General features: G+C 47.5%; 1 protein-coding gene across 1 annotated transcript; it reads right to left on the bottom strand.

The window, feature by feature from the left end:
* Window positions 1–35367: 35367 nt before the first annotated feature.
* Window positions 35368–48616, bottom strand: LOC141149422 (uncharacterized). The gene is made up of 6 exons (XM_073636896.1): window positions 48305–48616; window positions 47806–47985; window positions 42822–42945; window positions 42046–42137; window positions 40069–40186; window positions 35368–36829 (listed from the first exon to the last, which is right to left on the bottom strand). The coding sequence occupies exons 1-6, from the start codon at window positions 48386–48388 to the stop codon at window positions 35532–35534; spliced, it is 1896 nt and encodes a 631-aa protein (XP_073492997.1). The 5' UTR covers window positions 48389–48616; the 3' UTR covers window positions 35368–35531.
* Between the last annotated feature and the right edge of the window lie 23473 nt (window positions 48617–72089).

Genomic DNA, 72089 nt, shown 5'->3' with positions numbered 1-72089 from the left:
ATGGATATCAAATATGATATCTCTATGACGCTCAGAAGCTCAGAACCCATTTCCCCGGTTCCTGGTGGTCTCCCAGCCACGAAAACCACACCATCACAATTGGGAAAAGGTGAACATCTCAAAAATGTGGTCCCTGTGTTTGTGACAGTCATGTGCATTATTAAAATCGACATTAAAAGTTTGTACAGCTAGACAATAGGATCTTGGAGGGAATTTCCAGTTTAAACCAGAATGATTGTTCTCTTGGCTGAGGCTTTATGGCGCTCATAAAAATTCCTGTGATGGGGGAAGCAGAGAAGTTCTATGTAGCCTCTTCCAAATGAGCAGGGGGTGGAGATTTAAGACATCTCTCATTTTGAAAACTAGGGCAAAAATATATTTTGCCTGACACCTCCCCCATTTTAGACTGCGCTATGGAGGTAGGACCTTCTGGTACTCCTCCAGGCGTATCTATGGAGGCTCCCCTCGCCGGGACAACCCATCGGCATTGCCATGCTCGCTGCCTTTACGGTGTTGAACGGTAAAGTCGTACTGCTGGAGGGTGAGGCACCAGCGTAACTACCTTCCGTTGGCACCGGACATGGTGTGCAGCCAACTCAGGGGGTTGTGGTCAGTCACGACAGTGAAGGGGCGCCCGTACAAGTAAGGCTGTAAACAGTTGAGGGCCCATACCATGGCCAGGCACTCCTTCTCTATGGTGGAATAGGCCACTTCCCTCGGCAGCAGTTTCCGACTTAGGTACAACACGAGGTGTTCTTGGTTCCCCGAGTCGACCTGGCTGAGTACAGCACCGAGGCCAAACTCACTGGCATCGGTCTGTACGAAGAGTGGCCGTGTGCCGTCGACCGCTTTTAGCACAGGAGAGCTGCTCAGGGCAGTCTTCAAAGCCCAAAAGGCCGCCTCGCATTCATCTGTCCATTTGACTGAATGGGGTAGGCTCCTCCTGGTGAGGTCTGTCAAGGGCTTCGCAAGGCTACTATAGTCTTGTACAAAGCGTCTATAGTACCCTGCGGTGCCCAAGAAGGACTGCACCTGCTTCGTGGTCCTGGGGGTGGGCCAGGACACGATAGTGTCCACCTTCCCAGGCTCTCCCAGGTAGTGGACCTCGTTCATGCCCATCTGGCACTTTCCTGGCTTAATGGTCAAGCCCGCCTGGTGAATGCGCCCGAGCACCTGCTGCAGATGCTCGAGGTGATTCTCCCAGGTGGGACTGAAGACGGCAATATCATCCAGGTACGCCACTGCGTACCTCTCCAGTCCCTGGAGCAGGTGGTTGACCATTCGTTGGAAAGTGGCAGGGGCATTTTTCATGCCAAAAGGCATGACCGTGGATTCATACAATCCGAAGGGGGTGATAAAGGCGGACTTCTCCTGGGCCTTGGGGCTCAAGGGAATCTGCCAATATCCCCGACTCAGATCCATAATGGAGAGATAGCTCGCGCTGGCTAACCGCTCCAGCAGCTCCTCAATGCGTGGCATTGGTTGTGCGTCAGAGGCTGTGATAGCTTTGAGCCCCCTGTAGTCCACACAGAACCGGGTGGTCCGGTCCTTCTTTGGCACCAGGACTACAGGTGAGGCCCACGTGCTCTTGGACCGCTTAATCACCCCCAACTTCAGCATCTCCTCGACCTCCTGGCGCATGACATGCTGCACCTCGTCGGAGATTCGATAGGCTGTCCGCTGGAGTGGGGCATGATTCCCGGCGTCCACTTCATGGACCGCCACTTCAGTCCTGCCAGGCAGGTTGGTGAACACTATTTGGAAGGGTTTCAGCACTGCTCGCAACTGAGACCTCTGGTCTGCGGATAGCAAGGCGCTTATCTCTACATCCTCTCGGGACCCGCTGGCCTTCACTTGGGCCAGCATGTCAAAGAGGGGGTCGTCCTCCCCATCCTCGGGCAGGCCGCAGACCGGTAGGACGCAGGCTCCACGTTCTTGATGAGCCTTCATCATATTAACGTGAAAAGCCTTCCGTTTACCCCGCGCGTGGTCAACAGTGATCACGTAGGTGACCGGGTTGAGTTGTTGGTGAATGACGTACGGGCCTTCCCAGGCCGCCTGAAGCTTGTCCTTTGGTACGGGGACCAGCACTTTCACCTTCTGACCCACCTGGTAGGTCCGCTCTCGGGCGTTCTGGTCGTACCAATGCTTCTGGTCAGCCTGGGCTTGCGCCATGTTGTCATGCACCAGCTGCATCAAGGTCTGCATCTTGTCACGGAAGCACATGACATACTCCACGATGGACACTCCTGGGGAGCTCGGCTCTTCTTCCCAGAATTCCCTTATCAACCCAAAGGCTTCTCAGCGAGGCTCCTTAACGTCCCTAGGCTAGCATCTGAGTGCAGAGCTGCCTGAAACTCCTGGCTGGAGGAGGCCAGAAGTGAGGTTAAGGCCACGTCCTCACTGGGACCCTCTGAGACTGGCTCTGGGTCCATACCTGATTCTGTTATTCCTCTGTCCGAGGAGGGTCCAGAAGGCAGGGCGTTACTTGCATTCTGGGCACTCTGACTGCGGGTAACAGCGGCTATATAGGCTGTCTCCCCGGGGAATAACACCGTCCCATCAGCCTGTGCGTCTATGAGTACTACTTCCCCATCCTCCCCCATTACCTCAGGCACAATGCTACGTATGGGGCAGCTACCATCAGCCAGGTCACCATCTGTTGTGACACTGGTCCCTGGCACAGCACCACCTGCTTCATGGTTCCCGTGCCTCTCCCCATTACCCTTAGCACTGACACTTGCTCCTGCTGGGGAATCCTCAGCAATATCACCACGCAGCATGACATGGCTGAGTTCTCCTGTACCTTCCAATACGTCGTCATCATCATCATCAGCAGCAGGTAAAGCATTGACATTCACAGTATCAGCATTACCCTTACCAATCGTATCAGATTGAGGAGGGGGGGTCAGGGACATAATAAGCAAACATCCTCCCCAAATCAGTTCCCAACAAAACATTTGCAGGTAGATTTTCAGATACTCCCACTTCCTTCACCCCACTCCCCGCACCCCAATCAATAAAAATCCGGGCCATGGGCAAAGGGCATCGGACGCCCCCAATCCTGGTGACAGGGTCTTTCCCGGAATAAGCACTTCAGCGGACACCAGTTCGGGTCGGATGAGGGTTCGTTCGGCCCCAGTGTCCTTGAGGCCTACAGTGACAGTGTCCCCCACCATGACAGACTGCAAGTTTTCACAGGCCCTCCCAACCGGCCCACTCACCAAAAGAACTGATGCATTAGGCCCTGGGGCCTTGGATGGGGGGGGGTTCTTCCTCTGCTTCTCTGGGAAAGTGGCGCTGAGATGACCAGTCTGGTTGCAGAAATAACACCTGCGGGCATCAGATGCAGGCCGGGCATTGGTAACGGGAAAAAGGCCTCCGGAAGGTCGGCGGACAGGGGCAGGGATGGCGGTTGATGGCTTACCCCCTTTCCAGCTGGCGACAACCGGCTTCCACACCTCTGGTCTCCGGTTGGCCTCGTAGGTGTCTGCGATCTGCGCTGCTTTATTGGCATCTGGTGGCTCCCGATCCATTACGAACTGCCGTACCTCAGTCGGACACAGATGCAGGAACTGGTCTTTCACCATCAGATCCTTTAGCTGCTCAAAGGTGGTCGCTGACAGTCCTTGGATCCACTGCTCAAAGTTGGTTCGGAGCCCATGCACCACATCGCTGTAACTGTTGTGCGGTCCACGTTGGAGGTTCTGGAACTTTTTACGGTACACCTCAGGAGTCAGTTGGAACCTCTGGATTAGGGCCTGCTTAATGGCATCATAGTTCCCATCGAGGCTCTGAGGAAGAGCCACAAACACATCCAGAGCTTTGCCTCGCAGCGCTGCAGTTAAGTATCGTGCCCACTGTTCCTCAGGCAGCTGGTACTGTCTGCAAGTCTTTTCAAAACCCCTCAGAAAGGTGTCGAGGTCGCCGTCCTTTTCCATCACAGGAAAATGCTCTGGACGGGGCTTAAACAGGGTCGCATTGTTGGTCTCACTGCTCCGTGAGGTGGATGCTGGGATCCTGAGTTGGGTCATCTGCAGTTCATGGGCCCTCTGGGCTTGGGCCTCTTGCTCGGCTCGCTCGGCTCTCTCGGCCTCCGCACGCTCGGCTCTCTCGGCCTCCGCTCGCCGCTCGGCAGCCTCCTGGTGCTGCTGAATTACTTTCAGCCGTCCTTCATGATCCTCTGCAGGAAGTTGCTGTAGAGCCATCTGCAGATAGGGGCCCACGCTGCCCTGGTCGCTGACGCGGCGTGTGTATACAGGTGAGACCCCTGCAGCAGTACTGTCCATATCTCGACTGACCCCTGGCCCTGCTGAGGTCTGAAGAAGGGCTTGCTCGGTCTCCAGTTGCGCCAGTGCAGCAGCCATTTGTTCTTTGTTTTTGCCGTGGGGGTCAATGCCTTTGGATATACATATTTCAATAAGAGTGTCCTTTTTCTGCTGGCTGTACCAGAACTCCCCAACTACGACCATGATCACCAAAATAAAAATAGAAAAGAAAAAACGAAGAAGGGTAGGGGTAACTGCTACACATACAGTATTGTCTCAGATCTAATAAACACTGAGTTCGATCTTCAAAACTTTTGTGCAGGGTCCAGGTAAGAACCGTGCAAGTTTTTAGTGAGAGGAATGATTGCTCAAACCAGATCACTAATGTCCTATGATCCCACCGCTGCCACCAATTTGTCGGGAAAAACACTTGGTCAGACCTTGCAGCCCTCTGGCGCCCCCTTATCCTGCTGGTCAAACATGGTATTGACCGAGGATAAGCACGGGCGCAGCTGCTCTAATTTATGTCGACTATTGTGGCACGTGATGTGACAGGACGTATATATACCACCAGTTCCTTCCAGGAACATACAGTTATATGAAAAAGTTTGGGCACCCCTATTAATCTTAAGCTTAATGTTTTATAAAAATTGGTGTTTTTTCAACAGCTCTTTCAGTTTGATATATGTAATAACTGTTGGACACAGTAATGTTTCTGCCTTGAAATGAGGTTTATTGTACTAACAGAAAATGTGTAATCTGCATTCAAACAAAATTTGACAGGTGCATAAGTATGGGCACCCTTATCATTTTCTTGTTTTAAATACTCCTACCTACTTTTTACTGACTTACTAAAGCACTTTTTTGGGTTTTGTAACCTCATTGAGCTTTGAACTTCATAGCCAGGTGTATTCAATCATGAGAAAAGCTACTTAAAGTGGCCACTTGCAAGTTGTTCTCCTATTTGAATCTTCTCTGAAGAGTGTCATCATGGGCTCCTCAAAACAACTGTCAAATGATCTGAAAACAAAGATTATTCAACATAGTTGTTCAGGGGAAGGATACAAAAAGCTGTCAGTTTCCACTGTGAGGAACATAGTAAGGAAATGGAAGAACACAGGGACAGTTCTTGTTAAGGCCAGAAGTGGCAGGCCAAGAAAAACATCAGAAAGGCAGAGATAAAGAATGGTGAGCTCAGTCAAGGACAATCCTCAGACCACCTCCAGAGAGCTGCACCATCAACTTGCTGCAGATGGTGTCACTGTGCATCGGTCAACTATACAACGCACTTTGCACAAGGAGAAGCTGTATGGGAGAGTGATGCAAAAGAAGCCGTTTCTGCAAGCACGCCACAAACAGAGTCGGCTGAGGTATGCAAAAGCACATTTGGAGAAGCCAATTTCTTTTTGGAAGAAGGTCCTGTGGACTGATGAAACCAAGATTGAGTTGTTTGGTCATACAAAAAGGCGTTATGCATGGCGGCAAAAAAACACAGCATTCCAAGAAAAACACTTGCTACCCACAGTAAAATTTGGTGGAGGTTCCATCATGCTTTGGGGCTGTGTGGCCAATGCCGGCACCAGGAATCTTGTTAAAGTTGAGGGACACATGGATTCCACTCAGTATCAGCAGATTCTTGACAATAATGTTCAAGAATCAGTGACAAAGTTGAAGTTACGCAGGGGATGGATCTTTCAGCAAGACAATGATCCAAAACACCGCTCCAAATCTACTCAGGCATTCATGCAGAGGAACAATTACAATGTTCTGGAATGGCCATCCCAGTCCCCAGACCTGAATATCATTGAACATCTGTTGGATCATTTGAAGAGGGCTGTCCATGCTCGGCGACCATCAAACTTAACTGAACTGGAATTGCTTTGTAAAGAGGAATGGTCAAAAATACCTTCATCCAGGATCCAGGAAATCATTAAAAGCTACAGGAAGCGACTAGAGGCTGTTATTTTTGCAAAAGGAGGATCTACTAAATATTAATGTCACTTTTCTGGTGAGGTGCCCATACTTATGCACCTGTCAAATTTTGTTTGAATGCAGATTGCACATTTTCTGTAAGTACAATAAACCTCATTTCAAGGCAGAAACATTACTGTGTCCAACAGTTATTACATATATCAAACTGAAATAGCTGTTGCAAAAACACCAATTTTTATAAAACATTAAGCTTAAGATTAATAGGGGTGCCCAAACTTTTTCATATAACTGTATATATACCTCCGTCCAGCCACTCTCAAACCACAATATCACATAAATACTGGTATACTGCCACCACCGATCGCTTAACAGGTGGATCGGGTACCCGTTAGGTAACGTGAATTAGCGGGTGAGGCTCGACATAGGACAAGAAGACCAAAGCTGGTAAATAATAATGATTTACTCCCGGTCTGGTTTTTAGTAAGGGGCCAAAACATTAGGAGACACCCATGTTGTTTACCTCACATGGGAGCTCGGTTTTGTGAACCCACCCAGCTGCATAAGACATAAAAATCCTTCAGATTTCATATCTTGGTATGGGGGGGGTCCCACATCCAAGATGGAGACATCATGTTTGCCGTCACCACTATTCATGAAGATGGATATCAAATATGATATCTCTATGACGCTCAGAAACTCAGAACCTATTTCCCCGGTTCCTAGTGGTCTCCCAGCCACAAAAACCACACCATCACAATTGGGAAAAAGAAAACATCTAAAAAATGTGGTCCCTGTGTTTGTGACAGTCATGTGCATTATTAAAATCGACATTAAAAGTTTGCACAGTTAAACAATAGGATTGGAGGGAAAATCCAGGGTATACCAGTATGCTTGCTGACGTTTTATGGCGGTAATAAAAATTCCTTGTTAGGGGGAAAGCAAGAGACTTCTATGTAGCCTCTTCCAAATGAGCAGGGGGTGGAGATTTAAGACATCTCTCATTTTTAAAACTAGGACAAAAATACATTTTGCCTGACAACCACAATACTACAACTATCTTTTTTCTCTTTTTCAAAAATGAGATCTCTCAGAGCCTGGATGCTGAATGGAGTGGTGACAACTTGTCTCTACAGAATTCCCCATAGGGGAATTATAGCATGAATATCAATATGTCCTTTACATTTCTCCCCTAAAAATTATGTTATTATCAACAATAGAGGTGCTATCCCAGGGTCATGCTTTGAGCCTGAGGGACATTGGTCTTCACTCAATTAGTGCCCTTGTTACCAATCGAGGTTGTCGCGGCATGTCCATCCCCCCTTGTTGGTTGATATAATCATAAAGCTCTGATCTTCAGACGTGAGGTTGGTCGGGGCATGCGGGTAAAGGTCATCATTCCCTTGTCATCCAGGTCCTCAATGCTGGTTACATCTGGGAGGTCCGTGTATAGTAGCACTGGATGTCGGTTAACAGCGTCCTCCTTGCTCTCTGATGGCTGGCAGGTTTTCCTCATGCAAAATGGGATAGAATAAAAGACTAGTTTTAGTAAGACATATGTTAACAAGATGCAAGCAGCAATATGCAACACTTCTTGTAATATTCCAGCAATCCATCCACCAATCCCTTTAAACCAATTAGCAGGATTCAAAAAGGAAAATGTATCAGACCACCAATTGTCTTTGGTCAATTCTTTATGTTTGTTATACTCTTCCCTGAGTTTCCTAATGTCTTCCATTTTAGTCTTTAACCGTATGGTAGAGTCGGGATCAATATAGTGACTTCAGGCTGGGCCTATAACCTGACACATCCCTCCTTGAGCTGCTGTCAAATAGTCCAGCACTAACGTATGTTGATTAGCCACTATAATAAGCTGACTCTGCACTGCAACAGTAGTATTAATTACTTCCAAAATATTCCAAATCTGGTCATCTAAATAATCAGTGACTTCCACTAACTTGTCCCACATTTGTGTTACCATAGGGTAGAGGAAGACAGTACTGGCTATCTTATTGGGTATACTCATTTGTACTAAATGAGGTCTTCCTGATGGGCGTGGGGTGTTGTCTTTGGCACGTTTATAGATGGTATGAAGAGGGATGGCTCTCATATCTACTTTACTATGGGGAATAAGATAAGTGGCTGGAGTTAGCCGGGCCAACGTACAAGTCCCCCCTACTCCGACTGGGAGCCATTTATACGCATTATTCCCACAGACCCAATATGTGGCTGATGGTAGATCCCATAAAGCAGAGTGCTATAATACTAACTTATGTACCAAATCGTTAAAAACTGTGTTATTTGATAACATACACCATGAAGGCATTTGTCCCAGGGGGCTACAATATCCAACATCCGGATTACCACATGTTGGATCACTAGGCTTATATTCAGAGGATTCATTGCAAGGGATATTACCAGGTATTTTATAACATGTGTCATTGGTACCTTTTATAAACAGGTTTGCATGTACCCATGAGTGATTATGAATGTATCTTTCCAACAATGACGGTTTAAAAGCATCTGCCGTACTAGAGGTGGCATTAAAACTGATTTGCAGACCTTCAGTTGGTATGAAGCCTAAATTAGTCAAGGAAGACTTGTTTCTGGGCACCCATTTGTTTCCATTAAGGGCAAGGAATTGTAGGTATTTGCTGGTGGCAGTAAGATTTCCTTGCCACCAGGGGAGATCCACCCACCCAACTACTGGTATACCTACAGTGGTGCTCCATAATCTACTAAACATAGTAGCGTTATTAGCAAGGGCGTCGCTACAATTGGGCCAGTTTAGTATTTCTTCCAGAGTGACTGGGCATACTAGCGGCTGAAACTGGTGAGTGAGTACATATCCAACAGTCACTGATCTGGTTGTTCTCTAATTGTCTCAATTCTTGTACCAAAATCTGGTGGTGAGTAATGAACTTGTTATTAAAAGAGTCAGTACTCTGTTGTAGGCTATTCCAGGTATTGCCTAGTCCAACTGTGGCACCCCAAGGGTCTGGTTGCCACAGTGGTATTGCCTCCCTCAAAAGAGGTAATACCATGTCTGGAAGCAAACAGGGGTTTCCTGGTCAGGAACACTACATATGCAACACTTCCTGGCTCCAGACCAGCAAGGGGAGGAGACTCCCCTTGATAACTGGATCTGGAGGCGGGGTTAATTGAGTCTAGTGTGAGGAGTTGAGTTTAGGACATTGAGGAGAGAGGAGCTAGGGACTGGAGCTGGAGATAGCTCGTCCTAGCTGGAATACACAGAGAACCGGACACCGGAGTCCGAGGCTGTAGGGCACTTCAGGCCCAGCAGCAGATACCGCAGGGCAGGAGATTGCAGGTCTCCTGGCCCCATCAGACGCTCGGAGGCTCAGCAGCACCGAAGGACCAGTACCACCACGGAGGAGCGAAGCATCCGCAAGGCCCAAGCTGCTAGCCATACGGGTGAGCACAGCACGTTACACTCAGGGACGTGGGCTACAACACAGCTACAACCAGTAAAGCCACGGAGTATATTAGAACGGCAGGCCTACAACTCCACCTGGCCAGGAGAGCTCTATGCTTGCTCCCAGGCTGACCAGACTCTTATCTCTAGCCAGTACTCCAGTCCAGGCCTGTCTAATTGCCACCAGTAATGACCCTGGGACTGCACTATACGGACTTTGTGGTTATTTATGCACTGCGACACCCTGCACAACCACCATCATCCACACGCTGCCCTGAAGCTAACTCTTCCTGTGGGGAGATTACGGACCGGGTCACCGCCACAGTGACTACAACCCCCAGCATCTACCGGCTCGGCTCCGGGTACCCCACGGCTCAGGGGGCGCGTCATAACCATACATATTATCATAAAACATCTCAGGATGGTTGACGTTTGCAGTGTGAAGCATGGATCCATGTTGACTTCCCTTCAAGTTTTACTGCTGTTGGGGTTGTCAGGAGCACTTGGTATGGTCCATCATATAATGGTTCTAGTCCGTGTTTCCGAACATGCTTCTTCACATACACGTAATCTCCAGGCTTGGGGGTATGACAACCTTCTGCATCAGCTGGATCTGGAATAGAAGATGATACTAACGCATGGGTGTTAGTGCTTTGGCAAGCTGAATTACATATTGCACAACATGATCTGTTTCTTCTGATAATTGTTGTGGGGTAAATAGAGCTATAGCTGGTTGTGACCCAAATAGTATCTCATATGGTGACAGTTTCTGTTTCCCTATGGGGGTGGTGCATATGTGATATAGTGCAATGGGAAGGAGCTCAGGCCACTGGGCCGTAGTCTCCTGCATCATTTTGGTCAACTGCCTTTTCAGTGTGCCATTCAATCTCTCCACCTTGCTGCTTGACTGTGGATGATAAGGAGTATGCAGCGCCACTGTTGATCCGATCATGGCAAGTATTTCTTGATACATGCATGAGGAAAAGGCTGGTCCTTGATCACTTTCAATAACTTCTGGGACTCCATACCGGCAAACAACTTCAGAGACCAGCTTCTTGGCGGTAGTCTTGGCAGTTATGTTTGGAACGGCGAATGCTTCTGGCCAACTGGAAAACATATCCACTACTACTAAGCAGTATTCATATTGTCCTGCTTTAGGGAGAGTGATGTGATCAACTTGCAATCGTTGGAATGGATACTCTGGTTTGGCAAGGTGTTTTGTCGGTACCTTCTGTAATCAGCCTGGGTTGCAGGTTTGGCATATTGTGCAACCTTTGTTCTGTGCACTCAACACGGTGGAAATTCCTGGAGCCCAATAGAGTTTCTGTACCAGTAGCAAAGCTTGATTCTTCCCTCGATGTACCGGTCCATGGGCCCAGGCTGCAGTGGCTGGATATAGGAGTCGAGGCAAACAATACAGTTGTTCCTTCTTCCATAGCCCATCTATCAATTTAGCACCCGCCTCCTTCCATGACTGGCATTCTTCTTTAGAGACTTTCTGCTGTGTGGAGCGTAGCTTTGTGATTGGAGGGACCGGTTGATGCTCTTCTGCAGGTTGATCCTGGGTTGGAACGGAATTTAGCTGTTTGGCCTGTTGCCGCGTAACAGCCATGGACATGGATGTCAGAAGAAGAGCTGCTCGCTTAGCATGGAGATCAGCAAGTGCATTACCTCTGGCTTTAGGGGCATCTGGTCGGGTATGAGCTTTTACCTTTACGACAGTCAACTGTCTTGGTAGTTGCACCGCTTCCATCAATTGTCTGACGCTTTCAGCATTTTTCACAGGAGAACCTGCAGTCAGAGCTTTGAGCTCTGCTTCCTGTGCTGACATACTGGGAGGTAAGGCTGCAGCTTCTACCAATGTATCTTCAGTTGTGACAGCATATCCAGTATGAAACCTACCAGAGTGTCTTCTTTTAATCGTCATATAGGGGCTGCATCAGACGTGAGGCGTCTGGGATCCATTGTCTGCAATATGTACATAGTCCAAGGAACTGTTGCAGCTCTATGGGATCTTTTGGGAATGGTAGCAGGTAGATGGCCGTCTTTCTTTCTTCTGCGAGATGTCTGGCACCCTGAGTAAGGCAGTGGCCTAAGAAGACCACTTGACCAAGGCAAAACTGAAGTTTCGAGGCTGAGACTCGACAATTCAGTTTTGCCAGATGCTTGAGGAGGCTAACACTGGCCCTGATGGACACTTGCTCCGTGGGGGCACACAAAAGAAGATCATCCACGTATTGTAACAGTACTACCTCAGAGTTGTCCAGCTGCCATGGCAGCAGACAGCTAGACATGTTCTTTGCAAACTGATTAGGCAAAGATACCGGTGGAAATAAATGGCAGGGCTAGGGTTGGGACCGCATGAAGCTGTGATGCGTATGCTATGGTGTTTTGAATTGTTTCTGTGAGCAGGTGTTGTGACCTGGGTACATCCAGGGGATCATATTTTGGTCCCACCGCATGTATAACATACTGACATGATGATCTTCATCATACACATTCCGGGTGTAGTGCTGCCTGTATTCCCGGTGTGCCAAGATGGCCGCCACCAAAGGGACATGTGGTCAGAGGCTGGAGGTGATGCAATGGGTGTAGCAACATGGCTGCTGCAGGAAGGGTTGGAACTTTGGGCGGACATAGGTATAACAGATGAGGATGGGGCACTAGGAGTGGTTTGGGTAGTAGCAAGGGGTGGGCCTCCTGGACGGGGCGCGTGACATGCAACACAATAATCTGCTGACTGGAATTTGTACAGGTCCATCTCCCTCCCGTCTGCCATTATCGGGCGGTGGCTGGAGAGCAGTATCTTTGTAATACACATAGCATGGCATCTTTCCCTTATTGTCTGTATTTTCTTCCTTCATCCATCCTTTTTTTTTGGCTACAACTACTGCAACTATCTTTTTTCTCTTTTTCAATAACGAGCTCACTTGGAGCCTGGATGCTGGATGGAGCCATGACAACTTGTCTCTTCAGAATTCCCCATAGGTGTTTGGTTGGGTTCAGATCAGGAGACACTTGGCCACAGAATCACTTTCATCCTGTTCTTTAGAAATGCAATGGTGGCCTACCAAGGGAACAGAGTGATGGCAGCATCTTTTCTGTCACTACAGAGCAGAACATCTGTGAATTCAAGATACCATCAATGAAATGTAGCCCCTCATGCAGCCGCACAGAAGGACTCTGCCACCACCAGGTCTCACTGTAGACACCATGCATTCTCATTGTACTCCTCATCTCTTCAATGTCATACAGTTTTGAAGCCATCAGTTCAAAAAAAAAACCTTTATCTTGGTCTCATCACTCCAGAGTATAAAGTCCCAGGAATCTTCATATGTTTCCGCATGTGTCCTGGCAGATTGTAGGGCGGCTTTTGTGTACATGGGATTTAGGAGAGGCTTTCTATGTGGACAACACCCATGGCTCTTCACGATTGCCCTGGTGCGGTGGCAATCGGTGTAATGGTGGTTAGGGTTGATGACAGCTGTGATTTGTCAAAAAACACAGCTGTCTTCAAGCCCTCAGGTTAGTAATGGAGAGGTAAAGAAAAGAAATCCCGGCACTCACCTATAGTCAATCATTTATTCCACATCCACAGATCTGCAAAACGTTTCAGCTCCTCCAGAACTTTTGTCAATTGTGGGCAATCACATAGAAATACAACATTTATATAGAAAAAAAACAAGGAAATGACATCAATAAAATAAAAAATGAAGAAAACCACAAACATTCATATAATCATATTAGTCTCATTATATAAAATATACACTGCTCAAAAAAATAAAGGGAACACTTACACAACAGAATATAACTCCAAGTGAATCAAACTTCTGTGAAATCAAACTGTCCACTTAGGAAGCAACACTGATTGACAATCAATTTCACATGCTGTTGTGCAAATGGAATAGACAATAGATGGAAATTATTGGCAATTATCCAGACACCCTCAATAAAGGAGTGGTTCTGCAGGTGGGGACCACAGACCACATCTCAGTACCAATGCTTTCTGGCTGATGATTTGGTCACTCTTGAATATTGGTTGTGCTTTCACACTCGTGGTAGCATGAGACAGACTCTACAACCCACAGAAGTTGCTCAGGTAGTGCAGCTCATCCAGGATGGCACATCAATGTGAGCTGTGGCAAGAAGGTTTGCTGTGTCTGTCAGCGTAGTGTCCAGAGACTGGAGGTGCTACCAGGAGACAGGCCAGTACACCAGCAGACGTGGAGGGGGCCATAGGAGGGCAACAACACAGCAGCAGGACCGCTACCTCCGCCTTTGTGAAAGGAGGAACAAGAGGAGCACTGCCAGAGCCCTACAAAATGACCTCCAGCAGGCCACAAATATGCATGTGTCTGCACAAACGGTTATAAATCGACTCCATGAGGATGATATGGGGGCCTGATGTCCACAGATGGGGGTTGTGCTCACAGCCCAACACCGTGCAGGACGCTTGGCATTTGCCACAGAACACCAGGATTGGCAAAGTCGCCACTGGCGCCCTGTGCTCTTCACAGATGAAAGCAGGTTCACACTGAGCACATGTGACAGTCTGGAGACGCCGTGGAGAGCGATCTGCTGCCAGCAACATCCTTCAGCATGACCGGTTTGGCAGTGGGTCAGTAATGGTGTGGGGTGGCATTTCTTTGGAGGGCCTCACAGCCCTCCATGTGCTCGCCAGAGGTAGCCTGACTTCCTTTAGGTACCGAGATGAGATCCTCAGACCCCTTGTGAGACCATATGCTGGTGCGGTTGGTCTTGGGTTCCTCCTAATGCAGGACAATGCCAGACCTCATGTGGCTGGAGTGTGTCAGCAGTTCCTGCAAGATGAAGGCATTGAAGCTATGGACTGGCCGCCCGTTCCCCAGACCTGAATCCGATTGAGCACATCTGGGACATCATGTCTCGCTCCATCCACCAACGTCACGTTGCACCACAGACTGTGCAGGAGTTGGTGGATGCTTTAGTCCAGGTCTGGGAGGAGATCCCACAGGAGACCATCCGTAACCTCATCAGGAGCATGCCCAGGCATTGTAGGGAGGTCATACAGGCACGTGGAGGCCACACACAATACTCAGCCTCATCAGGAGCATGCCCAGGCATTGTAGGGAGGTCATACAGGCACGTGGAGGCCACACACAATACTGAGCCTCATCAGGAGCATGCCCAGGCATTGTAGGGAGGTCATACAGGCACGTGGAGGCCACACACAATACTCAGCCTCATCAGGAGCATGCCCAGGCGTTGTAGGGAGGTCATACAGGCACGTGGAGGCCACACACAATACTGAGCCTCATCAGGAGCATGCCCAGGCGTTGTAGGGAGGTCATACAGGCACGTGGAGGCCACACACAATACTGAGCCTCATTTTGACTTGTTTTAAGGACATTACATCAAAGTTGGATCAGCCTGTAGTGTGTTTTCCACTTTGTACAGAACAAAGTATTCAATGAGAAGATTTCATTCATTCAGATCTAGGATGGGTTATTTCAGTGTTCCCTTTATTTTTTTGAGCAGTGTTTATACACAAAAATGAAAAAACGTCCAAGTATATTAACTATCAAATAAAATATGTAATTTTACACCAATACACATTGCCACAAATATATATATAGGCGTATATAGGAAATGCAAAAAAAACATAATAAGTTTTATTTATATAGCGCCAACATATTCCGCAGCACTTTACAATTAAGCGGGGACATGTACAGACAATAACTTCAATACAAGGTAAGACAGTGTAAACAGTTACATTAGGAGCGAGGGTCCGGCCGCTTACATTCTACAAGGAAATGAGGGGACACAGTAGGTGAAAAGTGCTTGTTATTTCAGGTCTGACAATTATAATAAATAGGGATTTTCACATAAAGCTGCATGATCCGGTCATCAGCCCGTATGTATAAGTGCAATAATCAAGTATCGAGTGCAGTTATCGTGTGCATGGAGGGTGTGGAGACAGATGAATAGTAGGGAACAGATTCTGAATAATATTTAGAAGGAGGGGACAGGGGAAAGTAGGTTACTGAGTAGTTGAGGTGGTCGGCTTGTTTAAAGAGATGGGTTTTTAAAGCGCGCTTGAAGACATGGGGGCTAGGCATCAGTCGGATCGCCTGGGGTAGAGCATTCCAGAGAACTGGCGCAGCACGAGAGAAGTCTTGGAGACGGAGGTGCGAGGTTCGGATTATGGGGGATGTTAGGTCATTTGTAAAACGGAGGGCACTTGTAGGGCGATTTACAGAGATGAGAGAGGAGATATAAGGCGGCGCAGAACTGTGGAGAGCTTTGTGGGTGGGAGTGATGAGTTTATATTGGACCCTGTAGCGGACGGGCAACCAGTGTAATGACTGGCACAAGATGGAGGCATCGGTGAAGCGGCTGGACAGAAATACGACCCTGGCTGCCGCATTCACTACGGATTGGAGAGGAGAAAGTTTGGTAAGAGGGAGACCGATCAGAAGAGAGTTGCAGTAGTCCAGACGGGAGTGAATAAGAGCGACAGTAAGAGTTTTAGCAGTTTCAAAGGTGAGAAAAGGTCGGATTCTGGAGATGTTTTTAAGATGCAGGTGACAAGAGTGAGTGAGTGATCGGATATAGGGAATAAAGGAAAGGTTAGTGTCGAATATGACCCCAAGGCAGCGGGCGTGCTGCTGGGAGTTATGGTTGAACCATCCAAGGTAATTTCAATGTCAGGTAGAGTTGGGTTAGTAGAGGGGAGAAACATAAGAAGTTCAATTTTAGAGAGATTCAGTTTAAGATAGAGGGAGGACGTGATGTTAGAGACAGCAGACAGACAATCCTTGGTATTTTCTATTAGGGTAGGGGTGATGTCAGGGGAAGAAGTGTATAATTTGTCGTCAACATAGAGATGATACTGAAACCCAAATCTGCTGATTGTTTGTCCAATAGGGGCAGTGTATAGAGAGAAGAGGAGGGGGCCTAGGACTGAGCCCTGCGGGACCCCGATAGTAAGGGAACGAGGAGAGGAAGAGGAGCAGGCAAAAGATACATTGAAGGAGCAGTCAGAGAGGTAGGAGAACCAGGAGAGAACGGTTTCCTTGAGGTCTATAGAGCGGAGCATAGTGAGGAGGAGCTGGTGATCCACAGTGTCAAATGCAGCAGAGAGATCCAGGAGAATCAGCAGGGAGCAGTGACCTTTGGATTTAGCTGTTAGTAGATCATTAGAGACTTTAGTGAGGGCAGTTTCAGTGGAGTGTAAGGAGCGGAAACCAGATTGTAGAGGGTCAAGAAGAGAGTTATCTGAGAGATAGCGGATTAGACGGGAGTGGACCAAGCGTTCCAGGAGTTTAGAGATGTAAGGAAGGTTAGAGACAGGTCTGTAGTTAGCAGTGCAGTTCTGGACCAGGGATGGCTTTTTAAGTAAAGGGGTTATGATGGCATGTTTAACTGAGGAGGGAAAGATACCTGACGAAAGAGAGAGGTTAAATATTTTAGTCAGGTGAGTGGTGACCACCGGTGAGAGAGACTGCAGGAGATGTGAAGGAATGGGGTCACTGTTGCAGGTTGTAGGTCGAGGAGAAGCGAGGAGCTGGGTAACTTCTTCTGTAACAGGCTCAAAGATGGCTAGTGAGCTTGAAGTGCGGCAGGGAAGGGGATCCAGGCACTGAGGAGATTGGGCTGAGATGTCCTGATGGATGTGGATTCTAACCACATTATAATAACTCGGACTATACTCCGTGGATAATGTAATGACATTATTGGTAGCGGCTGTCGTGCATTATATTATGTGTGAATATGGGATATTATATGTTGTATGCTTCCTTCCCTCAGATACTATACTCTGGCTCCATTTAACCCCTTAATAACATCTGACGTACTAATACGCGTCTGTGCCCTGGGACTTAAGAGCCAGACCCGTATTAGTACGTCATCGCGCGCGCACACAGGCTGTGCGGGCGCGATCGCCGCCGGGTGTCAGCTGATTGTCACAGCTGACACCCGGTAGTATGTGCAGGGAGCGGTCCTGCACCGTTCCCAGCACATTAACCCCCGCGATGCTGCGATCGAAGTCGATCGCGGCATTGCGGGGGCAAGGGGAGGTGATCGGCGATACTCACCTCCTCTTCCGGCTTCCAGCGCAGTCTGCAAAGGCTTCCCGGGTGTTGCCATGACGACCCGATGTCGTCATGACAACATCCGGGTCACCAGAGAGCAGGAAGATTGCTTGGACATGCGCAGTGCATCTCCAAGCAATCTTCACACTGTGCACTTCTGACAGCCTTCATGGCATAGGGATGGTGCTCCATTCCTGTGCCATGCAGGCGATGAGAAAAAAAAAAGTGAAAGTCCCAGAGTGGGACAAAGTAATAAAGTGTATAAACTGTGTGAAAGTGGAAAAAAAAAAAAAAAAAATGTGCAAAAATATTATAAAAAAAAAAAAAATAATACACCAAAAATAAAAATATAATGTACCCATCAATAAATATTATTATAAAAAAAATAAAAAAAAAACAATAAAAGTACACATATTTGGTATCGCCGCGTCCGGAACAACCTGACCTATAAAACTGTCCCACTAGTTAACCCCTTCAGTGAACACGGTAAAAAAAAAAAAAAAAAAAACGAAGCAAAAAACAATGCTTTATCACCATACCGCCAAACAAAAAGTGGAATAACACGCGATCAAAAAGACGCATATAAATAAAAATGATACCGCTGAAAACGTCATCTCGTCCCGCAAAAAACAAGCCGCCATACAGCTCCATCAGCCGAAAAATAAAAAAGTTATAGCTCTCAGAATAAAGCGATACAAAAAAATATTTTTTTTCTATAAAATAGCTTTTATTGTGTATAAGCGCCAAAACATAGAAAAATGATACAAATGTGGTACCGCTGTAAACGTACTGACCCGAAGAATAAAGCTACCTCACCAATTTTACCACACGCGGAACAGAATAAAAAAAAAAACAATTCCTGAATTGTTGGTTTTTGTTTATTCTGCCTCCCAAAAATCGGAATAGAAAGCGATCAAAAAATGTCACGTGCCTGAAAATGGCACCAATAACAACGTCAAGTCATCCCGCAAAAAACGAGCCGTCACATGACTGTCTGCCAAAATCTGGAAAATTATAGCTCTCAAAATATGGCGATGCAAAAACTAGATTTTACAAAAAATGCGTCTTTTAGTGTGTGACAGCTGTCAGTCATAAAAACCCCATATGATTCTGGCATTGCTGTAATCACCCCGACCCGAAGAATAAAGTCGTCTAATCACTTATACCGCACAAGGAACGGCGTCAAAAATAAACTCTTGGGTTAGGATTGGGCTAGGGTTAGGGCTGGGTTTGGGGCTAGGGTTGTGCTGGGGCTAGGGTTGTGCTGGGGCTAGGGTTGTGCTAGGGTTAGGGCTGGGGTTGGGATTTTTTTCAAAAGTAAGAAAAAAAGATGACGATATGGCGACTAGTGTTGAGAGCAAGTGCTCGCTACTTGAGTTTGCATCGGGTGCTCTGGTATGCATTGAGTATCGTGGGTATTTGAATGACATGCTCGAGTCTCTGCCCCATATGCTTCGCAGCCAAAAAACTTTACGGGGATTGCCTGCCATGCACGAGTGATCCCCGCATGTTTTTTTTTGGGTGTCTAATAACCGTGAAACATGCGGAGCAGGGACTCGAGCATGTCACTCGAGCACACGCTGTACATGGTGCATACCTGAGTACCCGATGCAAACTCAAGTAGCGAGCACTTGCGCTCAAGAATAATGACAACTTATTCAATATGATGACCTAATGTAAACAAATTCTGTGCCGTACCTCTGGGTTCAAAATGTTCACTATACACCTTAATAAAATCCTTGAGGGGTATAGTTTCCAAAATGGGGACACTTGTGGGGGAGCTCCACTGTTTAGGCACATCACGGGCTCTCCAAACGCGACATGGTGTCCGCTAATAAATTGAATGGAAAATCGGCTCAAATTGTTAGCGGACGCCATGTTGCTTTTGGAGAGCCCCTGTGTGCCCAAACATTAGAGCTCCCCCACAAGTGACCCCATTTTGGAAACTAGACCCCCCAAGGCACCTATCTAGATGCATAGTGAACACTTGGAACCCCCAGGTGCTTCACAAATTGATTCGTAATAATGAAAAAGTGAAAAAAAAAACACTTTTTCATTTTTATGAATCAATTTGTGAAGCACCTGGGGTTCCAAGTGCTCACTATGAATCTAGATAGGTGCCTTGGGGGGTCTAGTTTCCAAAATGGGGTCACTTGTGGGGGAGCTCCAATGTTTGGGCACACAGGGACTCTCCAAATGCAACATGATATCCGCTAACAAATTGTCGGCTCAAATTGTTAGCGGATATCATGTTGCATTTGGAGAGTCCCTGTGTGCCCAAACATTGGAGCTCCCCCACAAGTGACCCCATTTTGGAAACTAGACCCCCCAAGGCACCTATCTAGATGAATAGTGAGCACTTGGAACCCCTAGGTGCTTCACAAATTGATTCATAAAAATGAAAAAGTTTTTTTTTTTTCACTTTTTCATTATTACGAATCAATTTGTGAAGCACCTGGGGGTTCCAAGTGCTCACTATGCATCTAGAAAGGTGCCTTGGGGGGTCTAGTTTCCAAAATGGGGTCACTTGTGGGGGAGCTCCAAAGTTTGGGCACAGAGGGGCTCTCCAAACGCAATGTGGTGTCCGCTAACAATTTGAGCCGATTTTCCATTCAATTTGTTAGCGGATACCATGTTGCATTTAGAGAGTCCCTGTGTGCCCAAACATTGGAGCTCCCCCACAAGTGACCCCATTTTGGAAACTAGACCCCCCAAGGCACCTATCTAGATGCATAGTGAGCACTTGGAACCCCTAGGTGCTTCACAAATTGATTCGTAAAAATGAAAAAGTGTTTTTTTTTTCACTTTTTCATTATTACGAATCAATTTGTGAAGCACCTGGGGGATCCAAGTGCTCACTATGCATCTAGAAAGGTGCCTTGGGGGGTCTAGTTTCCAAAATGGGGTCACTTGTGGGGGAGCTCCAAAGTTTGGGCACAGAGGGGCTCTCCAAACGCAATGTGGTGTCCGCTAACAATTTGAGCCGATTTTCCATTCAATTTGTTAGCGGATACCATGTTGCATTTAGAGAGTCCCTGTGTGCCCAAACATTGGAGCTCCCCCACAAGTGACCCCATTTTGGAAACTAGACCCCCCAAGGCACCTATCTAGATGCACAGTAAGCACTTGGAACCCTTACGTGCTTCACAAATTGATTCGTAAAAATGAAAAAGTGTTTTTTTTTTCACTTTTTCATTATTACGAATCAATTTGTGAAGCACCTGGGGGTTCCAAGTGCTCACTATGCATCTAGAAAGGTGCCTTGGGGGGTCTAGTTTCCAAAATGGGGTCACTTGTGGGGGAGCTCCAAAGTTTGGGCACAGAGGGGCTCTCCAAACGCAATGTGGTGTCCGCTAACAATTTGAGCCGATTTTCCATTCAATTTGTTAGCGGATACCATGTTGCGTTTAGAGAGTCCCTGTGTGCCCAAACATTGGAGCTCCCCCACAAGTGACCCCATTTTGGAAACTAGACCCCCCAAGGCACCTATCTAGATGCATAGTGAGCACTTGGAACCCCTAGGTGCTTCACAAATTGATTCGTAACAATGAAAAAGTGTTTTTTTTTTCACTTTTTCATTTTTACGAATCAATTTGTGAAGCACCTGGGGGTTGCAAGTGCTCACTATGCATCTAGATAGGTGCCTTGGGGGGTCTAGTTTCCAAAATGGGGTCACTTGTGGGGGAGCTCCAATGTTTGGGCACACAGGGGCTCTCTAAACGCAACATGGTGTCCGCTAATTATTCAAGCAAATTTTACAATCAAAAAGTCAAATGGCGCTCCTTCCCTTCCGAGCCCTACAGTGCACCCAAACAGTGTTTTTTCCCCAAATATTGGGTATCTGCGTGCCCAGGGGAAATTGCACAACAAATTTTGCGGTCCATTTTTTCTTGTTACCCCTGTGAAAATAAAAAGAATTGGGTCTAAAGTAACATTTTTGTGAAAAAAGTTAAATGTTCATTTTTTTCTTCCACATTCAAAAAATTCCTGTGAAGCACCTGAAGGGTTAATAAAGTTCTTGAATGTGGTTTTGAGCACCTTGAGGGGTGCAGTTTTTAGAATGGTGTCACTTTTGGGTATTTTCTGTCATAAAGACCCCTCAAAGTGACTTCAAATGTGATGCGGTCCCTAAAAAATGGTTTTGTAAATTTTGTTGGAAAAATGAGAAATCGCTGGTCAACTTTTAACCCTTATAGCTCCCTAACAAAAAAAAATTTTGGTTCCAAAATTGTGCTGATGTAAAGTAGACATGTGGGAAATGTTATTTATTAACTCTTTTGTGTGACATATCGCTCTGATTTCAGGGCTTAAAAATTCAAATTTTGAAAATTGCTAAATTTTCAAAATTTTCGCCAAATTTCCGTTTTTTTCACAAATAAACGCAAGTGATATCTAAGAAATTTTTCCACAATCATGAAGTACAATATGTCACGAAAAAACAAACTCAGAATCAGGGGGATCCGTTGAAGCGTTCCAGAGTAATTACCTCATAAAGTGACAGTGGTCAGAATTGTAAAAATTGGCCCGGTCATTAACGTGCAAACCACCCGCGGGGCTTAAGGGGTTAACTCTTTCCATGCAGGACTCTTTTTTCCCTATAGGACTCATGAGATTTGTGTGCAGACCCTGATGGTAACAGTTTCCTGGCTCCTCAGCTAAGTACAGGTGTGATGTAATTATCATAATTAACCTGTTAAGGCCCCGTCACACTAAGCGATGCAGCAGCGATCCCGACAACGATACGACCTGTCAGGGATCGTTGCTGCATCGCTAATACATCGCTGGTGAGCTGTCAAACAGGCAGGCTCACCAGCGATGAAGGGAGCAGCGATATCGTGGAAAGGATCGTTCCACGATGTCCTGCTCCCGTTACCAGCCTGCTGCAAGCAGGAGCAGGCTGGTAACTATGGTAAATATTGGGTTACTAAGTGCGCGTGTGCCCCTAGTAACCCGCTGTTTACCATGGATACCACTCTGCTACCGTGCGCTGGAGCCTCCGCTCACTGTAGCAGAGTGGTATCTATGGTAAACAGCGGGTTACTAAGTGCGCGCGTGCCCCTAGTAACCCGATATTTACCATGGATACCAGCCAGATCGTTGGTCCCGCTGGTCACACGCAGCGATGTGTGCTGGCCAGCGGGAGGCCAACGACCAAAAAATGGTCCAGGACACTTTGCAACGATCAGCGACCTCACAGCAGGGGCCTGATCGTTGCAAAGTGTCACACATAGCGACATCGCTGGTGAGGTCGCTGGTGAGTCACCAAAACCGTGACACAGCAGCGATCTCGCTAGCGATATCGCTTAGTGTGACGGGGCCTTAAGACCCCTCAGGGGGTGGAAACACTTTGGTATTCACACTAGCTGGTCGTGTTGCTGCCGTGTATTGTAACTACTTTGTGAATAAACTTCATCTTCTTTTCCTTTTGGATCTCTGCTGGAACTTGTATTGTTACATTTGCTGTTCAGGCCGGTCCCGGGACTTCTGAGCGGATCCCTGCAGCTGTGTCCTGGATACTACTTACTGCTGAGCTCATCTTCCATCCTCCTCCTCCCTGCATATATCATTCCCATTATTAAGGAGTGGGTCTCCTACACATTTATTGTGTATATGTTATAATACCCCCGGTGGCACTAAAAACCATCTCTGACAAAACGCCAGCGGCCTGGACCTCCAAGGCGTAGAGAGCCAGTTCATGCCACTTGTGTAGCTTCAATACCCAATAGCTGTAAGGCACAGAGGAATCACAGAGGACGTTGGTACGGTCAGCAAGGTACTCCTTCAGCATCTTCCAAAACTTTTCCCTTCTTGTCAGAGTACCTCACGAATCAGGGCCTAGGCGCTGGGAGGGTCTGAGAAAACTGTTCCAGACCTTTGACAGTGTTTCCCTGTCTCTGGTTTCTGTATCCCTCACCTGTACTCCTTGGTTATCCAACAAAATGTGACCTCTGCCACCAGCGTTGTCAGATAATTCTTCATCAAGGGCCTTCTGGTACTGCAACATTTTAATAGACTTCTCTGCCAGACTAGAACGTTCTCCTTGTAGCGCGGGTCTAGAAGTGTGACCAACCAGTGATTACTGTTGCTCAAAATGCATATAACGTGAGGGTCACAGGAAAGGCAGCAGAACATAAAGTCAGCCATGTGTGCCAGACTGCCAACAGTCAAGACTTCCCTGTCCTCACCAAGAGGACGACTGTCCATGTTCTCCTCCTCTTCGCTCTCCCTCTTCTCGGGCCATCCAAGCTGAATAGACGGTACGAATGTGGTGTGGGTAGTACCGTCTGTAGCGCTGGAACCCAGCTCCTGATCTTCTTCACCCAATCCACATTGGGGTGAGATGAGGCTGGGCTGTGTAGCATCACCCTGTATAGTTCCTTGCTCCATCTCATTGTGCTCTACCTGCAAAGCCTCCTCTTTAATTGTGAGCAGCGAGTGTTTCAGTAAGCAGAGAAGTGGGATGGTGACGCTAATTATGGCGTCATCACTGCTCACCATCCTGGTTGAGTCCTCAGTTTTGGAGGACGGCACAGATGTCAGACATCCATGCCCACTCATCAGCTCTTATGTGCGGAGGCTGACCTGAATACCGACGGGCGTGTTGAAGCTGGTACTCAACAACTGCCCTCTGTTGCTCACAAATCCTTCCCAACATCTGCAACGTTGAGTTCCAATACGTGGGCAGTGGAAGCTGTAGCTGACTTTCTAAAATGGGCACACATGCAGTTTACTTTCACAAGGAGCTCAGGCAGATCTGGGTAGGTTTTGAGAAACCGCTGAACCACTAATTTGAGCACATGGGCCAGGCACGGTACATGTGCGAGATTGCCAAGCCTCAGAGCCTCCACCAGGTTCTGGCCATTGTCGCACATGACCATGCCTGGCTGTAGGTTCAGTTGTGAGACCCACAGATCTGCCTGCTCTGTTAAAGCTTTCAACAACTCTGCAGCAGTGTGCGGTTTGTCACCTAAGCATATTAGCTTCAGCAGAGCCTGTTGCCGCTTCGCGGTGGCAGTGCTTCCAGCTTGCGACTGATGTGGTCATTTCGGATATGCAGGCTGAAGAGGAGGAATAGATGCAGGAGCTGTAGAATGTGTGGGGAACTCTGATTGACCCAGAGCTCGCAATCCTCAGCGTCAGGAGGACGTGTTCCGTCCCAGGGTCCGACTGGGTCCTGGCTTCCACAGTTTTAACCTAGAGTGCCGTCAGTGAGATGTACCGTCCCTGACCACAAGCACTTGTCCATGTGTCTGTGGTTAGGTGGACCTTCCTAGTAACTGCGTTGGTGAGGGCAGAGGTAATATTCTGGGACACGTGCTTGTGTAAGGCTGGGACTACAAACTGGGAGAAATAGTGGTGGGTGGGGACCAAGTACCGAGGGACGGCCGCCGCCATGAGGTTGCGGAAATCCTAAAGGCAACATTTCCAGTGCAAGCCGTCGAGAAATGTGGCAGTTTAGTATTGTAGCCTGAGGGTGGTTGGCTGCGTATGTGCGCTTGTGTTCCAAGGGCTGGGGTAGGGACAGCTGAACGCTGCACTGGGACAAGAACGTGGATGCTGATGGTGGTGGTTGCAAGTGTACAATGACAGGTGCAGGGCGGGAGGCATCTTCGCCTGCGCCATAGACAGGGGATTGTCGTGCACGCACAACAGCGGAACAGGTAGTGGTGTCACCCGCAGACACTGTTGCTGGACCCTGGCGCTCTGCCCAACTAGTCGGGTGCTTTGCTGTCATGTGCCTCAGCATGCTGGTTGTAGTCAGGCTGGTAGTTTTGCTGCCCCTGCTGATGCTGGCATTACAGATGTTGCAAATGGCCTTTTTTGGGTTAACTGTACAGTCTTTAAAAAAGAGCAAGATTCGGGAAGACTTAGCAGTTGGACTGGCAACGTCCACTTCCCCGTCCCTTGCCACATGCCTTGCCAACTTTAAATGGAGTATAATATTTGTCACATTCCCAAAAATGTCTGTATTATTACTGCAGTAATATAGGATCATGTCTAATGACCACAGTTTTAGGTAGTGGCCTAATAGATATGCTAATGGTCAGCGACCCAGTGTGAATAGGTTTGAACACACAACTGGCAGGCATTAAATGGAGTATAATATCTGTCAAACAGGAGAAAAAAGAAACCAGCTTACCCACACTTCCTGGCGTCCTGAAGCATGGACCTCAAGGGACCACTTGCGTTAGAAGGAAAAATACAAAATGTTGCAGCTTCTGTCATGCACAAAAAGATTTTAATGGTAAAATGGAAATTCCATGGAGAAAAAAGGCAAAGAAACGCGTTTCAAACGCAAGCCTGCGTTCTTAGTCAAAGCTATATCTGGAATTAACATGCGTGATTATATATAAAAGGCCCTCCAATACAATTCAAGATTGTCTTTTGTATTGGTAGTTTAATCGTGTGATTTCAATCAAGATAACGTCACATAATAAAGTCATCAATAGATAAACCCCAATATAAAACTACACAAATAAGAAAGTACAAAAATATATATATTTTTTTAAATAACTAATACTACCCGGATACCTGGGGTTAGAATTATAGAGAGTGTTGCATCGTCCTGAAGAATAGGTAAAAATGTTCAGATTATCTTTCTAATACTTTAGTACTTTCTTTACAATTCAGTCCACAATTTTATAGTATTAAAAAAGATAATCTTAACATTTTTTTTACCTATTCTTCAGGATGATGCAACAGACTCTCTAAAATTCTAACCCCAGGTATCCGGGTAGCAGCCAAAAGAGCACAAACCTTGGGAAATACTTTATCCCCAAATGTATGTAATCCAATACAAAAACGCCACACCGGGCTTAACTGCCAGGGATTTTATAAGTGTGGACACAGTCGATGTAATTTATGCCAAAATGTAGAAATAACAAAGGACTTTCATAATTCAGACAAATCACAATCATATCAAACAATACATTAATTGTAACAGTGATCATGTGGTGTATGTTATTAAATGTAATTCATGTGACAAAATGTATGTGGGGTGCACCATACGAAGATTAAAAAAACGAATCTCTGAGCAGATCACAGATGTATATAATATGTCAGATACAGCCGCAACACATCCTATGCTTCCAGGCACTTCATACAATGCCACAACAAGAAGATTTCACTGCAGGTTTTCAGTATCGAAAAAATTATATCCAATCCCAGAGGAGGAGACATCAGAAAACGTCTCCAAAACCCAGAGGCATAATTGGATGATGAATCTGGATACATGTTATCCTACCGGCCTGAATATGCGACGCGAACTTACGCTCCACTATTAACATCACATCTTATATGCTCGCATGTATAATTATTTAAAATATATATATTATTGTACTTACTTGTGTAGTTTTATATTGGGGTTTTTCTATTGATGACTTTATTATGTGACGTTATCTTTTTAAATCAGATAAATTTTTATTCATTTAGAAAAAAATAATGAAATACAACTTCAGTATAACAATTTTCCATTTTCTTATTAGCAAAAAGAACCCCCCCCCCTCCCCTTTTACAGACAGCAATAATAATCCCTCATCATTATATAAGATATGATCCAATATCCCACAAAACATCCTATAACCATTTCTATGCATTTCGTAGTGTATTCACCGGAGTCTTCCCTCCAATAGCATTAATCACACCTTCCATGGTGCCCATAGGTTGTCACTGAGTTTGGTATTTTTCCTTTTGAAATAGATTTTCTCCTCCATCCGCACCACATAATCCACCTGCCTTATATACTCCTGTCTAGAGGGAGGCTCCGGTCGCACCCAATACCTCGCTATTACCTTTCTAGCTGCATATAAGAGTCTGGCAATTGCCAATTTTGCGATATCATTCCCCACAAGTTCCTCCACATATCCCAGCAAGCAAACCACTGGATCTGTAGGAATTATACAGTGATAACGCCCTTCAATTAGGCCAGCTACTTCAGACCAATAGTTTGCAAGTTTTGGGAAACTCCACATAACATGTAGTATACCGGCAGCTTCGGACCCACATCTCGGGCAATCCGAGGTCTCCCGTACCCCTATTCTGAACATAAAATCGGGCGACCTATACGCTCTGTGAATAAGAAGTAGTTGGGACATTCTGGCGGGTTCACTTAGAGTCAGCTTGGGGATATATTCTAATATGGACTCCCACTTGTCATCCTCAATGGTACCAACATCTGCTTCCCACTTTCCCTTAGCCAAAACAGGATAATTCAGTAGAAAGGTGTGAAGCAGATCAGCATACACCGTAGATATGACGCCTGCTGTACATCCCCCCATACAAATATAATCAATGACGATGTCCCTTTGAACAGATCGGTTCCTGATTTTCCCTTGCTTAATAAACGCATGTTTAACCTGTGTATACTGATAACTGTGTCCGTCCGATCAGTGAAATTCCTCTTTCAGCGTCTCTAGGGTTTTGATGCTTTGATTATCCATCAGTTGGTAGATGTATTGTACACCCTTTACCACCCAGCCTCTCAGATCTCTTATTTTGTAATATTCACATAGGTTTTCATTATCACAAATAGAAGTATACATTGTCAGCCCCACTATGCCTCTAATCTTCTTCACCCTCGTCCACAATTTATGGATTAGGCCACAGGTCAGGTATGACTTGCCCATCTTCCCAAAAAGTCCCGTTTCTAGACCCACTACCAATGGACTCTTTTTAAGATAAAGTTCCAGAACCGCCCGAATAGTCCCCTTCCCTGCCCTCTGCTCCCACCCTCTAATATGCTGGGACTGAGCTGCCAAAAAATATACCCACGGGTTTGGTAGAGCGAGACCCCCCTCCTCCTTCGGCCTCTGGAGAGTCTCCATCTTAATCCTAGGCTGCCCTCCACCCCAGACCAGATCTCTAAATATTGCATTAATGCGCTGGAACACCGACCGAGGAATCCACACAGGGGAGTTATGTAAAACGTACAACAATTTGGGCATCAGCACCATTTTAAGAAGATTGGTGCGTCCCACCACCGAGAGGCGCATTTTGCTCCATGTAGATGCTTTATCCTTTAATTTCCCCAGTATCGGGTATACATTCAGCTGAAGGTACTCCTTTACTGGTAATGTTATTGTAATTCCAAGATACTTAAATTCTTGTAGCAACTTGAGTTGTGTACGCTCCACCTGTTCAACATCTAAACTATTCAGGGAGTCTATTTCCATAATATGAGATTTATCCCAGTTAATTTGTAACCCAGATAATAAACCAAATCTATTGATAATAGCTATTGCTCCATGTAATGATATCTGAGGGTCCTGTAAGAATAATAAAATATCATCTGCGTACAACGCTATCTTCTCCTCCGTCACACCATACCGGAATCCCCTCACCACGTCTGACTGTCTCAGTACAGCAGCCAACAGCTCTATGGCCGGAGCAAATAACAGCGGGGAGAGGGGGCAGCCCTGTCTGGTTCCTCTAGTCAAATCAAATTTATCTGACCGTTCCCCATTTACTCTCAATCTGGCCACCGGACGTGTATATAACAATTTTATCCATGCCAAAAAAAACAGACCAATTCCCATCAACTGGAGAACACGAAAAAGATAACTCCACTCCACACTATCAAAGGCTTTCCGTGTGTCTAATAAGACCACCACTCCATGCCCAGCATTATCAGCGGCCAATTGCATATTAAGGATTAGCCGCCTCAAGTTAATGGCCGTCGATCTATCCGGCATAAATCCTGACTGATCCGGGTGTACAACACCAGAAACCACCCGGCTCAATCGGTTAGACATTACTTTAGCTAAAATTTTAATATCAACCGGTAGTAAGGATATGGGTCTATACGAATCTGGCTGTGTCCGGTCCTTATCTGCCTTGGGCAGAACCACCACCGTAGCCTCCCGCATTGACTCCGGTAATTCTCCCACCTCCAGAGCCAAAAACACATCTTTTAATTTTGGCAATAGTACATCTCTAAGATGTTTATAGAATTCTGCTGGTAAACCATCTGCACCTGGGGCTTTATTATTTGCCATTGAAGCCAAAGCTTCCTCCATTTCTTCTAACGTCAGGGGGCCCTCCAAGCTATCCCTAGCCTCCTCACTAAGCCCAGATATCTGAGTACCCCTCAAAAATTGGTCTATATCATCTCCCGTGTTCCTTAATTTAGAGTTATATAGGTCACTATAGAAGTCTCTAAACACCCTCAAGATATCTCGCGTTTCAGTGACTAGGGTGCCAGTTGGATCCAAGAGACCATACACAAATCCCGGTTCCCTCTGCGCTGCCGCTATAGTAGCTAACAGGTGACCAACTTTTTCACCCTCTTCATAAAAGGCAATTTTTTGGAATTCCCTCTTCTTTTCCCCATTGGCCAGAAATATTTTATCCACCTTTTTTTGAGCTTCCTTCATGTTCTGTTGCGCCTCTACAGTGGGATTAAGCACCAACTCCTCCTCTGCCCCCCTCAGCGCAGCCAATGCCTCTCTTTCCTCCAATCTGTTCTGACTTTTACATCTGGATATATCTTGAATCAATAAACCCCTAGCATAAGCCTTCATTGTGTCCCACACAGTTCCTATGGCTGTACTTCCCATATTGTTCTGGAAGAATTCCTCCACCTCTCCTGCTATTTTCTGAATATCTACCGTTTCCAGCCATACCGGGTGAACCTTCCACTCTTTCCGTCCACCATTCCCACACATACCGAACCTCAGTTCCACCAGCAAGGGACTATGATCAGAGAGTATCCTAGGCAAATAATCAATATGAGTGATGTTTTGGTTAACCAACCCATTTCCCAAGGCTAAGTCTATTCTAGACATAGAACAGTGCGTCAAGGAGTAACATGAATATGTCTTCACTTCCATATGTCTCACTCTCCACAAATCTATCTGGCCCACCTCTGACACATACTTAGCAAAGGGTGTCTCCCGCTCTCCGTCAGTTCTTCCCGGTTGCCTACTAGTTTTGTCCCAAATTTTAGTCATTATATTGTTAACATCTCCAATCAGCAACACAGGAATCCCTGTCCAATGCCTCGTGAGCTCTATAACCTCTTGCAGTTTTGTCCCAGTAAATGGAGGTGGGAAATACACTGCCACCACACAATATAATTTGCCATAAAGTCAGCAGACTAGAAAAACGTACTGTCCATCTTTATCTATTTTAACCTCAACCTCCTCAAATGGAGTCCCCACATGCACCAAGATGGAAACCCCTCTCGCATATGCAGAATAAGTAGAGTGGTATACTTTTTGAACCCATTTCCTCGCCAGGAGCATAATTTTGTCCCTCATCAGGTGTGTTTCCATGAGGCAGATAATGGAAGGCCCGTGGGCCATAATATTTTGGAGAACAATAGCCCGTCTCTTACGGTCTGCCAAACCACGTATGTTCCAGCTTAACACCTTAACCATACCCGCCATTGTTTATCAGATTCAACTTCTGTGTATATAACCACATCATAAGATGTCCCCCATGCCGTCCGTCCCTGCCCCCCCCGCATCCAACCACCCCTCCCCCATGCCCCAAACCAAAACTCCTCTGACCGCCCCTATCTCCCCCAAACCACCTCCCAATTTGTCGTTCCGTTCTCTCTATCCGAGAGTTGGTGAATGAAACCGGCCTATTCCACCAACTATCTTCCCAAAGGCCTCTCCCGCCTTATGAAAAACATATTATATAAAAGGTATATAAACTGTATGCACCACCAGTACGCCGCTCCAGTCCATGATCAGACTTGTATCCTGCAACAAATAGTTAAATGCAACCGAAAAAGGATAATTATAAATCACATTCACAAAACCACAATCTCCCTCTCTTCAGCCGTCCTTGTGCTCTCGCACTCGTCTAGAATTCTTTTCAATCCAGTCCAGAGCTTCTTCCGGAAATTGCAGAAAGTGTCCTCTACCCAGTGCAGCCAGTCTCAGCCTGGCCGGATACATCACAGAATACGCCGGTCCCATGTCTCTCAGCCTGGCCGGATACATCACAGAATACGCCGGTCCCATGTCTCTCAGCCTGGCCGGATACATCACAGAATACGCCGGTCCCATGTCTCTCAGCCTGGCCGGATACATCACAGAATACGCCGGTCCCATGTCTCTCAATTTTTTCTTTACATCTCTATAATTCATGCGCATTCTTTGCACCGTGGATGAATAGTCTGAGTAGAACGAGATATCTTGTCCATCAATTGTTAAATCCTTGATCTTCCTCGCCGTACGTAAGATAGTGTCTCTGTCCCTGTAATTTAAGAGCCTAGCCAGCATGGCCCGGGGGGCTGCTCCAGGAGGCTGGGGTCTCAGTGGGACTCTGTGAGCTCCTTCTACAACAAAGACCTTTGACAGTTTATCAGTTCCAAATTTTTCCAGCAGCCATTTCTCAATAAACTCTGTAGGGTTTGATCCCTCTGATTTTTCCGGAACCCCCACTATCCTGACATTGTTACGTCGTGACCTGTTTTCCGAGTCATCATTTTTAGCAGTGACATCTGTTAGTTGCTTGTCCGGCTTTTTCTGAGCAGCTTGTAGAGATATTATGGTGTCCTCCGCCGTGCTCACTCTTTCCTCTACCTCTCCTGTGCGGACATCGGCTTTCTGAATGGCAGCTTTAATGTTAGTAATTCCTGCTTGCACACCCGTAACCTGCTTTGACAACTTTGTAAGCGCCTGTTTGCAGTATGACACCACAGTGAACACATCTTTCAGGGTGAGTTCCTCCACAGCAGGGTCAGCAGAAGACTCCATATTTTTGTCCTGCACCTCATCTCCAGAGCCATCAGCCGCACAGTCTCCTGCACCCACAGTATTCTCCTGATCCTCCATACCATCTTCTGCCCCAGCCTCCCTTTCTGAAAGTCCAGCACTGTGTTCACCCACTTCCACTCTTGCAAACCTCTCAAGGCGTGCAGCAGCCGACGTCCTCCTGGAGCACGCCGCATTCTCTCTGGCCGCCTCCTCCTGAGTCTCAGCGCCATCTTGGCCCCTGCCTCCTCTACCAGGGCCAGTATCTCGCTGCCTGGTGCGGGTCATTACTTCTTTCCTGCTCGTCAGAAACGCTCCCCAGGGCGGCAGGAGAGCTTCTCACAGGATCCGGCGGTGTCTGAAGGGCTCAGCGGTATACCGGGTCGGCGCACACAGCGACGGTCGGCGAGAGAGCACCGGAACACGTCTGCCTACATCCCTGGCTAGGCCATGCCCCCAATGTGACGTTATTTTGATTGTCTTTTGTATTGGTAGTTTAATCATGTGATGTCAATCTTGAATTGTATTGGTGGGTCTTTTATATATAATCATGCATGTTCACTCCATGTATAGCTTTGATCATGTTTTCAGGATTTAGTATTGCACAGGTGATGGAATTATTGCCTGTGTAGGTGATGTAAATATCACCTGTGCAATACTAAGGAAATCCTGAAAACATGATGTGTTGGTGGGCCTTGAGGCCTGGAGTTGGGGAACACTGCCCTAATAGATATGCTATTGGTCAGCGACCAAGTGTGAATAGGTTTGAACACACAACTGGCAGACTTTAAATGGAGTATAATATCTGTCACGTTCCCAAAAATGTCTGGATTATTACCGCAGTAATATCTGACCACCTGAGATGATGGACAAGTTTCTCTGCTTCCACAATACAGCAATGCTATTAACCCCTTTACAGCCTGTGGCCTATTAGTACGCACCAGGCTGTAACCCCCTTTTCAACCGGGCACATGTCTGCTGATTGTTACAGCTGACATGTGTCCGCAACAGCCGCGGGTGAAAATTGCGATCCACCCGCGGCTGTTAACATGTTAAATGCCGCTGTCAATCTCTGACAGCGGCATTTAACATTGCCGCGCCAGAAGCACATCACTTACCCCGCCCAGCCGTGACCCCGTCACTTGATCGCAGGTCAAAGATGCGTGAGCATGACAACCCTGGGTCTGCAGCAGACTCCAGTGGTTGTCAAGAGCTGATCGCTATGAGCGCCACCTAGTGGTTGGTGCTCATAGCACAGGAGCATTTCTGCTGCATAGAGGTGATCTGCTGATCCCCTGTATGTAGCAGAGGTGATCAGACAAGTGCTGCTTCTAGTCTCCTATGGAGACTATAGAAGCATGCAAAAAGAGAAAAAAAAAATGTTTTTAAAAATATTAAAAAATTTAAAAAATATAAAAAGTTTAAATCACCCCCCTTTCGCCCCATTCAAAATAAAATAATAATAAAGAAACACATACACATATTTGGTATCGCCACGTTCAGAATCGCCCGATCTATCAATATAAAAAAAAGAATTAATCCGATCGGTAAGCGGCATAACGAGAAAAAAATTCTAAACACCAGAATTACGCTGTTTGGTCGCCACAGCATTGCAATAAAATGCAATAACGGGCGATCAAAACATCGGATCTACCCCAAAATGGTATCAATAAAAACTTCAGCTCGGCGCGCAAAAAATAAGCCCTCACCCGGCCCTAGATCCCGAAAAATGGAGACGCTACGGGTCTTGGAAAATGGCGCCATTTTTTTTTTTTTTAGCAAACTTTGGAATTTTTTTTCACTACTTAAATAAAAGAGAACCTCTACATGTTTGGTGTCTACAAACTCGTAATGACCTGGAGAATAATAACGGTGGGTCAGTTTTAGGATTCAGTGAACGTGGTAAAAAATTTTTTTTAAAACAATCTGTGGTATTGCACTTTTTATGCAATTTGACCGCACTTGGAATTTTTTTCCCGTTTTCCCGGACACGATATGGTAAAACCAGTAATGTCGTTCAAAAGTACAACTCGTCCCGCAAAAAAATACGCCCTCACATGGCCATATTGACCAAAAAATAAAAACGCTATGGATCTGGGAACAAAGGGAGCAAACAACGAAAATGCAAAAACGGAAAATCCCAGGGTTGCGAAGGGGTTAAAATCAACCAAATCTGACTATATGCTGCTAACAAGCAAATGGAGCAGTAAAAATGGTGTATTATATTGCTTTCACCAAAATTATCAGGATTAAGAGCAATAAGAATATTAGCCCTGATATCTAGGACTATGGATATGAGTAACAGCAGCAGAAAGAGCATGCACAGGATCCTATTGTGTTGTATACGCTCTCCACAAACTCTGCCTGCCTAACTCCTGCTATCACCAGGATTAATATTCAGTAGCATTAGTCCTTAGAAGGACTGTTAATGTAGATTTGTAATGCTGTGGAATACCTCACTAAAACAACCACCAATTCTCTCCCTCGCTCAGCAGCACCTCTCCCTACAATGTCTGATTCCGGAGTGACTGTGTCGAGCATGGCGGCGCCAGATCTTATATAGACCCAATGACGCTATGCGGCCAGCCAATCACTGTAATGCCACAACCAACAAGGCTGAGGCATTACCGTGACTGGCAGGCAATCTCTGCATGTTAAGGCATCTAAATGTCTGAACAGCACCAAACATGCAGGGCGAGGACTCAGGCTCCCGCCCGAGCATTCAGAATATGCTCACCGAGTACCAAGCATCTCGTGCACTGAGATGCTCGGGCGAGTACCAAATCACTAATCAACCTTACTTTCATGTTTTGATTCTAAAAAAATTTCTATGGAATTCAGTGTTGGCAAAATTTTAGAAATTGTTCTTGTGTTCAGTGAGATATTAAATAAAATTTATCAAAAGGGGTGTACTCATTTATGCTGAGCAATGTTTATTAAAATTGATGAAACACAGAGAACATAATTACAGTTTCTTTCCTGTTTCACTACTCATGTTTTACAAGATATGATTTATGTGTAAAAAATTTCCCACATTCTGAACATGAATACGGCTTCTCTCCTGTGTGACTTCTCTCGTGGCTCAAAAGACTTGATTTTTTTTGTAAAGCATTTCTCAAAGTCAACATGAATACGGCTTCTCTCCTGTGTGAATTCTCTGATGTACAAGAAGTTTTGATTCATCTCTAAAGCTTTTTCCACATCGTAAACAAGAAAACGGTTTCTCCCTGGTGTGAATTTTTTGATGTCTAACAAGATCTGATTTACTTCTAGAACATTTCCCACATTCTAAACACAAATATGGCTTCTCTCCTGTGTGAATTCTCTGGTGTATAATAAGACTCCATTTGACTGTAAAGCATTTCCCACATTCTGAACATGAATACGGCTTTTCTTCTGTGTGAATTCTTTGATGTTTAACAAGCACTGCATTATCTATAAAACATTTCTCACATTCTGAACATGAATATGGCTTCTCTCCTGTGTGAATTCTCTGATGTATAATAAGACTCGCTTTACCTCTGAAGGACTTCTCACATTCCGAACATGAATATGGCTTCTCTCCTGTGTGACTTCTCTGATGTTTAACAAGATCTGATTTATATGTAAAGGACTTTCCACATTGTAAACATGAAAAAGTATTTTCTCCTGTGTGACTTCTTTGATGTTTACCCAGCACTGAATTATCTATAAAACATCTCCCACATTCTGAACATGAATAGGGCTTCTCTCCTGTGTGAATTCTCTGATGTCTAATAAGATTCCCTTTATCTTTAAAGCATTTTCCACATTCTGAACATGAATATGTCTTCTCTCCTGTGTGAATTCTCTGATGTGCAATAAGATTCCTTTTATCTGTAAAGCATTTTCCACATTCTGAACATGAATACGGCTTCTCTCCTGTGTGAATTCGCTGATGTTTTATAAGACTCACTTTATCTGTGAAGGACTTCCCACATTCTGAACATGAATATGGCTTCTCACCTGTGTGAATTCTCTGATGTTTTATAAGACTCCCTTTATCTGTGAAGGACTTCCCACATTCTGAACATGAAAACGGCTTTTCTCCTGTGTGAATTCTCTCATGTATAACATATTTTGATTTACTTGTAAAGCATTTCCCACATTCTGAACATGAGTATGGCTTTTCTCCTTTATGTTTTCTTTGTGTCTGAGCTGAGCTTTTAGTAAATTGCTTGTCACACTGAAGTCTTGTATCCACTGTGTCACCTGGAATAGTGGTAATAATGTGAGATTGCTCAGGAGATGATTCCTCATGATCAGGAGGATTATAAGAAAGTGAAGTGCTGTGAAGTCCAGGAGGTGCAGGAAGGGTGATGAGGTTTCCTCCATTAGAGTGCTTCCTGATATCTTCTTTTTTACAATTTAGTGATAAACCGTTATTCTCACAAAGATTTCCTATAAGGATGAAACATAGATTTGTGTTAAAGAAAAAAATCATATCCAAAGAGATTTCTGAATGTATTTTATGGATCTCACAATGAAGACCCTCGTCAGTGAAAGTACTGGTAATAAGGAAGACAACTACATGCCATAACATTAACACAATGACGGGTAAAGTGAATAACACTTATAAACTGGTGACATTTGCACAAGTCAGGGGTGGCAGAGACCAGACAGCAAATAGACAGTTCTTAAAGGGAACCTGTCATCAGGAATTAACCCCTTAATGTAGCACCAGTGGCATTTAACTCTCGTAGCAAGCTTCCTATCATGCCCTTAGTGTAGAAAAGTGTCCACTCAATGGAGTTTTAATATTTCAGTACCAAATGAAAATGAGATTGACTAGTCACAAAGGCGGCCCTACATCCAGGAGCAGTCGAGCTCCGGCCACCGTAATCATGTCCACAGCATGCATAAGAGCATAATAGGAAACCTCAGAAGACTGAAATAGTGCTGAAGGTACATTAACCCCTAAAGGACCAAGATACTTTGCTCGTTATGTGGGTTAATGACACGGCCTCATTTTACAATTCTGACCAGCATCACTTTATGTGGTAATTCAACGCATCCCACTGATTCTGAGACTGTTTTTTTCGTGACAGATTGTCACGAAGGGACACAGGGAACATACCGGGAGACAAATAGATACAGTTTGGAAAAGACGGTCAGATATGCAGCGTGGGGCAGCATATAGCGAGCGCTACTTGACTCTTGGAGAACAAATTTTTTTAGAATAGTTTGCGGACTCCATATAAGGAGCCCCTAAGTGCAGAAGAGCAGAATCCCCCCTCAAGTGATCCAGTTTTGGAAATTACACCTATCTGGGAATTTATCTACAGGTATAGTGATTGATTTGACTCCATCAATGTTTTTCAGAAACGAGCAGCAGTGGATGTTGCAAAGTGAAAATGCAAATATTCCATTATAGTGTATGTGAAGACCCGGGGTCTTCCATGGGCGAAATGATACTCAGACAACACAGGGTGAGGGTAAAACAGCGTGGCAATACTTTACTGACCCACAAAGAGGACAATAAACACACAGAACAATCCCAGCAAATACCTAAGATGGTGCAACATTACACAGTCTCACCATTCCACTCCGCCCGCCTGGGATAGAACAGCTGCGACTTTGGAAACTTCCAGGACCAACTACCTCAACCAGTGGCTTCTCGCTTATGGCGGGTCCCCACAGAGAGAAGGTAGCGGTAAGCTTAGGAAGCTAGTAGTCCATCAAGGTACAAGGCCAGTTGACCTGAGGGTCCCACCCTGGCTTTTCCAAGAGTTTCTATGGGGCCAGATGACCAGTGGGTCCCAATCTGGCTTCTTTGAATGTCTCCATGGGTTCCAGGCGACCAGTGGGTCCCTCCCGGCAACTCCAAACAACATATCCATGGGGCCAAGTGACTTCATCATCCCAACCTGGTCTCCCCAAATGTATCCTTGTTCTCTGATTGTCAATGGAGCAGAGATCCGTATCTTTCCATTTAGGGATGATACCCTTATGCCGGAGTCATGTAGAATCCAAATCTGTGTCTCTTTGAATGGAATTGACATGCTACCCATCTACTGTCCTGAAGGATGTCTCTCATTCTCCTTTCTGATTCTCTGCTTCAAGACTAACTACTACAGAAGCACATGTCCCTTAAAAATAGCTACAGTTGTCTGTGCAAGTACACATTCACAGGTAAGGTGTTAGGGAGGGCATTGTTTGAGCTAATCAATTTACATAATTGGTATCACAGGGGGGTCTTGTAAATAAACATCTAGTTGCCTTTTAGTGCAACATGTCTTTAGCATAGTAAACATCCTTGTTTCCAAACAAATAGAAGTTAATATTCAGGGTTATACAAATACTGGTCTGTTCTTATTGACCAGGCACATAAATACACAAACATTTACAAGTCAACACCAAGATAATAGTGTATTCATTTATATATTTTACTCACTTATATCGCGCCATTGATTCCACAGCGCTTTACAGACATTATGGGCACTGTCCCCATTGGGGCTCATAATATAAATTCCCTATCAGGATGTCTTTGAAATGTGGGAGGAAACCAGAGAACCTGGAGTAAACCCAAGCAAACACGGGGAGAACATACAAACTATTTGCAGATGTTGTCCTTGGTGGGATTTGACCCCAGGGCCCCAGAGCTGCAAGGCTGCAGTGCTAACCACTGAGCCACTGTGACTTAACAAATCTAATCATCTGGCTAATTGAAATTTTAAGATGTATCGTCACAGCGCCCATACGATGTAGTGCCCAGTACACAGTAGCGCCCGGTATATTGCAGTGCCTAGTACATTATGCTCAGCTTGTGCTTCTGGAGACACGCACCCTGTAAATTAAGTGGGCTCTCCTTGCTACAATAATGCCAAACATGTGGACGCTAACTTGTGGTTTAAGCATACTGTGGGGCACAGGAGGAGAGGATATTTAAATGAGCAGATTTTGCTGGATTTCATTAGGTGGGAGCCACGTCACATAATGTGGACACCCTATGCTTTTGTTAATATGATGAACCAGAGTGGGGACTTGTTTTTCGTGGGTTGAGTAGAAGCTTTTATTGGTGGCATTCTGGGGTACAGAACATTTTAGATCACATTTCTCCTGCGCTCTACGCTGAGCACTTACATCAGGGTTTCCATCTAAATCTACAAAATACGTGATTCAGATGACACCCCCAAGGGATCCATTCACTATAATGTGGCAGCAGAGTTACACCGGACTCCGTCAGACCTCTGTTCAGCTGTGTCCTTCTTTTCAGAGATGCACAAAACTGTGCTAACGGCTCTTTTACGCACGCTGAAAAAGGCGGAGAATGCCAAATCCAGGTCAGACGGGGTCCACAATGCCTTCATCTGCCTCATTACAGGGAATCTTCTGCCAAAGGTTCTGTCTGGATCACAAGCTCAGTCATTTATATGGCAGCACGGGACTTGTGTAATAAAAATATGGAAGTAATATTAGAAGTCATATAATTAGGAAAATTAAGAATTTGATTCCTAAATCATCAAAAACAGGTGTGGAGGCGGCCCCGTTAGTCATCTGTGCACAGCCGGACTCTACAGGAGCAGCCGCGTCATCACCGGACTCTTCTGCTGTGATGTGGACAGAGGATAAAGCTTCACTGCAACAGGGACTCACACACCGGTCATCATCATCATCACACGCCGGTCATTATTACACACCTGTGGAAACATCTACAGGAATCTCCTCCTTCCCGTCACTCACACACGGCTGATCCCCCCTCGTCATCGCTTCTTCTTCTGTCTCGTCCTTCACTTTATTCTTAGTCGGATCTTCCTCCTGATATATCAGATGTAACAATCAGCACAATACAAGAAACCACCAAAATCTGTGACATCAATGACCTCGATCAGAAATGTCCCCCCATATACAGATCCGGTACAGGGCTCAGCACCGTCTACCTGATGATCCTCCGGGATGTTGTGATTCTCCTCTGGACAGTCCTGGGGATACAGAGGATGGGGACATCTCTCTGGTGGATTTCTCCTCCTGGATCCACCTGTGGAGACACAGAGACTGAATACATGACCTGCCGTGTATCTGTCTATATATGAGACTCGTCTCTCAGAACCGGTAATTCTATGTTTATGTATCAGGGAATAAATTACATTGCTGTGGTCCTCACCACCGGTACCAAGGACACAGCACATTGTGGGCCTCAAGTATGAAGTGATAATGAGCGAGACCAAAGCCTAATGCTCTATGCTCTGCACTCGGAGGATGAAGACCATGAGGAGAGGGACAGAGAAGACCCTCGTCAGTCAGATGGAGGAGCCGTACTAAGAAACACAACTTCTCCAAGTTTCATCTCCACCAGGGATGGAACCACAGAGGAGCTGGAGAAAGCTCCACATTTCCATCCATCGGTTTCTTCTCTCCTAATTCACTGTATGGAGATTGGGGGAAGGACGGTGACCATTTACCAGGGATTGTATTTTGAGATCCAAAAAAACCCACGAGTTAATGTGTTTTTATTATTCTTTAAATAGACCTAAATCTCCACATCCACCTCGATATAAACACTAAAATAGGCAACAAGTGCTGAAAAGTTCTGTGTTTGTCTCTGAAGGAGGAAAAAAGGGCACATGTACGGCTGACGGATGAAGTCACAGAACCCGGAAGGACGGTGTTGTGAGGAGCACCCGGTACGCAGCGGTTAGCGTCTATCAATGTGTAGAAAGGACAACTAGAGAGCCGGCACCGGGGTCATGGGCGCTTACTGATGCACACGGGGAGCCAAGGACAGATTGTCTGGTCCGATGCCACAGAATCTTTTTAACCCAAAAAATATATTCAAAAAACAAACCCAGAAGTTTGGAATCGCTGTACCTGTTCTGACTTGGAAAATCGCCACAAGGTCGTTCTTACCGCCCAATAAATGCAGAGAAACAAAAAACAAAATATAAATGTGGAATTGCATTTTTTTTTTTCACTAACTGTCTCACCGCAGCTGGATTTTTTTTTCCCGTTTTCAGCACATTATATGGTAAAATGCACAATGTGTCCTGCGAAAAAAACACAAAACCTCAAACATCTGTGGATAGAAAATAGAAATGTTCTGGCTTATGGAAGGAGAGGAAAAAAAAAATGAAAAAAATGGAAATTTTCCCCAACAGGATGGGGTTGAAACATTGCTATTGACTCCTATGATTGCAGCCTCCTGTAGGTGGCGCTAGAGACCCCGTTCTCTGCATATCTTATTTCCCATGGGGAATTGCATGGTCTATAACTCTCCGTACTCAGAATCGCCGCTCTCCTCCAGGAGACACATTCCCCTTATAGAGAGGAGCGCGCGGTGATCCGACCTTCTCCTCCAGGAGACACATTCCCCCTATAGAGAGGAGTGCGCGGTGATCCGACCTTCTCCTCCAGAAGAAACATTCTCCCCTATAGAGAGGAGTGCGCGGTGATCCGACCTTCTCCTCCAGAAGAAACATTCTCCCCTATAGAGAGGAGTGCGCGGTGATCCGACCTTCTCCTCCAGGAGACACATTTCCCCCTATAGAGAGGAGCGCGCGGTGATCCGACCTTCTCCTCCAGGAGACACATTCCCCCTATAGAGAGGAGCGCGCGGTGATCCGACCTTCTCCTCCAGGAGACACATTCCCCCTATAGAGAGGAGTGCGCGGTGATCCGACCTTCTCCTCCAGGAGACACATTCCCCCTATAGAGAGGAGTGCGCGGTGATCCGATCTTCTCCTCCAGTGCGGAAAGTTCTGTGCTTCTCCGCCTGCAGAGCGAGTGGTGAATAGACGCGGGGGCCGAGAACTGCTGGAGCCCCCATGTCCGGCTCTGGGGGGTGATCGGCTCCACCACGCTCCATCTTCATGTCAGGACTCGTGTTTCGGGGTCTGAGGGACGGTCCGGTGCCGATATTTATCCAGGACTTTGTGTTCAGTACGGAGAAAGTGATTTGTCACAAAGAAGAAGAATGAACGGAGGAGACCAAGGAAGGTCACACAAGTGTCAGCCAAGAGGGAGGAGCCGGACGCCCGACCACGACTGATGACGACATTGAGCCGGTACCGATTATGAGGGACAGCGGATTAGGGGGAAAATCATCAGTAAATTAACCCCGACTCAGCTGAGTAACGATCCACGACAGACTCAGGAACCGAAAGATCTCACAGGAGAGAACGGACAGAAGCGCTGGGACATCTGCAGACAAAATGTGACCGATGCTCTAAGGAAGGTGAAAGATTCTGAAAGAAGCCGCTGAGGACGAAGACTCAAGACTGATGAAGACGACAGCGGAGAAACCGCGACTCACAGATCAGAAGAGAAGAATCAGGGAATGAAAGCTGTGAGAAAATGTAGAGAAAACCAGAGCAAGTCTGGAGAAAAATCATCTATTATAGGACGAGGCCGAGAGACGTCATCACATCCACCGGAGCCAACAAGAGTCTCCTCTCACCTGGTGATGTCAGAGGCCGGAGCTCCTCCATCATCACCTCCTGGTACCGATCCTGGTGTCCTTCTAGATACTCCCACTCCTCCATGGAGAGATAGACAGCGATGTCCTGACACCTTATAGGAACCTGACAACAACGACACCGCCATCACCCAGAATCCTCCAGTGCTGTCCTGTATAATGTCCCAGCAGTCACCTCTCCGCTCATCACCCAGAATCCTCCAGTGCTGTCCTGTATAATGTCCCAGCAGTCACCTCTCCGGTCATCACCCAGAATCCTCCAGTGCTGTCCTGTATAATGTCCCAGCAGTCACCTCTCCACTCATCACCCAGAATCCTCCAGTGCTGTCCTGTATAATGTCCCAACAGTCACCTCTCCGCTCATCACCCAGAATCCTCCAGTGCTGTCCTGTATAATGTCCCAGCAGTCACCTCTCCAGTCATCACCCAGAATCCTCCAGTGCTGTCCTGTATAATGTCCCAGCAGTCACCTCTCCGCTCATCACCCAGAATCTTCCAGTGCTGTCCTGTATAATGTCCCAGCAGTCACCTCTCCAGTCATCACCCAGAATCCTCCAGTGCTGTCCTGTATAATGTCCCAGCAGTCACCTCTCCGCTCATCACCCAGAATCCTCCAGTGCTGTCCTGTATAATGTCCCAGCAGTCACCTCTCCGCTCATCACCCAGAATCCTCCAGTGCTGTCCTGTATAATGTCCCAGCAGTCACCTCTCCGGTCATCACCCAGAATCCTCCAGTGCTGTCCTGTATAATGTCCCAGCAGTCACCTCTCCACTCATCACCCAGAATCCTCCAGTGCTGTCCTGTATAATGTCCCAGCAGTCACCTCTCCGCTCATCACCCAGAATCCTCCAGTGCTGTCCTGTATAATGTCCCAGCAGTCACCTCTCCGCTCATCACCCAGAATCTTCCAGTGCTGTCCTGTATAATGTCCCAGCAGTCACCTCTCCGCTCATCACCCAGAATCCTCCAGTGGCGTCCAGTATAATGTCCCAGCAGTCACCTTTCCGCTCATCACCCAGAATCCTCCAGTGCTGTCCTGTATAATGTCCCAGCAGTCACCTCTCCGCTCATCACCCAGAATCTTCCAGTGCTGTCCTGTATAATGTCCCAGCAGTCACCTCTCCAGTCATCACCCAGAATCCTCCAGTGCTGTCCTGTATAATGTCCCAGCAGTCACCTCTCCGCTCATCACCCAGAATCCTCCAGTGCTGTCCTGTATAATGTCCCAGCAGTCACCTCTCGGGTCATCACCCAGAATACTCCAGTGCTGTCCTGTATAATGTCCCAGCAGTCACCTCTCCGGTCATCACCCAGAATCCTCCAGTGCTGTCCTGTATAATATCCCAGCAGTCACCTCGCCGCTCATCACCCAGAATCCTCCAGTGCTGTCCTGTATAATGTCCCAGCAGTCACCTCTCCGGTCATCACCCAGAATCCTCCAGTGCTGTCCTGTATAATGTCCCAGCAGTCACCTCTCCGGTCATCACCCAGAATCCTCCAGTGCTGTCCTGTATAACGTCCCAGCAGTCACCTCTCCGCTCATCACCCAGAATCTTCCAGTGCTGTCCTGTATAATGTCCCAGCAGTCACCTCTCGGGTCATCACCCAGAATCCTCCAGTGCTGTCCTGTATAATGTCCCAGCAGTCACCTCTCGGGTCATCACCCAGAATACTCCAGTGCTGTCCTGTATAATGTCCCAGCAGTCACCTCTCCGGTCATCACCCAGAATCCTCCAATGCTGTCCTGTATAATATCTCAGCAGTCACCTCGCCGCTCATCACCCAGAATCCTCCAGTGCTGTCCTGTATAATGTCCCAGCAGTCACCACTCCGGTCATCACCCAGAATCATCCAGTGCTGTCCTGTATAATGTCCCAGCAGTCACCTCTCCGGTCATCACCCAGAATCCTCCAGTGCTGTCCTGTATAATGTCCCAGCAGTCACCTCTTCGCTCATCACCCAGAATCCTCCAGTGCTGTCCTGTATAATGTCCCAGCAGTCACCTCTCCGGTCATCACCCAGAATCCTCCAGTGCTGTCCTGTATAATGTCCCAGCAGTCACCTCTCCGCTCATCACCCAGAATCCTCCAGTGCTGTCCTGTATAATGTCCCAGCAGTCACCTCTCCGGTCATCACCCAGAATCCTCCAGTGCTGTCCTGTATAATGTCCCAGCAGTCACCTCTCCACTCATCACCCAGAATCCTCCAGTGCTGTCCTGTATAATGTCCCAGCAGTCACCTCTCCGCTCATCACCCAGAATCCTCCAGTGCTGTCCTGTATAATGTCCCAGCAGTCACCTCTCCGCTCATCACCCAGAATCTTCCAGTGCTGTCCTGTATAATGTCCCAGCAGTCACCTCTCCGCTAATCACCCAGAATCCTCCAGTGCCGTCCAGTATAATGTCCCAGCAGTCACCTCTCCGCTCATCACCAAGAATCCTCCAGTGCTGTCCTGTATAATGTCCCAGCAGTCACCTCTCCGCTCATCACCCAGAATCTTCCAGTGCTGTCCTGTATAATGTCCCAGCAGTCACCTCTCCAGTCATCACCCAGAATCCTCCAGTGCTGTCCTGTATAATGTCCCAGCAGTCACCTCTCCGCTCATCACCCAGAATCCTCCAGTGCTGTCCTGTATAATGTCCCAGCAGTCACCTCTCGGGCCATCACCCAGAATACTCCAGTGCTGTCCTGTATAATGTCCCAGCAGTCACCTCTCCGGTCATCACCCAGAATCCTCCAGTGCTGTCCTGTATAATATCCCAGCAGTCACCTCGCCGCTCATCACCCAGAATCCTCCAGTGCTGTCCTGTATAATGTCCCAGCAGTCACCTCTCCGGTCATCACCCAGAATCCTCCAGTGCTGTCCTGTATAATGTCCCAGCAGTCACCTCTCTGCTCATCACCCAGAATCCTCCAGTGCTGTCCTGTATAACGTCCCAGCAGTCACCTCTCCGCTCATCACCCAGAATCTTCCAGTGCTGTCCTGTATAATGTCCCAGCAGTCACCTCTCGGGTCATCACCCAGAATCCTCCAGTGCTGTCCTGTATAATGTCCCAGCAGTCACCTCTCGGGTCATCACCCAGAATACTCCAGTGCTGTCCTGTATAATGTCTCAGCAGTCACCTCTCCGGTCATCACCCAGAATCCTCCAGTGCTGTCCTGTATAATATCCCAGCAGTCACCTCGCCGCTCATCACCCAGAATCCTCCAGTGCTGTCCTGTATAATGTCCCAGCAGTCACCACTCCGGTCATCACCCAGAATCATCCAGTGCTGTCCTGTATAATGTCCCAGCAGTCACCTCTCCGGTCATCACCCAGAATCCTCCAGTGCTGTCCTGTATAATGTCCCAGCAGTCACCTCTTCGCTCATCACCCAGAATCCTCCAGTGCTGTCCTGTATAATGTCCCAGCAGTCACCTCTCCGGTCATCACCCAGAATCCTCCAGTGCTGTCCTGTATAATGTCCCAGCAGTCACCTCTCTGCTCATCACCCAGAATCCTCCAGTGCTGTCCTGTATAACGTCCCAGCAGTCACCTCTCCGCTCATCACCCAGAATCTTCCAGTGCTGTCCTGTATAATGTCCCAGCAGTCACCTCTCGGGTCATCACCCAGAATCCTCCAGTGCTGTCCTGTATAATGTCCCAGCAGTCACCTCTCGGGTCATCACCCAGAATACTCCAGTGCTGTCCTGTATAATGTCCCAGCAGTCACCTCTCCGGTCATCACCCAGAATCCTCCAGTGCTGTCCTGTATAATATCCCAGCAGTCACCTCGCCGCTCATCACCCAGAATCCTCCAGTGCTGTCCTGTATAATGTCCCAGCAGTCACCACTCCGGTCATCACCCAGAATCATCCAGTGCTGTCCTGTATAATGTCCCAGCAGTCACCTCTCCGGTCATCACCCAGAATCCTCCAGTGCTGTCCTGTATAATGTCCCAGCAGTCACCTCTTCGCTCATCACCCAGAATCCTCCAGTGCTGTCCTGTATAATGTCCCAGCAGTCACCTCTCTGGTCATCACCCAGAATCCTCCGGTGCTGTCCTGTATAATGTCCCAGCAGTCACCTCTCCGCTCATCACCCAGAATCCTCCAGTGCTGTCCTGTATAATGTCCCAGCAGTCACCTCTCCGCTCATCATCCAGAATCCTCCAGTGCTGTCCTGTATAATGTCCCAGCAGTCACCTCTTCGGTTATCACCCAGAATCCTCCAGTGCTGTCCTGTATAATGTCCCAGCAGCCACCTCTCCGCTCATCACCCAGAATCCTCCAGTGCTGTCCTGTATAATGTCCCAGCAGTCACCTCTCCGCTCATCACCCAGAATCCTCCAGTGCCGTCCTGTATAATGTCCCAGCAGTCAACTCTCCGCTCATCACCCAGAATCCTCCAGTGCCATCCTGTATAATGTCCCAGCAGTCACCTCTCCGCTCATCACCCAGAATCCTCCAGTGCTTTCCTGTATAATGTCCCAGCAGTCACCTCTCCGGGGACCTCTCCGCTCATCACCCAGAATCCTCCAGTGCTCTCCTATATAATGTACCAGCAGTCACCTCTCCGCTCATCACCCAGAATCCTCCAGTGCTGTCCTGTATAATGTCCCAGCAGTCACCTCTCCGCTCATCACCCAGAATCCTCCAGTGCTGTCCTGAATAATGTCCCTGCAGTCACTTCTCCGCTCATCACCCAGAATCCTCCAGTGCTGTCCTGTATAATGTCCCAGCAGTCACCTCTCCGCTCATCACCCAGAATCCTCCAGTGCTGCCCTGTATAATGTCCCAGCAGTCACCTCTCCGGTTATCACCCAGAATCCTCCAGTGCTGTCCTGTATAATGTCCCAGCAGTCACCTCTCCGGTCATCACCCAGAATCCTCCAGTGCTGTCCTGTATAATGTCCCAGCAGTCACCTCTCCGCTCATCACCCAGAATCCTCCAGTGCTGTCCTGTATAATGTCCCAGCAGTCACCTCTCCGGTCAGCAGCTCAATCATCTTGTTGCTGAGCTCTAGGATCTTCTTCTTCCTCTCATGTATCGGGGGGTGCAGGGGAGGCTCTGTGATGGGGTCCGGGCTCCGCCCTCCTGACTCCTGGAGATGGATGATGGGAGTCACACCCTCCCCCGGTGTCTTCCTCACTATTGTGTAATCCTGTGTATGGAGAGAGACACTTAGGGAGAAGAATTCCTTCCCGACTCCAGATCTGACAATCAGTAGAAATCCCGGGATCAATAACCGTCTCCAGTAATCTGGGGCCATAACCTGGAATATTATTACACTCAGGACAGACATCCAGGCCCCTCTACAGCTCTTATAGGGAATCCCCATGACAACTCCTCCTGGCAGAGAGCTGCACACAATCACTGCTCTTACAGTAAAGAATCCTTCTCTTCCTCTTCTGGATTTCCTCTTCCCGATGTCGGACTTGTTACATAACACAATAAAGCTGATAGAAATGTAGAGGAGTTACCTCTCCGCTCAGCAGGGAGATGATCTCCAGGGTGAAGTGTAATAATCTTCTGGTGGTCTCGTCCTCGTCCATCCTCGGGGTCATTCAGGAGAAGGAGGGATGAACACTGGATCAGCTGGAGGGATCTCGTCCTGCCGGCGTCTTCATGATAAAGGAGAAGATGGAGATCACAGGGGACGATATAACGACAATCACTGAATTCTGCCCCAAATATCCGACATTTATCAGGAAGAATCTGGAGGAAAAGCCACAAACTCCACCGCGGCCTCCTCCACCGATCTGACCGCTCATTATCAGCCTCGTAGGAGGTCGGTCACCGTGGTAACTACACAGCCAGCGGAGGACGGTAACCGTGGTAACTCCACCTCCAGCGGGGGCGGTCAGCGTGGTAACTCCACCTCCAGCGGGGGATGGTCACCGTGGTAACTCCACCTCCAGCGGGGGCGGTCACTGTGGTAACTCCACCTCCAGCGGGGGATGGTCACCGTGGTAACTCCACCTCCAGCGGGGGCGGTCACTGTGGTAACTCCACCTCCAGCGGGGGCGGTCACCGTGGTAACTCCACCTCCAGCGGGGGATGGTCACCGTGGTAACTCCACCTTCAGCGGGGGACGGTCACCGTGGTAACTCCACCTCCAGCGGGGGATGGTCACCGTGGTAACTCCACCTCCAGCGGGGGACGGTCACCGTGGTAACTCCACCTCCAGCGGGGGCGGTCACCGTGGCAACTCCACCTCCAGCGGAGGACGGTCACCGTGGTAACTCCACCTCCAGCGGAGGACGGTCACCGTGGTAACTCCACCTCCAGCGGAGTCGGTCACCGTGGTAACTCCACCTCCAGCGGGGGACGGTCACCGTGGTAACTCCACCTCCAGCGGGGACGGTCACCGTGGTAACTCCACCTCCAGCGGGGGGCGGTCACCGTGGTAACTCCACTTCCAGTGGGGGTCGGTCACCGTGGTAACTCCACCTCCAGCGGAGGACGGTCACCGTGGTAACTCCACCTCCAGCGGGGGACGGTCACCGTAGTAACTCCACCTCCAGCGGGGGACGGTCACCGTGGTAACTCCACCTCCAGCGGGGGGCGGTGAGGTGAGGAGGAGCCGCTGCACATCCCCCATACAACACTGAGGAGCCGCAGTCACATGGAGCAGGAGCCTCCACAGGAACAGCTCTGATCTCACCCCACACTCTCCTCTCACAGATTCACCACAAACCCTCCCTGTAATCTCACCGGAATGGCGGGAAGCGGAAACCTGCTGCTGGCTGATACCAGAGAGCAAGAGCTGCGCACAACCAGGACGGAGCTGCTGCACTGAGAGCGCCATGTGATCAGGGGGCGGAGCTCAGGAGAGAGGCGGTGAAGGACCTGTGGTGACGTCACCGCCATGTGATCAGGGGGCAGGGCTCCGGAGAGAAGTGAAGGCCATGTGATGTGATGACGTCACCGCAGCTCCTCCCGCTCGGTATAGGTCTGTGTTGCTCTCTGTTGCTCTCTGGTGTCAGCCCCTGTGGTGATGGATGGAGTCACAGCGGAGGCTGCTGTCTGTGTACAGGGCGGGGACTCCAGCACTAAACCCTCAGCATGTGGGGCCCCGGGCCACGAATAAGACGCCCCTCTTCAGAGCTCCGCCCACGCCCCCTCCTCAGAGCTCCGCCCACGACCCTCCTCAGAGCTCCGCCCACGCCCCCCTCATAGGAGCTCCGCCCACGCTCCTCCTCAGAGCTCAGCCCACGCCCCCTCCTCAGAGCTCCGCCCACTCCTCAGAGCTCCGCCTCCTCAGAGCCCCGCTCCTCCTCAGAGCTCCGCCCCCTCCTCAGAGCTCCGCCCACGCCCCTCCTCAGAGCCCCGCCCCTCCTCAGAGCTCCGCCCCTCCTCAGAGCTCCGCCCCCTCCTCAGAGCTCCGCCCACTCCTCGGTGTCGCTGCAGAGGTGAGGAGATGGAGTTCCTGCACTGAGGCTCCTGTGCACACAGCGCGGTCTATAAGGACGAGTGCTACAGCCGCTCCATACTGGTTATACTGAGGGGGCGTCACACAGGGGGGCAGCACTAATCAGGGGGCTTCTAAGGCGGTTGCTCACTATATCTATCTCTCTGGAGGACATACTGTGCGGCTGTATAAGGGGCTGTGCACACGGGCAGTAATGGCGGCATGTGGGAGGTACATGGGGTGCTGGCTGTATTTGGGAGGTACATGGGGTGCTGGCTGTATTTGGGAGGTACACGGGGTGCTGGCTGTATTTGGGGGGTACATGGGGTGCTGGCTGTATTTGGGGGGTACATGGGGTGCTGGCTGTATTTGGGGGTACATGGGGTGCTGGCTGTATTTGGGGGTACATGGGGCGCTGGCTGTATTTGGGAGGTACATGGGGTGCTGGCTGTATATGGGAGGTACATGGGGTGCTGGCTGTATATGGGAGGTACATGGGGTGCTGGCTGTATATGGGAGGTACATGGGGTGCTGGCTGTATATGGGAGGTACATGGGGTGCTGGCTGTATATGGGAGGTACATGGGGTGCTGGCTGTATTTGGGAGGTACACTGGGTGCTGGCTGTATTTGGGAGGTACATGGGGTGCTGGCTGTATTTGGGAGGTACATGGGGTGCTGGCTGTATTTGGGAGGTACACGGGGTGCTGGCTGTATTTGGGGGGTACATGGGGTGCTGGCTGTATTTGGGGGGTACATGGGGTGCTGGCTGTATTTGGGAGGTACATGGGGTGCTGGCTGTATATGGGAGGTACACGGGGTGCTGGCTGTATTTGGGGGGTACATGGGGTGCTGGCTGTATTTGGGGGTACATGGGGTGTTGGCTGTATTTGGGGGGTACACTGGGTGCTGGCTGTATTTGGGAGGTACATGGGGTGCTGGCTGTATATGGGAGGTACACGGGGTGCTGGCTGTATTTGGGGGGTACATGGGGTGTTGGCTGTATTTGGGGGGTACATGGGGTGCTGGCTGTATATGGGAGGTACATGGGGTGCTGGCTGTATGTGGGAGGTACATGGGGTGCTGGCTGTATTTGGGAGGTACATGGGGTGCTGGCTGTATTTGGGAGGTACATGGGGTGCTGGCTGTATTTGGGGGGTACATGGGGTGCTGGCTGTATTTGGGAGGTACATGGGGTGCTGGCTGTATTTGGGAGGTACATGGGGTGCTGGCTGTATTTGGGAGGTACATGGGGTGCTGGCTGTATTTGGGGGGTACATGGGGTGCTGGCTGTATTTGGGAGGTACATGAGGTGCTGGCTGTATATGGGAGGTACATGAGGTGCTGGCTGTATATGGCAGGTACATGAGGTGCTGGCTGTATATGGGAGGTACATGAGGTGCTGGCTGTATATGGGAGGTACATGGGGTGCTGGCTGTATATGGGAGGTACATGGGGCGCTGGCTGTATTTGGGAGGTACATGGGGTGTTGGCTGTATATGGGAGGTACATGAGGTGCTGGCTGTATATGGGAGGTACATGGGGTGCTGGCTGTATATGGGAGGTACATGGGGTGCTGGCTGTATTTGGGAGGTACATGGGGTGCTGGCTGTATTTGGGGGGTACATGGGGTGCTGGCTGTATTTGGGAGGTACATGGGGTGCTGGCTGTATTTGGGAGGTACATGGGGTGTTGGTTGTATATGGGAGGTACATGAGGTGCTGGCTGTATATGGGAGGTACATGGGGTGTTGGCTGTATGCGGGGTACATGGGGTGCTGGCTGTATATGGGGGGTACATGGGGTGCTGGCTGTATATGGGAGGTACATGGGGTGTTGGCTGTATGCGGGGTACATGGGGTGCTGGCTGTATATGGGGGGTACATGGGGTGCTGGCTGTATTTGGGAGGTACATGGGGTGCTGGCTGTATATGGGAGGTACATGGGGTGTTGGCTGTATGCGGGGTACATGGGGTGCAGGCTGTATTTGGGAGGTACATGGGGTGCAGGCTGTATTTGGGAGGTACATGGGTGCTGGCTGTATTTGGGAAGTGCATGGGTTGCTGGCTGTATTTGGGAGGTACACGGGGTGCTGGCTGTATTTGGGAGGTACATGGGGTGCTGGCTGTATTTGGGGTGTACATGGGGTGCTGGCTGTATTTGGGGGTACATGGGGTGCTGGCTGTATATGGGAGGTACATGGGGTGCTGGCTGTATTTGGGGGGTACATGGGGTGCTGGCTGTATATGGGAGGTACATGGGGTGTTGGCTGTATTTGGGAGGTACATGGGGTGCTGGCTGTATATGGGAGGTACATGGGGTGTTGGCTGTATGCGGGGTACATGGGGTGCTGGCTGTATATGGGGGGTACATGGGGTGCTGGCTGTATTTGGGAGGTACATGGGGTGCTGGCTGTATTTGGGAGGTACATGGGGTGCTGGCTGTATATGGGAGGTACATGGGGTGTTGGCTGTATGCGGGGTACATGGGGTGCAGGCTGTATTTGGGAGGTACATGGGGTGCAGGCTGTATTTGGGAGGTACATGGGGTGCTGGCTGTATTTGGGGGGTACACGGGGTGCTGGCTGTATTTGGGGGGTACATGGGGTGCTGGCTGTATTTGGGAGGTACACGGGGTGCAGGCTGTATTTGGGAGGTACACGGGGTGCTGGCTGTATTTGGGAGGTACATGGGGTGCTGGCTGTATTTGGGGGGTACATGGGGTGCTGGCTGTATTTGGGAGGTACATGGGGTGCTGGCTGTATTTGGGAGGTACATGAGGTGCTGGCTGTATATGGGAGGTACATGGGATGCTGGCTGTATATGGGGGGTACATGGGGTGCTGGCTGTATTTGGGAGGTACATGGGGTGCTGGCTGTATTTGGGAGGTACATGGGGTGCTGGCTGTATTTGGGAGGTACATGGGGTGCTGGCTGTACATGGGGTGCTGGCTGTATTTGGGAGGTACATGGGGTGCTGGCTGTATTTGGGAGGTACATGGGGTGTTGGCTGTATTTGGGAGGTACATGGGGTGCTGGCTGTATTTGGGAGGTACATGGGGTGCTGGCTGTATTTGGGAGGTATATGGGGTGCTGGCTGTATTTGGGAGGTACATGGAGTGCTGGCTGTATTTGGGAGGTACATGGGCTGCTGGCTGTATTTGGGAGGTACACGGGGTGCTGGCTGTGTGATAGAGCACCACAAAAGTAGGGGAAAGTAAGTGCTCCTTAGTGGAGCTGAAGGTTCAGTAAGGGCACAGTATGGGAGGCAGTGTATACAGAGGGACATTGTGTAGGCACAGTATGGAGGGAGTACAGTGTGGAGATGGGGCACAGTATGGGAGGCAGTGTATATGGAGGGACATTGTGTAGGCACAGTATGGAGGGGGCACAGTATGGGAGGCAGTGTATACGGAGGGACATTGTTTAGACACAGTATGGAGGGAGTACAGTGTGGACATGGGGCACAGTATGAGAGGCAGTGTATACGGAGGGACATTGTGTAGGCACAGTATGGAGGGAGTACAGTGTGGAGATGGGGCACAGTATGGGAGGCAGTGTATACGGAGGGACATTGTGTAGGCACAGTATGGAGGGGGTACAGTGTGGAGATGGGGCACAGTATGGGAGGCAGTGTATACGGAGGGACATTGTGTAGGCACAGTATGGAGGGAGTACAGTGTGGAGATGGGGCACAGTATGGGAGGCAGTGTATACGGAGGGACATTGTGTAGGCACAGTATGGAGGGAGTACAGTGTGGAGATAGGACACAGTATGGGAGGCAGTGTATACGGAGGGACATTGTGTAGGCTCTGTATGGAGGGAGTACAGTGTGGAGATGGGGCACAGTATGGGAGGCAGTGTATACGGAGGGACATTGTGTAGGCTCTGTATGGAGGGAGTACAGTGTGGAGATGGGGCACAGTATGGGAGGCAGTGTATACGGAGGGACATTGTGTAGGCACAGTATGGAGGGAGTACAGTGTGGAGATAGGACACAGTATGGGAGGCAGTGTATACGGAGGGACATTGTGTAGGCACAGTATGGAGGGAGTACAGTGTGGAGATGGGGCACAGTATGGGAGGCAGTGTATACGGAGGGACATTGTGTAGGCACAGTATGGAGGGAGTACAGTGTGGAGATGGGGCACAGTATGGGAGGCAGTGTATACGGAGGGACATTGTGTAGGCACAGTATGGAGGGAGTACAGTGTGGAGATGGGGCACAGAATGAGAGGCAGTGTATACGGAGGGACATTGTGTAGGCACTGTATGGAGGGAGTACAGTTTGGAGATGGGGCACAGTATGGGAGGCAGTGTATACGGAGGGACATTGTGTAGGCACAGTATGGAGGGAGTACAGTGTGGAGATGGGGCACAGTATGGGAGGCAGTGTATACGGAGGGACATTGTGTAGGCACAGTATGGAGGGAGTACAGTGTGGAGATGGGGCACAGTATGGGAGGCGGTGTATACGGAGGGACATTGTGTAGGCACAGTATGGAGGGAGTACAGTGTGGAGATGGGGCACAGTATGGGAGGCGGTGTATACGGAGGGACATTGTGTAGGCACAGTATGGAGGGAGCACAGTGTGGAGATGGGGCACAGTATGGGAGGCAGTGTATACGGAGGGACATTGTGTAGGCACAGTATGGAGGGAGTACAGTGTGGAGATGGGGCACAGTATGGGAGGCAGTGTATATGGAGGGACATTGTGTAGGCACAGTGTGGAGAGGGGGCACAGTATGGGAGGCAGTGTATACGGAGGGACATTGTGTAGGCACAGTATGGAGGGAGCACAGTGTGGAGATGGGGCACAGTATGGGAGGCAGTGTATACGGAGGGACATTGTGTAGGCACAGTATGGAGGGAGTACAGTGTGGAGATGGGGCACAGTATCGGAGGCAGTGTATATGGATGGACATTGTGTAGGCACAGTGTGGAGAGGGGGCACAGTATGGGAGGCAGTGTATTCGGAGGGACATTGTGTAGGCACAGTATGGAGGGGGTACAGTGTGGAGATGGGGCACAGTATGGGAGGCAGTGTATATGGAGGGACATTGTGTAGGCACAGTATGGAGGGAGTACAGTGTGGAGATGGGGCACAGTATGGGAGTCAGTGTATACGGAGGGACATTGTGTAGGCACAGTATGGAGGGAGTTCAGTGTGGAGATGGGGCACAGTATGGGAGGCGGTGTATACGGAGGGACATTGTGTAGGCACAGTATGGAGGGGGTACAGTGTGGAGATGGGGCACAGTATGGGAGGCAGTGTATATGGAGGGACATTGTGTAGGCACGGTATGGAGGGAGTACAGTGTGGAGATGGGGCACAGTATGGGAGTCAGTGTATACGGAGGGACATTGTGTAGGCACAGTATGGAGGGAGTTCAGTGTGGAGATGGGGCACAGTATGGGAGGCGGTGTATACGGAGGGACATTGTGTAGGCACAGTATGGAGGGAGTACAGTGTGGAGATGGGGCACAGTATGGGAGGCAGTGTATACGGAGGGACATTGTGTAGGCACAGTATGGAGGGAGCACAGTGTGGAGAGGGGGCACAGTATGGGAGGCAGTGTATACGGAGGGACATTGTGTAGGCACAGTATGGAGGAAGTACAGTGTGGAGATGGGGCACAGTATGGGAGGCAGTGTATATGGAGGGACATTGTGTAGGCACAGTGTGGAGAGGGGGCACAGTATGGGAGGCAGTGTATACGGAGGGACATTGTGTAGGCACAGTATGGAGGGGGTACAGTGTGGAGATGGGGCACAGTATGGGAGGCAGTGTATACGGAGGGACATTGTGTAGGCACAGTATGGGAGGCAGTGTATATGGAGGGACATTGTGTAGGCACAGTATGGAGGGAGTACAGTGTGGAGATGGGGCACAGTATGGGAGGCAGTGTATACGGAGGGACATTGTGTAGGCACAGTATGGAGGGAGTATAGTGTGAAGAGGGGGCACAGTATGGAGAGGGGGCATTGTGGGGAGGGACACTGCAGATGGGGACAGTGTGGAGGCTATAGGACATAATGTAGGTGTAGTGTGTAGGATGGACAGTGTATAGGTCATAGTTGTTAAAGGGTGATGATTTGACAGTTATTATTCATGAGCAAGGACAGTGTGGCGGCCATAGTTTATGGGGGAGGGACGGTGTGGATATAGTATATAAGGGAGGACGGTGTGGAGGCAATATTTTATAGAAGAGGAGGTCATGTATCATAAGAGGGACAGTGGATATTATCTTTTGTGTATGGATTCATTATTTATTCAGGGGCACAGCACAGGATTATTTAGGGCACAGCAGGGGCAGCTATTTTTATTCAGGCGGCATTATAATGACCCTTATTTTTACGGGCAGTGTCAGCATGTGCTGCAGAAGACCGAAGAAAAGGGATGTGTGTGGAGACGAGCTGCGGATGTGAAAACTTACCCTGGAATCAGGGGCAGCTGAAGAAGAAACACCAAGGTTACTTCATAGAATCATAGAATCATAGAATGGTAGAGTTGGAAGGGACCTCCTGGGTCATCTGGTCCAACCCCCTGCTCAAAGCAGGATTCACTAGATCATCTCAGACAGATGTCTGTCCAGCCTCTGTTTGAAGACGTCCATTGAAGGGGAACTCACCACCTCTCGTGGCAGCCTGTTCCACTCATTAATCACCCTAACTGTCAAAAAGTTTTTTTTTACTTACCGGTAGTCAGTTTTACCAGAACCCATGACGGCACACCTGAGAGAGAGGATCCACCCAGCAAGGACAGGAAACCATCTGAAATAAAAGGGGCGGTTCCTCTCCCCCGAATCAGTTGGTTACAGAGCATTGAGAGGACCTTCATAGAAAGAGTTATACACAAAATCCAACACCACATTATATAACACCCAACAAACGTGCACACCCATATGGTGAGAAAGAAAGAAGGAGGGGAATATACAGGTGCCGTCATGGGTTCTGGAAAAAACGGCTACCGGTAAGTAACCTTGGTGTTTTCCCTTCACCCATGATGGCACACCTGAGAGACTTTTGGTGAAAGAAACCCATTCCCATTTGTGGCTCCACCATTACTCCCCTGCAACAAGCCCGCTGTCTTGGGGTCATACTCTATTCAGATCTTTCCTTCACTCCTCACATCAAATCACTTGCTCTCTCGTGTCATCTACACCTCAAAGACATCTCTAGAATCAGAACTTTTCTTCCCTTTGACTTAGAAAAATCTCTTACTGTAGCTCTTATTCATTCTCGTCTGAACTATTGCAACTCTTTACTAATCAGTCTCCCTCTTTCCAATCCATCCTGAATGCAGCAGCCAGGATCATATTCCTCGCCAACCGCTACACCGATGCCTCTTCCCTGTGCCAGTCATTGCACTGGTTGCCCCTCCAATTCAGAGTTCAATATAAACTTATCACTCTTACCCACAAAGCTCTCCACGATTCAGCATCACTCTACATCTCCTCCCTCATCTCAGTCTACCACCCTACACGTGCCCTCCGTTCTGCTAATGACTTCAAACTAAAATCCTCCTTAATCCGAACCTCCCACTCCCATCTCCAAGATTTCTCACGTGCTGCGCCAATTCTTTGGAATGCACTACCCAGGACAATTCGATTAATTCCCAATACCCACAGCTTTAAGCGTGCCCTAAAAACCCATTTCGTTAGGCTGGCGTATCGCCTTAACACACTTGTCTAACTGTCCCAGTTTGGCCCATATCAAAATTCTCTTCAAACTCATGTTCATACCATCCATGCACTGAATAGCCTCTGTCTGTACTGTACACACACTGGCTGGCGACCAGTTCATGTAGTGCTTTGTACTTACCCTATTTAGCATATTATGGCTGTATTATACATTTTACATTTTGTGCCCCCCCCCCCCCTCTATTTCCTCATAGACTGTAAGCTTGCAAGCAGGTCCCGCACTACTTTTAATATCTGAGTTACGCTTATTTGGTAATGTCTTTTTGTCTGTTCAACCCCCCCCCCTAAAATTGTAAACTGCTGCGGAATATGTTGGCGCTATAAAAATTATTTTATTATTAGGGAGGGACCACCGCTTGCAGCACCCTTCTACCAAAGGTTGTCAGTAAGGTAGAATAGATCCAACCGATAGTGTTTGAAGAAGGTAGATGGTGACGATCAGGTAGCGGCCTTTCAGATTTGATCTATCGATACCTCTGCCTTCTCCGCCCAAGAGGTAGCGATGGCTCTGGTGGAGTGAGCCTTGATGCCGTCAGGGATCGGGGTGTCACTAGCCGAATAGGCTAATGAAGTGGCCTCCCTAATCCATCTGGCTATAGTCCCTTTGGTCACCCCGTAACCCTTCCTACTCCTCTGGAAATCTACAAACAGGGATTGGCCTCACTTCCACTGGCTAGTTACATGTATATATTGTAATAGGGCCCTTCTAACATCAAGGTTATGAAACTTTTGTTCCCCTAGGGTCTTTGGGTTATCACAAAAGGAGGGCAGAACAATTTCCTGAGATCTATGAAATTTGAGCACTACCTTAGAGAGGTAAGCTGGGTCAGGCCTCAATACTACTCTATCGTCAAATATTTGTGTATATGGAGAATTTATGGATCGGGCTTGTAAATCGCTTACTGTACGGGCAGATGTTAAAGCCACCAAAAGAATTGTTTTGAGAGTAATGTATTTTGCAGACATCTCCTGGATTGGTTCAAAAGGTTCCTCAGTTAGAGCTTCAAGCACCAAATTCAGGTTCCATGGGGGAACTTTGGGTATTGAGACCGGCCTAGATCTATCACAAGATTTAATGAACCTTGCAACCCATTTATTGGCTGCGAGTTTGCAGTTATACAACGCTCCTAGGGCTGAAACCTGGACTTTGAGCGTACTGGCAGCTAGACCCAACTCAAACCCCTTTTGTAAGAACTCCAGGATGGAATTAATTGGAGGTTTTTTGCTTAACGGCTTCCCTAGGAAATCTAAAAATTTCCTCCATGTTCTACCATAGATTTTGGTGGTTATGGGCTTCCTACTCCTCAACAGAGTAGAAACTAATACTGACGAAAAACCTCTACCCCTCAATATTGCCCTCTCAAATTCCACGCTGCAAGGTGGAAACCCTTTACTTGAAAGTGGGATATTGGTCCCTGTGCCAGAAGGTCCGGGATTTCCGTAAGGATCCGTGGGTCTGATAGGGACATCATTCTCAGGAGGGAGAACCATGGTCTCTTTGGCCAAAAGGGGGCAATGAGAATCACTCTTGCTCGATCCTTCCTGATCTTCCTCACTACAAGAGGTATCTTAGCAATTGGATGGAAGGCGTAGGCCAACTTGAAACCCCAGGGGATTTGGAGGGCGTCTATCACCAATGGGTTTCCCCTTGGATCTAGTGAGCAAAATTTCTCTACCTTTCTGTTGTTTTTGTCGGCGAACAAATCTATTTCTGGCAGACCCCATAGCTGTACTATCTGCCGGAATACTCTGGGGTTCAGGGCCCATTCCCCCTGTCTTAAAATGTTGTGGCTTAGGAAGTCTGCTCTTGTATTTTCTATGCTACGTACAGTGCTGGCCAAAAGTATTGGCACCCCTGCAATTCTGTCAGATAATACTCAGTTTCTTCCTGAAAATGATTGCAATCACAAATTCTTTGGTATTATTCTCTTCATTTAATTTGCTTGCAAGGAAAAAACACAAAAGAGAATGAAGCAAAAATCAAATCATTGATCATTTCACACAAAACTACAAAAATGAGCCAGACAAAAGTATTGGCACCCTCAGCCTAATACTTGGTTGCACAACCTTTAGTCAAAATAACTGTGAACAACCGCTTCCCGTAACCAATGAGTTTCTTACAATGCTCTGCTGGAATTGTAGACCATTCTTCTTTGGCAAACTGCTCCAGGTCCCTGATATTTGAAGGGTGCCTTCTCCAATCTGCCATTTTGAGATCTCTCCACAGGTGTTCTATGGGATTTAGGTCTGGACTCATTGCTGGCCACCTTAGAAGTCTCCAGTGCTTTCTCTAAAACCATTTTATCATAGAATCATAGAATGGTAGAGTTGGAAAGGACCTCCTGGGTCATCTGGTCCAACCCCCTGCTCAAAGCAGGATTCACTAGATCATCTCAGACAGATGTCTGTCCAGCCTCTGTTTGAAGACGTCCATTGAAGGGGAACTCACCACCTCTCGTGGCAGCCTGTTCCACTCATTAATAACCCTAACTGTCAAAAAGTTTTTTCTAATATCTAATCTGTGTCTCCTCCCATTTAGTTTCATCCCATTGCTTCTAGTCTTTCCTTGTGCAAATGAGAATAAAGATGATCTTTCTACAATGTGACAGCCCTTGACATATTTGTAGACAGCTATTAAGTCTCCTCTCAGTCTTCTTTTTTGCAAGCTAAACATTCCCAAATCCTGCAACCGTTCCTCATAGGACATAGTTTGCAGACCAGTCACCATTCTGGTCGCTCTTCTCTGAACTTGCTCCAGTTTGTCTATGTCTTTTTTAAAATGTGGTGCCCAAAACTGTACACAGTATTCCAGATGAGGTCTGACCAAAGAGGAGTAAAGACCGATAATGACTTCACGTGATCTAGACTGTATGCTTCTGTTAATACATCCCAGAATTGTATTTGCCTTTTTTGCTGCTGCATCACACTGTTGACTCATGTTCAGTCTATGATCTATTAGTATACCTAAGTCTTTTTCACATGTACTGTTGCTTAGCTCTTTTCCTCCCATTCTGTAGATGCTTTTTTCATTTTTATTGCCCAGATGTAGTACTTTGCATTTTTCCCTGTTAAAAACCATTCTGTTGGTTGCTGCCCACTGCTCCAGTTTATTTAGGTCTTTTTGAATCCTCTCTCTCTCTCCTCTCTAGTATTAGCTATCCCTCCTAGCTTTGTGTCATCAGCAAATTTAATCAGTTTACCCTCAATTCCTTCATCTAAATCATTGATAAAGATGTTGAACAATACAGGTCCCAGGACGGAGCCCTGTGGTACCCCACTTGAGACATTCATCCAGCTGGATGTGAAGCCATTTACAACCACCCTTTGAGTCCGATCACTAAGCCAGTTATGAATCCACCTAACAGTTGCCTGGTCCATTGCATACTTGGTCATTTTTTCAATAAGGATGGTGTGAGATACTTTGTCAAATGCTTTGCTGAAGTCAAGATATACTATATCTACAGCATTTCCCTGATCCACCCAGTCAGTGATTCTGTCATAGAAGGAAATTAAGTTAGTCTGACATGACTTGTTAGTTACAAACCCATGCTGACTCTGGTTAATCACTTCATTCTTATCCAGGTACTTACATACATGTTGTTTAATAATTTGTTCAAAGATCTTTCCTGGTATAGAAGTCAGACTCACCGGCCTATAGTTCCCTGGGTCCACCTTCTTCCCCTTTTTGAAGATAGGAACAACATTTGCTCTTCTCCAGTCTTCTGGGACTTCTCCTGTTCTCCAAGAATTTTCAAAGATTATGGAGAGTGGTTCTAAAATTTCTTCTACGATCTCCTTCAGTACTCTGGGGTGTAATTCATCTGGACCTGGAGACTTGAACTCATTTATGTTAGCTATATATTCCCTCACAATCTTTCTGTTTACAGATAACTTGGATTCCTCTATTCCTTTAAAAGGACAGTGAAGATCAGTTGATGTTACATTTTGTTTCTGAGAGAAAACAGATGCAAAATAGGAATTAAAAAGTTCGGCCTTCTCAACATCCTCTCTTACATTTCTCCATTTTCATCCTGTAAAAATCCTATAGCATCTTTGACTTTTCTTTTACTTTTGACATACCCCCAAAATCCTTTTTTATTGCTTTTGACATCTCTTGCAAGCCTTAATTCATTGTCAGCTTTAGCTAACCTGATACGTGCCCTACAGGATCTGCAGACTGCATTATAATCTTCTTTAGATATGCCTCCCTCTTTCCATTTAATAAACATTTCTTTCTTTCTTGCATGTGTTTAAGTTCTGTGTTCATCCATCCTGGTTTCCTTAAATGCTTCCCATTCTTCCTACTTTTCGGGATTGTTAACGATTGTGCTTTGAGAATCTCATTTTTAAAAATTTCCCATCCTTCCTGGACATTTTTGTCCTTAAGGACATCCAGCCATTGGATCCCTCCTATTCTCTTTCTGAGTCTCTTAAAATCTGCCTTTCTAAAATCTAACCTTGAGGTTTGAGTCTTCACAAGTCTTCCTCCTCTAGTTATCCAAAATTCTATAATAGCATGATCGCTGCCTCCTAGGGTCCCAGCCACCTTTACCTCCTCAACCATTTCTTCCCTGTTTATAAGGATTAGATCCAAAGTAGCAGATCCCCTTGTTTTCTCCCCTACCTTTTGGAAGATAAAGTTGTCAGCAAGAGAGGATAAGAATTTGCTTGACCTGTTAAGTTTTACTTGAGAGAGATTCCCAACAAATGTCTGGATAGTTGAAATCTCCCATGACCACTACGTCATATTTTTTGGAGAACTTGGTCATTTGATACATAAAGAGTTCATCCATATCTTCAGCTTGCCCAGGTGGCCTGTAGTAAATGCCTACAATGGTGTCCTTTCCGTTGTTCTCTCCTTGTATTCTTACTCAAACAGTTTCCACAGAACTCCCAGTCTCTGAAGCTTCAATCTCTGTGCAGATATACGCTTTTCTAACATACAATGCAACACCTCCTCCTCGTTTATCAAGTCTGTTTCTTGCAAATAAGTTGTATCCTTTTAGCCTTTTATTCCAATCATGTGTATCGTCCCACCAAGTTTCAGTGATTCCAATGACATCATATTCCTTTTCCTGCATTAGTAGTTCCAATTCTCCTTGTTTGTTGCCCATGCTTTGTGCATTTGTATAAAAACATTTTAGTTTGTGATTGGTTTCTCTTCCTCCCATATTTTTATTATTTAAATTGTTTTGTCTTTGTTCTTCCTTTCCACTTCCAGTAGCAGAGATCTCAATAGTATTTGTCAGCTGTATGGCTTTTTCTGGCCTTTTGCTTCCCTTCCCACATTGTTCTAGTTTAAAGCTCTCCTGATGAGTGTAGCAAGGCGACTTCCAAATACATGTTTTCCAGTCTTCGTAAGGTGCACCCCATCTCTAGCAAGTAGTCCATCGTATAGGTAATTCATTCCGTGATCCAGAAATCCAAATCCTTGTTGACGGCACCATCGACGTAGCCAGTTGTTCACCTGTAGAATCTTATTCCACCTCATTGTTCCATGGCCATCCACTGGGAGGATGGATGAGAAGACCACCTGCGCTCCCAATTCTTTCACTTTCTTGCCTAAGTCTTCAAAGTCACTGCAGATGGTTTCCAGGTCCTTTCTTGCGGTGTCATTTGTCCCCACATGTATTAGCCGGAATGGGTAGTGATCTGTAGGTCTGAAGAGTCTTGATATCCTGTCAGACACATCTTTAATTTTTGTTCCTGGAAGACAGCACATTTCTCTTGAGGTTATGTCTGGTCTGCAGATAGCGGCCTCTGTTCCTCTTAACAGGGAATCCCCCATGACCACCACTCTCCGTTTTTTCTTCACAACATTCTTCTTTCTCCATCCAGGAGGATTCTGAGGGCTTACAAGGTTATTCATTGCTGGCAAAGTCTTATTTTGCTGTATTTCTTCATGGTTCTCCTGCGTGAGAGCCTGGTACTGGTTCCTGAGCAATATGGGTGCTGACTGCCTCTCGATCCTCCTGCTTCTGTGGGTCACATGCTTCCATTCCTCTGTTTCCTCAGGTGCAGTTCGAATTTCTTCTCTTTCTGAACCATGAAGAGATAATTCTGCTCTGTCTAAGAACTCTTCACCTTCCTTAATGATTTTCAAGGTAGTTAACCTCTCTTCTAGATTTCGCAACTTTTCCTCCAACAGGGACACAAGCTTGCATTTCTGGCATGTGAAGTTTGGCTTTTCCACTGGCAAGTCTGTGAACATGTAGCAGGATATGCAGTTCACCAAATGGCTCCTGGACTCTTCCATGTTCTTATTGTTAATGTTCTGAAAACAGTGAAAAAAGCTTAAAAAAAAAAGGTTCAAAATGTGCGCTCCGGCAGGCGCGCGGTTTACCGATGTCCTCTTTTCAGCTCCAACAGCCAAAATCCAGTGTTCTTTGAGCTCGCGGAGACTCTCCACTTACCCCAAAATGCAGTGGGAATATGCAAATTATCTTCTCAGGACTCCTCCCCTGGTTTACCGATGTCCTCTTTTCAGCTCCAACAGCCAAAATCCAGTGTTCTTTGAGCTCGCGGAGACTCTTCACTTACCCCAAAATGCAGTGGGAATATGCAAATTATCTCCTCAGGACTCCTCCCCTGGTTTACCGATGTCCTCTTTTCAGCTCCAACAGCCAAAATCCAGTGTTCTTTGAGCTCGCGGAGACTCTTCACTTACCCCAAAATGCAGTGGGAATATGCAAATTATCTCCTCAGGACTCCTCCCCTGGTTTACCGATGTCCTCTTTTCAGCTCCAACAGCCAAAATCCAGTGTTCTTTGAGCTCGCGGAGACTCTTCACTTACCCCAAAATGCAGTGGGAATATGCAAATTATCTCCTCAGGACTCCTCCCCTGGTTTACCGATGTCCTCTTTTCAGCTCCAACAGCCAAAATCCAGTGTTCTTTGAGCTCGCGGAGACTCTCCACTTACCCCAAAATGCAGTGGGAATATGCAAATTATCTCCTCAGGACTCCTCCCCTGGTTTACCGATGTCCTCTTTTCAGCTCCAACAGCCAAAATCCAGTGTTCTTTGAGCTCGCGGAGACTCTTCACTTACCCCAAAATGCAGTGGGAATATGCAAATTATCTCCTCAGGACTCCTCCCCTGGTTTACCGATGTCCTCTTTTCAGCTCCAACAGCCAAAATCCAGTGTTCTTTGAGCTCGCGGAGACTCTTCACTTACCCCAAAATGCAGTGGGAATATGCAAATTATCTCCTCAGGACTCCTCCCCTGGTTTACCGATGTCCTCTTTTCAGCTCCAACAGCCAAAATCCAGTGTTCTTTGAGCTCGCGGAGACTCTTCACTTACCCCAAAATGCAGTGGGAATATGCAAATTATCTCCTCAGGACTCCTCCCCTGGTTTACCAATGTCCTCTTTTCAGCTCCAACAGCCAAAATCCAGTGTTCTTTGAGCTCGCGGAGACTCTTCACTTACCCCAAAATGCAGTGGGAATATGCAAATTATCTCCTCAGGACTCCTCCCCTGGTTTACCGATGTCCTCTTTTCAGCTCCAACAGCCAAAATCCAGTGTTCTTTGAGCTCGCGGAGACTCTTCACTTACCCCAAAATGCAGTGGGAATATGCAAATTATCTCCTCAGGACTCCTCCCCTGGTTTACCGATGTCCTCTTTTCAGCTCCAACAGCCAAAATCCAGTGTTCTTTGAGCTCGCGGAGACTCTTCACTTACCCCAAAATGCAGTGGGAATATGCAAATTATCTCCTCAGGACTCCTCCCCTGGTTTACCGATGTCCTCTTTTCAGCTCCAACAGCCAAAATCCAGTGTTCTTTGAGCTCGCGGAGACTCTTCACTTACCCAAAATGCAGTGGGAATATGCAAATTATCTCCTCAGGACTCCTCCCCTGGTTTACCGATGTCCTCTTTTCAGCTCCAACAGCCAAAATCCAGTGTTCTTTGAGCTCGCGGAGACTCTTCACTTACCCCAAAATGCAGTGGGAATATGCAAATTATCTCCTCAGGACTCCTCCCCTGGTTTACCGATGTCCTCTTTTCAGCTCCAACAGCCAAAATCCAGTGTTCTTTGAGCTCGCGGAGACTCTTCACTTACCCCAAAATGCAGTGGGAATATGCAAATTATCTCCTCAGGACTCCTCCCTCAATATTGCTTTTGGAAGTGTTTTGGGTCATTGTCCTGCTGGAAGACCCATGACCTCTGAGGGAGACCCAGCTTTCTCACACTGGGCCCTACATTATGCTGCAAAATTTGTTGGTAGTCTTCAGACTTCATAATACCATGCACACGGTCAAGCAGTCCAGTGCCAGAGGCAGCAAAGCAACCCCAAAACATCAGGGAACCTCCGCCATGTTTGACTGTAGGGACCGTGTTCTTTTCTTTGAATGCCTCTTTTTTTTTTTCCTGTACACTCTATGTTGATGATTTTTCCCAAAAAGCTCTACTTTTGTCTCATCTGACCAGAGAACATTCTTCCAAAACGTTTTAGGCTTTCTCAGGTAAGTTTTGGCAAACTCCAGCCTGGCTTTTTTATGTCTCGGGGTAAGAAGTGGGGTCTTCCTGGGTATCCTACCATACAGTCCCTTTTCATTCAGACGTCGACGGATAGTACGGGCTGACACTGTTGTACCCTCGGACTGCAGGGCAGCTTGAACTTGTTTGGATGTTAGTCGAGGTTCTTTATCCACCATCCGCACAATCTTGCGTTGAAATCTCTCGTCAATTTTTCTTTTCTGTCCACATCTAGGGAGGTTAGCCACAGTGCCATGGGCTTTACACTTCTTGATGACACTGCGCACGGAAGACGCAGGAACATTCAGGTCTTTGGAGATGGACTTGTAGCCTTGAGATTGCTCATGCTTCCTCACAATTTGGTTTCTCAAGTCCTCAGACAGTTCTTTGGTCTTTTTTCCTTTCTCCATGCTCAATGTGGTACACACAAGGACACAGGACAGAGGTTGAGTCAACTTTAATCCATGTTAACTGGCTGCAAGTGTGATTTAGTTATTGCCAACACCTGTTAGGTCCCACAGGTAAGTTACAGGTGCTGTTAATTACACGAATTAGAGAAGCACCACATTATTTTTCAAAGGGTGCCAATACTTTTGTCCACCCCCTTTTTTAGGTTTGGTGTGGAATTATATCCAATTTGGCTTTAGGACAATTCTTTTTGTGTTTTTCTCATTGAAGACAAATTAAATGAAGAGAATAATACCAAAGAATTTGTGATTGCAATCATTTTCAGGAAGAAACTGAGTATTATCTGACAGAATTGTAGGGGTGCCAATACTTTTGGCCAGCACTGTATGTGTAGTGCTGAAAGAGATAGGAGATTTTGCTCCGCTACTTGAAAAGGTCTGCTTGCTGCTTCCAGAAGGGAATGAGATCTTGTTCTCCCCTGGTGGTTTATGTAAGCCACGGTGGTTCTGTTGTCCGACTTTTCCCGAACATGACTGGCCTGGAGTAAAGGCAGGAAGCCCTCAAAGCGTTCCTCACTGCCCATAGCTCTTTTAAGTTTGATGACCCTTTTTCCTCTAGGACTGACCAAGAGCCCTGAGTTATGTGGTTTCCCAGGTGTGCCCCCCACCCTTAGTTGCTTGCCTCGGTCGTGATGTTTTGCACTGTTGTGTCCAACAAGGGTCCAGACCTTTCTAGGGTTTTCTCTAGACTCCAAGTGTCAGACTTGTCTTCTACCCGACAGCAAGATAGACAAAGTCACAAAGTTGGTCTCGGCAGCTATACCGACCCCAGATATGTCCTTGAGGAAAGCACTGTCCCTGCTAGGTACTCTAACGTTGTGCATTCCAGCAGTCAAGTGGGCTCAATTTCACACACGAGCACTTCAGTGGGAAATCTTGTCAGCATAAAAATTTTAAAAGGGTATTTAGAAGGAAAGTTACATCTCTCCTTACATACCAGAAACTCCCTCTTGTGGTGGACGGACAGGTCAAATTTAACTTTAGGGGTCCAGTGGGTTCTAGTCTTGATTTTTGGGTGTTCACCATCCAGACCAGGTTCTGCAAGGTCATCATGACTTCTTTCAGCTGAGAAACACAATGGCTCTCTGAATTCCCTAAGGAAGTCGTCCAGATATGGTATTATGACCGCGTTTTGAATGCGAAGAAAGGCCGTTACTTCGGCTATTAGTTTGGTGAACACCCTTGGGGCAATCGACAACCCGAAGAGGAGAGCTCGGAACTGGAAGTGCCTGCACCTTCCTTGGATGTAAAGCGCAACCCTTAGATACTGTTGGTCATTTGGGTGAATGGGGACGTGATTATACGCGTCTTTCAGATCTATCACTGCCATAAAACAATTTTGAAACTGAAGCTTTATTGCTGAATTTACCGATTCCATCTTGAATGTATGGTTGTTTATGAAACGGTTGAGGCCTTTTAAATTTATAATAGTCCTGAAAGAACCGTCCGTTTTTTTTATTAGAGAGGGGAATAAAATCCCCTTCCTTTCTGACTGACCGGAGCTTCGCATACCACTTGCTTCTCCAAAAGGGTAAGGATCTCTGATTCCAGAGCCAGCTGTTCGTCCGGGAACTTCCTTACCGGGGTCACCGCAAATATTTGCCGTGGTTGTTGAAGGAATTGATTGTCCAGTCCATCCCTTAATATGTTGAGGACCCAGGAACTGGAGGAGATGTTTTTCCAGGCCTGAACAAAATGTGGCCTGGCGTCATTGTGGAGGCTTTTTGGAGGTGGAGGAGGTACCACCGAACATATATTCGGACTCTTTTCTGTTCTTGAAATCCCATTTCCTTTTCTCCCCCGAGGGGCAACCTCTATTAAATTTCCCCCTCTGGAAATAGGTTCTCCTGGTGTCTGCTGAAAACCCAGGGAATCTTCCTTTTTTGTCGCTCGCCTTCTCAAGGACGTCTTCCAACTTCTTCCCAAAGAGAAATTGACCACCACAAGGTATGAAAGACAGCCTAGACTTTGATTGTAAGTCTCCAGGACATCCCTTGGGCAACAGAGCTCGTCTCGCCGCGTTTGACAGACCGGCTGACCTAGCTGCGAGATTTAACAGAATCTACAGAAATATCTGCCAGGAAGGCTGTCGCACCATGTAATGGGCTGGTTGGCTAGAATTTTGTCTCTTGAGGGTTTTTTTGTCTTTTAGTTGATTTTCCAACTGCTGCAACCAGACTATTAGGGAACAGGTAGTACATGTTCCTGCAATAGCTGGTTTTAGGCCACCTGCTGCTGATTCCCAAGTATGTTTTAGGAAAGTATATGCCTACTTATCCAAGGGATCTCTAAGCACCACTGAGTCCTCAAAGGGGAGTGCTGATCTCTTAGATGACCTAGATACAACACCGTCAATTTTTGGAACCTTGTCGCAATTTTCAGAGTCCTTAAACTCAAAGGGATATTTCCTTTTTGAGGATGAAGGCAAGGCCCCTACTTTCTCCGGCTTCCTCCATTCTCTATTAATAAGTGCCTGGACCTTGGCATTTACCGGAAAGGTGCGTTTTTCTTCTCTTCTAACACTCGAAACATAATGTCTTCTATGGATTTTACAGATTTATCCTCCTTTAACCCCACAGTGCTTCTGATGACTTTTATAAATTTATCGGTGTCTTCTATAGGAAAGCATGGTCTCCCCCGTCACTGTCTGAGGAGGATGAGGATGAAGCTTCACTACAATACTGTCCCCCTGACAACACCGAAGAATCAGAACCAGAAGAAGAATCGGATATGACCTTCCATCTTTTCCTTAAAATTGTTTTAAGGGAACCATCTACCTCTGATCTGATGACAGACCTGAGACTAGCAGCAAAATCCGGTGTACCCTCACAAATGGTTCTCTGAATGCAGTCCGAGCAGAGCTCCTTCTGCCAGTCATTTGCATATTGCACATTCCTTGTTCCGCTTCTCGTCGGTAACTTTCCTGGGATGCTCCTGGTGATTAAACACACAACAGGAGGCCCATTAGCAAATATATATAGTGACATTCACGAAGATCACTCACCCCGCCATTGCGGATACCGGAATTGAAGACTGTTTCAGGATACGCAACGCATCCTTCCTGGAGACCGTGGAGTCCTGAGAAGCTTTACTTCTCTGACTGGGACAGCTGCCGCTTTTACCGCTGGACCCGGCGAGCAGATGGAGGTGGTGATGAGGTTGGTAGCGACTGTGGCTGTGGCGACAGCTGCTGCTGCTCCATGTCTGACATTATGGCAGACTCCTTGAGCAGTGTTCTGAGCATAGGTGCACTTTTATATAGAGAGGTGGGCGGAGTCAGCCACCAAATCCCTGCAATCTCCTCTGGTTAATCCCCCCCCATGCCGCTGCCAATTTCAGCCATTGGGCTTTACTGCTGGCGCCAACGTCACCAGGGTACTCCCTACCCAGCGTGTCCCACGACGTCAGAGGCACGTGACCATTCACTCCTGGTCACGTGCGCGGCAGGGGGAGGGTGGCGCCGTGGTGCACAGAAGCCCAGGACCTCTGCCCCCACGTGCAGCAGATCCCCAGGGAACCTGTGGATGGCACTACCAGGACCTGAAGGCCAGCGCCACGGAACACCAGCCCTGCTCTTTCAGCGCCGGGACAGGACTGGGTAAGTGGATCTTTATCCTGGTGAGCCGTTCTCGGCAGCACGTTTACACAGGATGACCTGCTGCCCAGAAGAGTGATATTTAAGCTTAATGAATTCCCCTGACAAACTAATGTTTTGCTTGTACATCGGGTGACTGTCAGCCTGTTTAGATCTGCCGATCAGTATCCGATTATTGGCCAGTGTAGAAGCACCTTAAAGAGTCACTGGCTCACACTGCGCTCAGTGAGACCCACCGGCTCTGATGAGAGTTGTAGTCTGCACCTGGCGCATGTGGATAGCGGTCACTTTGTCTATTCACAGACGCCAGAGCCAGTTTCAGGGAGCGTGGACGACATCCGAGCTCTGTGGGGAAATGTTTGGTAATAAATTGGTGAACGAGGGACTGTCTCTTATTTTTATTTCTCTAGTTTTATGTTTTTCAGGTTTCCATTTCTGGACTATATCGGATTCGATGGATTCCTGCGGACCTGCATGGGATTTTTTTTGTTCAATAAATTGGTGAACTATTTTGTGGGGAAGTCTTTATTAATCACATTAGATGCACAAATTCTGGGGTGGCTGCGGGCTGGTATTTTTAGGCTGGAAAGGGCTCAACAACTGAGGACCTTCCCAGCCTGATAATATCAGCCAGCAGCTGTCTGCTTTACCTAGGCTGGTTATCAAAAATAAGGGGGACCCTACGTTGCTTTTTTCATTTATTTTTTAGCTAAATATAAGTACAGTAAACTACACACAGGGCACTAATTATATATTTCACCGATATCTTTCATCTATCTCGATCTTTGTACATCTAACACCTAAACATTTGTCATTTCTATTCTGCACTCTATTCCGGTATGTGTCACACGGACGGCACATGGATGTCACACTTTGTCATCTGTGTGCAGGACGTATTGACGTCTGTGCTGCCGGAAAAAAACAGACATGTCCACAGGTGGGTCACACGGACATGTGCTCAACCCCATAGATTTTAATGGGTGTACGTGTTTAAGTGTATCTGGTGGAGGGGACCTAAAGGGTATGGGCACTTTTAGTCTGACTTACCAGAAGGGGGCGTGACCACTTAAAGTGATGAGTGAATATGTTCGAAATCCGATCTCAAAAGTTAAATTTGGCACAAATGTGGCACATTCGGATTCATGATCGGAAAGGCGAGCATTTTTACTTAAATTCGGGAAAATCGGCAAAGTTCGGGAACGTGATTGCGGGGCAACTACAGCGTTTTTAACAGTTTGTCTAGCATAGTGCCTGTGTATGATGAGCAGGGGGATGTGTTAGATGAGTGGAGGGGCTGGGGAGAGCTCAGAACAGGTCAGATCAGCGGCGCGCTTGTAATTTTTTTTTTCCTGTAACTTTAAGTGAGGAAAGCGCGGCTAACCAATCAGAGCGCAGGAAGCATCCGCACTGTCTAGACACAAGGGCTTCTGCCATTGGCTGCTGAAATCACATATCCTCTCTATATAAAGAGCGGTCATGTTCCCTCAGCGCCATTTTATGCATGTCACACTGCCGGTGATAGACGCTGCTCCAAATGAGAGATATTAGCTAGATAGATGGGCGCTTGTTTGGAAGTCAGATAGTGTAGATAAGTCCTCTGCTGTGTACCTGT

This window comes from Phyllobates terribilis, unplaced genomic scaffold (genome assembly GCF_046119375.1).
Source record: "Phyllobates terribilis strain yellow unplaced genomic scaffold, ASM4611937v1 Scaffold_1__5_contigs__length_1240528914, whole genome shotgun sequence".
NCBI lineage: Eukaryota > Metazoa > Chordata > Amphibia > Anura > Dendrobatidae > Phyllobates > Phyllobates terribilis.
Note: the sequence above shows the minus strand (reverse complement) of the source record. Positions and strands in the feature narration are given on the sequence as shown.

Coding starts and splice junctions, on each gene's coding strand:
- LOC141149422 (XM_073636896.1), bottom strand. CDS start 48,388: ATGACCCCGAGGATGGACGAGGACGAGACCACCAGAAGATTATTACAC. Junction 42,946..47,805: donor TTGAGCTGCTGACCGGAGAG/GTGACTGCTGGG, acceptor CGTTGTTGTCAG/GTTCCTATAAGGTGTCAGGA. Junction 42,138..42,821: donor CCGGCCTCTGACATCACCAG/GTGAGAGGAGAC, acceptor CTCGCTCTGCAG/GCGGAGAAGCACAGAACTTT.